Source organism: Triticum aestivum, chromosome 4A, assembly GCF_018294505.1.
Source record: "Triticum aestivum cultivar Chinese Spring chromosome 4A, IWGSC CS RefSeq v2.1, whole genome shotgun sequence".
NCBI lineage: Eukaryota > Viridiplantae > Streptophyta > Magnoliopsida > Poales > Poaceae > Triticum > Triticum aestivum.
Genome location: NC_057803.1, coordinates 348,095,062 through 348,167,150, shown reverse-complemented (window position 1 = coordinate 348,167,150; position 72,089 = coordinate 348,095,062).

Here is a 72,089-nt window from a genome sequence, read left to right as displayed (position 1 = left end):
GGGGGTCCTGTTGATCGGGAGGGGTGTGGCGTACCGCAAAACGGACGAAACGGACTTGTGTTGGAGCGCTACGGTCGAAACGGGGGTCCTGTTCATCGGGAGGGGTGTGGCGTACCGCAAAACGGGACTCCACGGGATACTGTTCATCTCCACCGTCGACCTCCTCCAGCCTCCACGGGCTACCGTCGACCTCCTCCAGCCTCCACGGGCTCCTGTTCATCCAACCTCCACCGCGTGCTACTGCACCGGCTACTGTTCAACCACCCCTCCACGGGCACCCCTCCACCGTCTACTGTTCATCCAGCCCTCCACACCACGGGGTCCTGTTCAACCACCCCTCCACGGGCACCCCTCCACCGTCTACTGTTCATCCAGCCCTCCACCACACCACGGGGTCCTGTTCATCCAGAGGCAACGCCACCGCTCACTGTTCATCCAAACCCCCCCGCAACACTCACTGTTCATCCCAGAGGCAGCATCGATCGGCTTCAGTTAGCAGCAGTAGCGAAGGAATCGCTCGATCGGGTTCAGTTAACATCCATCGATCGATCGCTCGGGTTCAGTAACGCGTAGCCTGCAGTGCAATCGCTCGGGTTCAGTTAGAGCCCAACGCCTCGCTCGGGTTCAGTTAGAGCCAACGCCTCGCACACACGCGCGTACGTGTACGAGAGAAACGCGCATCGCTCGGCCCCCGACCTCCCACCGTAACCGGGAACTCCCCGAAATTTTCCTCCCCCTCGCTTCTACCACGGTTTTTCCGTCATGGACGGCCCAAAGAATGTCATGCAGCTGCGTCTTTGGCCCGCCCAGGATGAAAAGCCCATTTTCTGTCATGATTTTTTGTCATAGAAGTAGGATCCCACCACATCTATGATGATACCGGGTTTTGTCACAATTATCTTCATAGAAGTGTCATATGTATGACAGAAAAAAATTTCGTTCGACCCAAAATGTCATGAATGTGTCTTTTTTGTAGTGTTGAAAAGATTTTAAATTTGGACCTGATTAAATTCCATTTGGTGTTAGGGTTTCAACATCCCCATTTCAGGTTCATTTGAATTTAAACATGTTGCATGGATGATTATGCAAAGTCAAGCAATGACTAGCTAGGGCTGTGACAATGATGTCATGATATAATTCACGGATAGAATGACATAATTCAAAATATGATGACTATGTAACAGGATGAGATGATATAACTATATTATGTCTTTACAAAATGGGTTGGCATGCCATAATTCAGATACATGTTGTCTATGTAATCATGGCATGATATAATTCAAATATATGATTTATATACTAAGCAAGTGAGGAGAGGGCAATCATATATATGATGTGTTAACTAAGGAGATGGCATTCAATATTGTTTATATGATGTAATACTAAGCATTGCAATACATCATATGCATTATATGAGTAATATAACCCTGCCAAGTTTGAGCATACACCTCAGGGGGGTAATAGGACTAGTCATCTGCCTCTGAATCCTCCTCCGAAGAACTATCTGTAACCAGCAAGATATCTGCTTCAGCAGGTAGCATTGTCCGCTCTGAAGACCTTGTTTTCACTCCATATTTCTCCATCACCAATTCAAATGGCTGATGCACAGGAAGAGCAGTTGAATATACAAACATTGTCGACAAATGCAAAAAGAAATACAAAAAAGGACGGTATGATATAATTCACATATATGACGATTGGCTAAACAACATGGCATTACATAATTCACATATATAATGTCTTGCAACAAGATGGCATTGTGTAATTCACATATATGGTAATTAGACACTAAACGGGTGGCATTCAACAAAGCATGTCTAAACTAAGAAAATGACATAGCAATTCAAGATACCATACGCACGATATGAGCAACATAACCCTACCAAGTTAGAGCATGCACCTCGGGGGGGGGGGGGGGGGGGAATAGGACTGGTCATGTGTCTCTGAATCCTCCTTTGAGGAGCTATCCATACCAACAAGACATGCGCTTCGTCAGATAGCATTGTCTGCTCTCAAGACCTTGTTTCCACTCCAGATTTTTCCATGACCGTACTGAATGGCTGATGCACAGGAAGAGTAATTGAATGTACTAAAAATTTTGACAAATTTAACACGTAATAAAAAAATGATGGCATGATATAATTTACATATATGATGACTGGCTAACCAGGGTGGCATTGCAAAATTCACTCATATGATGCCTGGCTAAACAAGATGGCATTTCATGATTCACATATACGATAAAGAAACTAAATAGATGGCATTCACACAAAGCATGTCTAAACTAAGCAGATGGCATATTTGATGTATAAAGTAAGGAATGCAAGGCACCATATGCATGATATTACCAACATCATCATGCTAAGTTAGAGCGAAGACCTCAGGGGGTAAATAGGAGTGGTCTTCTCCTTCTCAATCTCCCTCAGAACAGTTATCTTCCTCTTGATTACAATCTGAAATGGGTGGAGGGGGGCTGCTGACAGTGTCCTGGACTTGGGGTACTCACCACATCGTCTCCTGACCAGTGGGTCAGGCCGAGGACCCCCATGTCGGTTCACTATTGGGCCAGTTCGGAAAGACGATGGCATATACGAGGAAGATTCCACAAGACTTGGTTATCAAGACAAGGACTCCTCTCCACCGACGTATTTGGCTAGGACTCTTGTTATCCTAGGCCTCTGGTGCATTATATAAACCAAGGACAGGCTAGTCGATAGATTATTATGACATTACTCATCATACATGTAGGGTTTAGACCACAACATACGATCTCAAGGTAGATCAACTCTTGTAACCCCATACTCATCAAAATCAATGAAGCAGGAAGTAGGGTATTACCTCCATCAAGAGGGCCTGAACCTGGGTAAACATCGTGTCCCCTGTCTCCTGTTACCATCGATCCTTAGACACACAGTTCGGGACCCCCTACCCGATATCTGCCGGTTTTGACACCGACAATGGTGCTTTCATTGAGAGTTCTGCTGTGTGATCGACAAAGGATCAATGACTCGCCTGCAGATCAACTGCGACGTCGGCGTCTTCGTCGCCGGCTCGACTGGTTACCTTGGCTTGAACAAGTACTATGCTCCGCCTTCAATCATCATGTTTGGACGAGGGCCTTCATCAAACATCAAATCCGATCTCTATCATGATCATGGAGGAATCATCCTTGGAGCTCGGGGGCTCAACGTCAACATTGCCCTCAGGCGACCGTGCTATTCCTCTGGACAGCCAACTTGTACCCGCTGCCACCATCTCCTCAAGCATCGCTTTGATGATTCCTTCGTTGGAATTGTGCGGAATTAAGTCTATAATAACCCTGTAAAATTTAGTCGCGTTCCTATGGAGCAATCTCCGCCGATCTCCGATATACCAGAGCCCTGTCGAGTCTGGACGGAAATCAGGACGAGTTTAGGGAGTGGTCTCAAGAGCCCTGCTCAGAAGTTATTTAGAAGATCCAACCGTTCAACTGATGCAGAATTTCCATATCTACCACCTCTCAAAATTTCAGCTCGATCCGACCGTTCAAACTCCAAGAACCTTCCGATTAGTGCATCACTTTTCAGATCTGTTTTCTGCATGAATACGAATCCGACCTGAGTCATCTCTCTTCATGTACGAGATATTGGACAACCTTTTTGGAAGAATCTCTTTCTAGGGTATAGTGTTTTGTTTCCGAACACATGCTTACAAATTTTACTCCTTTTCGGATGTAATCTTCACCGTCATGCTGGTGTCAAACTAGTCCGGCAATATTGCTTCACAGCTGCCGACCTGCACTAGACACGTTGCTTTGTTGAGCCGAGCTCAACTTCTTCGGATCATCATCTCGGCGAGCCGAACAAGAGTTTGGAATCGCAAAGGATAAATCATCACCAACATCGCCACCCCACGGATCACACGGAGTGGGCGCACCGGCATCGCCGCATGGTCACTTCATCAAGCCGGCATTGACCGCGTCACAAATTGCAACCTGCGTCGGCATGGTCGCACTGTTGCTTCTTCATGCCGATGTCCATCACACCGAACTTCTTCAACACCTCGGCTGACACGGCAGCTGCAACGTCTCCTTACCGACCTACCCCGTCACCTCGGCTGGACCGGGGGCTTCACCATATCTTCATCAAACCTACTCCGGTGACTTCGGCATCATCAGCCGACCTGTTTCGACTCATCGGCTGACATGGAGGCTTCGACACCTCGGCTGGATTGGGGACTTTGCTATTTCTTCATCAACATATTCTGGTGGCTTCGGCATCACTAGCCGACCAGCTTTGTCATGTTAGCTAGACCGAGAGCTTTGCCTCGGCAAGCCAACCTTCGCCAACATCGCCATGCTGTCGCTTTATCGCCTATCAGGCAATGGGTGTGCTGATCGAGTCCCAATTTTGGGAGTCACATTTCTTTGGATTGCTACAACAAATAAACCAGGTGCTATTAATCCTAGTAATTTTTGGTTGTTTGGGTTTATTTTTTTTGAGGAATTATTACTCTGGTTTGTTCCATTATCTGTACATAGGTCTATGAAATGGTGGCCACATTAATGACATTCGCATGGTGGTTCAGCTTTGCCACGCCTTTACCGCATCACGCCGACGCCCTGCATCGACATTGACTTCGTCGCCAGGCCACATATCTTTAAATAAATTATTTTGTGCAAATTAATTATGTGAGGATTTTTATATATTTATATTATTATTGTTGGACTACACTATGTTACATGTGTAGGTAATCGACTTCCGCTGCGTCACGCGGTCACTTCGGCAAGCCGACGTCATCGTCCCAATCGGCCTAAATCGGCTCGCGTGATCACCTTGTTGGTCAAATTGCCATACCGACATGTTCGGTCGCCTCGGGACTTCGGCATCGGTGAGGGACCTCTACCTCATCGAGTGTTTGGCACGCTGGCCATATTCCTTTTATTACTTACTTTGCATAAATTATTAATCATGCATCATCATTTTTTTTAAATTTATTATTATTATTACTATTATCTCCGGCTTGCACTATTTTCTCTGCACAGGTAAATGATCCGGATTGGGCAGCACTGTCACCTCGGCGTATCGACATACCATGCCACCTCGGCTGGACCGGGGGCTTCGTCATCACTTCATTAACCCACGCCGGGTACTTCGGCGTCACACTGTCGGCCTGCATTGGTTGTGCTATGTCGCCACTTTGGAGCGTCGAGCTCTTTACTCTGCCACCTCGGGACCGGCTTGGGGGCCGGGAGCTAGTCCCACCGTAAGCTCGGACCGCCTCACAATAACGAGCACATTAACCAGCTAAGTGGCTTTCATGCTAAAGAACTTTTAGTTTTCAATTTTGTTCGGTTTGACCAAGCATTATACTTTTTTGGCAAAATGTTGTTTGTGAAAAACTTCCTTGTCAAAACGTTGTTTGTGACACACAAATTCAAATACCCCGTTTATCTAGGGGCTTCCTTTATGAAGCCTTTCTTCTTGCATATGATTATACTTGTATTTCTTCGTTCCTTGTTCGTGTACTATGCCACAATATGCACCATGTTGACGTAAGTGTTTCGCAAGCTGGGTTGCTTGGCTCCTGTGCTTACCCCTACGTTCCCGATTGTTCGGCTAGGCAGTAAAGGGAGCACCTCTGTGATTGTTACTACCGGGTCATCTGAGTTAGTACCTCAGACTGGGTGAAGCAGAAAGCTAGCGCTCTTATTGTTTTCAATCATGGTCGGCACACAACGGAACTCATGAGTACAAAAAATCTATTGCATAGGTCTCATAGTAATAATGAGCAACCGAAGAAAGGTATCGGTGGGGGTACTATTTTCTTCGAAGATGCTTCTTACACTTCGTCAGTAATATAGCATAAGTTCCCTGAGCGTGCTTTGTCTGTTATAGCCTTATGGCCTGATTGCCTGGTTATCGGAAACATCGTCGATATTCTCGACAGGTGGAGTACATAACACTTTTTGGCCCTTGGTCGAAGAGGGAGAAGCGGACGGTCGGTTAAGACGTGTTTAAAGTTCAGGCGAACACATATATGATATGAGTACTTCGGTACATACAATCATTATACATAAAATACTTTTACCCAAGTCACTTGGGGGCTCTTAAAATTTATATGAGTTGTTTTATAAATGTGTTTTCTTCTTGGTCGTTGCAAAGTCTTTTTCTACCGCTCCTTTTTCGACTTGAGTGTATGGTCAATAGCCAGATAGCCTATCTTCTCTCTAAAAGCCGCTCGAGTTTAGCTTGCCAAACTGACCTCAGAAAAGTACTCCGCCTTTGGGATAAGGAGCTTGAAGCCATATGCTGACCCGCGTGAAGTCTTGAAATCGGATGTGTCATGTTAAAGCACGACAGAAGCACAATTTTTTTCCAATTTTCGGATTGGCACCAAACACTTGATCTTGTTCGGACGTCAAGTTTTTACTGACATTTTTTGGTTTTCCAAGCTCATGGAATTTTTAAAATATTTGTGCATTTCCAGCATAAGTCTCGCAGTGCAACACCGGACACCTTTAGAGATTCGGAAAAAACATTCTCGGATATTGCTATATATGCATCGGTTTCAAATTGTGTGTTTGGTCAAATAGTTGGGTTGCCCGGCTCCTGTGCTTGCCTCCTACGTTCCGCTTTGTTCGGCTAGGTGTGCAAAGGGATAACCACTGCGATTGTGCTTCCAGCTCGCATGGTTAAGCACCTCAGTGTAGAAAGCTGAAAACTGACTATCACAATAAGCGTAAACTTGACGGCAATCCAATGACTATGTTAAAGGACGGGCCGTTCATAACATTGGCCGAAGTGTTTACGGCTTGACCTCGGCTGTCGCCGAACACTAACCAGGGGCTCGTAGCTAGCTTCCCAAGTTTAAAGCTCCTATGACTAAGTGAAAGTTATAAATCCCGCATATCTGATTGCCTCGTTTCTGCTAACACAACCGCCTTCGGGCACCGAGACATCGGCTAAGGGTTTTCTTGTTATACTAGAAACACCCTACGTAGTATCTACAAAGGGGTAGAAGCCGGCGATGGGCCACTTTCAATTGATAAACGGTCGTAACAGAGTTAAAACAAATATATCATCAGTGTTCGTATTTTATATACGAGGGCTACCTTCCATAACCATTGCTATAAAGCCATAAATATGCATCAATTTGACTTAAGATTTTAGCCAAGCTGTGTTGCCTGGCTCTTGTGCTTACCCCTAGGTTCCCGATTGTTTGGCTAGTTGGTAAAGGGAGCACCTTTGTGATTGTTACTACCGTGTCATCCAAGTAAGTACCTCAGACTGGGTGAAGCCAAAATCTAGCAATCTTAAAGGATCACATTGGTCGGCAACAACGGAAGTGAAAATTTTGGTTCACTAATACCATAGAGTTCGGGAACTTTCCCTGAACTAAATCCTCAATATTTTCCTCCCACATTGATCGGATGTGAGGTTTCATGATCATGATAAGCATGGCGACCCAAAGAAAGGAACCGATTGCGGGACTATTTTCTTTGGAAGATGTTCCTTATGTTAAAACGTAATATAATATATCTCTCTGTGTACCTTTGTTTATAAAACCGTATGGCTGGATTGCCTTGTTTTCTATAAATCTTTGCCCTTATAACGACTTTATAAAGTAGGAAAACACTCCTCGGCTACTGAATGAAGAGGTTGAGGCCGATGGTCGGTCAACAAAGTCTTGTACAATGCAGATCTGAGCATTAATGATGTAACGTACTTGGATACGTAGAATCATTACACATAATTTGTGATTTTACTCTGGATATCGATCCTTAATTTGGCCACCCGTGCCCACATTAAGGCTTGGGGCTACCGGGCTTATTATTTACAAATATTGAAGGGGCACATCGACCCCTTGATCTGGTGTTGCCACCCGACCAGTTTCTCGGGGGCTACTGCGTTGCCTGTTCAATGCAGAAAATTCAAAGTGCTTAGTGTTCGGCTTTACCGAACTATAGGCAAAACGTGTCTTCGGACAACAATAGGTACCATCTGGACCTATCTGGCATCAGGCTAATATATTGTGACAACTTCACACAACCCTCTTTCGGGGGCCTGTCCGCCGATCATTATTTCTAATATATTACACTATGTTTCTATTCCTACGTATGCCGCCGAGCTAGGAGTTGATCCTCAGGCCGATTTCGTGAATCGACCTGGGTCTCAGGGGCTACTAGGATCAGCAGTTTTATGTTTTCCTTCAGGTGCATCTTGGGTTTTAGACCGACACAGACCTTGAGGGCTACTAGTTATAGATATTAACAGCAAATAAATTTATACGCATCAGAAATAAAATCCGCAAACAATCAGCCCATGACCGAGGTGCTGAGCCACCTCGGAAGCAGTTCGGCATATAGCTCGGATGCAAGTGGCTGGCCCCTTAGAGGGCATTTTCGGCATTAAGCTCGGCTAAAACTTTTTCAAGACCAAGGTAATCTATGACAGCTCGGATACAGTCCAGCGTTGGAGCTCGGATACATTCCAACATTGAAGCCCGGAAGCGGTCCGGCGGTTGTGCTCGGCTGCAGAAGATACCTCGAATGCAATCCGGTGTTGGAGCTCGGACGTGAGAGGACACCGCCGCATGGGAAACACTTCAAACCCGAGGTGGGCATAAAAATAACAAGGCATTGATAACGGTCGATAACTTAAAGGGGCTCCTCGGATACCCGACGTGTAAACTCTTCGGATTTACTTCGGCAATTCTCAAGATCGAAGATAAGAAGATTTGTTGAACCAGTTTTCAAGAACGACGACGGAAGATGAAGAAAAGTTTGGAAGAATCGAGGAGCATCCCCAATTTGAAGACCGGTTCGGGGGGCTACTGACGGTGTCATGGACTTGGGGGTACTCACCACATCGTCTCCTGACCAGTGGGTCAGGCCGAGGACCCCCACGTCGGTTCACTAATGGGCTAGTTCGGACAGCCGATGACATAAACGAGGAAGATTCCGCAAGACTTGGTGATCAAGACAAGGACTCCTCTCCACCAACGTATTCGGCTAGGACTCTTGTTATCCTAGGCCTCTTGTGCATTATATAAACCAAGGCCAGGCTAGTCGATAGATTATTATGACATTACTCATCATACATGTAGGGTTTAGACCACAACATATGATCTCGAGGTAGATCAACTCTTGTAACCCCCATACTCGTCAAAATCAATCAAGCAGGAAGTAGGGTATTACCTCCATCAAGAGGGCCCGAACTTGGGTAAACATCGTGTCCCCTGTCTCCTGTTACCATCGATCCTTAGACGCACAGTTGGGGACCCCCTACCCGAGATCTGCCAGTTTTGACACCGACAACTGCCTTTGTGCCCACCACGGAGCAACGTCTGTGATACATCTCCATCATATCTACTTTTCCAAACACTTTTGACCTTGTTTTGGACTCTAACTTGCATGATTTGAATGGAACTAACCCGGACTGACGCTGTTTTCAGCAGAATTGCCATGGTGTTATTTTTGTGCAGAAATAAAAGTTCTCGGAATGACCTGAAACTTCACGGAGAATATTTTTGGGATTTATAAAAAACACTGGCGAAAGAATCAACACCAAGGGGCCCACACCCTATCCACAAGGGTGGAGGGCACGCCCACCCCCTGGGGCGCGCCCCCTGCCTCGTGATCCCCCTGAGGCTCCACCGACGTCAACTCCAACTCTATATATTCATGTTCGGGGAGAAAAAAATCAAAGAGAAGGATTCATCGAGTTTTACGATACGGAGCCGCCGCCAAGCCTTAATATCTCTCGGGAGGGCTGACCTGGAGTTCGTTCGGGGCTCCGGAGAGGAGAATCCGTCGTCGTCGTCATCGTCAACCATCCTCCATCACCAATTTCATGATGCTCACCGCCGTGCGTGAGTAATTCCATCGTAGTCTTGCTAGACAGTGATGGGTTGGATGAGATTTATCATGTAATCGAGTTCGTTTTTGTTCGGGTTTGATCCCTATTATCCATTATGTTCTGAAATTGATGTTGGTATGACTTTGCTATGCTTAATGCTTGTCACTAGGGCCTGAGTGCCATGATTTCAGATCCGAACCTATTATGTTTTCATGAATATATGTGAGTTCTTGATCCTATTTTGCAAGTCAATAGTCACCTACTATGTGTTATGATCCGGTAACCCCGAAGTGACAATAATCGGGACCACTCCCGGTGATGACTATAGTTTGAGGAGTTCATGTATTCATTACGTGTTAATTCTTTGTTCTGGTACTCTATTAAAAGGAGGGATTAATACCCCTTAGTTTCCAATAGGACCCCGCTGCCACGGGAGGGTAGGACAAAAGATGTCATGCAACTTCTTTTCCATAAGCACGTATGACTATATTCGGAATACGTGCCTACATTACATTGATGAACTGGAGCTAGTTCTGTGTTACCCTATATTATAACTGTTGCATCAGGAATCGCATCTGACATAATTATCCATCACTGATCCATTGCCTATGAGCTTTTCACATATTGATCTTTGCTTAGTTACTTTTCCGTTGCCACTGCTACAATCACTACAAAACTATTACTATTACTTTTGCCACCGTTACCGCTACTTCCATATTACTTTGCTACTAAATACTTTGCTGCAGATATTAAGTCTTTCAGGTGCGGTTGAATTGACAACTCAACTATTAATACTTGAGAATATTCTTTGGCTCCCCTTGTGTCGAATCAATAAATTTGGGTTGAATACTCTACCCTGAAAAATTGTTGTTATCCCCTATACTTGAGGGTTATCAAGACTATTTTCTAGCGATGTTGCCGGGGAGCATAGCTCTATTCTTTGAGTCACTTGGGATTTATATCTGTTGATCAGTATGAGGAACTTGAAAGATGAAAGATCCAAGATTTTTCCGTCAACTATGAGGGGAGGTAAGGAACTGCCATCTAGCTCTGCACTTGATTCACCTTCTGTTTTGAGTAAACTTGCGACACCTACTCCTGCTATTGATTCTGATATGTCGCATGTTATTGATGATGCCACTTCTTCTATGCATGATGCTTATGATGAAACTACTTCTATGCTTGATAATACTGTGCCAATAGGTGAATTTCTTGATGAACAACTTGATAGGGTTAGAGAGAATGAAATTATTGAAACTGGTAATATTGATGAAAGTGATGATGGAGATTCTCCCCTAGGTATGAATTGCCTGATGTGCCTGAGGGTTATGTTATGGATGAAGAAACTGCTAGAGATCTTTTAGCTTGCAAAGATAGATATAATCTTAAGAAACTGTTAGCTAAGCTAAAAGAAAAGTCTTTGAATGCTAGAATGAAATATGACCCTGCTTTTGCTACTTCACCTATCTGTATTTCTGATAAGGATTATGATTTTCTATCAATCCTGAGATAATTACTTTAGTTGAATCTAATCCTTTTCATGGCAATGAATCTGAAACTGTTGTGGCACATCTTACTAAATTGAATGATATAGCCACCCTATTCACTAATGAGAAGAAAATCTTTACTACTATATCCTTAAGTTATTTCCGTTCTCATTAAAGGGTGATGCTAAAATATGGTTTAATTCTCTTGATCCTGGTTGTGTGCGTAGTCCCCAGGATATGATTTATTATTTCTCTGCTAAATATTTCCCCGCTCATAAGAAACAAGCAGCCTTAAGGGAAATATATAATTTTGTGCAAATTGAAGAAGAGAGTCTCCCACAAGATTGGGGGAGGCTTCTCAGATTACTTAATGCTTTGCTTGATCATCCTCTCAAGAAAAATGAAATACTTTATATCTTTTATAATGTACTAACCGATGCTTCCAGAGACCACCTAGATAGTTGTGCTAGTTGCGTTTTCAGGGAAAGAACTCTGAGCAAGCAAAATTGCTATTGAATAATATATTGAGTAATGATAATGATTGAACACTTCATGAATCAACCCCTAAGCCAACTCTGAAGAAAAGGGGTATTCTATTTCTCAGTCCTGAAGATATGCAAGAGGCAAAGAAATCTATGAAAGAAAAGGGTATTAAAGCTAAAGATATTAAGAATTTACCACCTATTCAAGAGTACATGGTCTTGATAACCCGACACAGGTAGTAAAGGTAAATTCTCTCTATAGATTTGATGAAGGTGATATTCCTCGTTATAAGTATGCTAGCCAATGCTTAGATGAGTTTGATAATTTTATTGTTAAAAAAGAAAACTTCAATGCTTATGTTGGTAGACAATTGAAACGTAATGCTTATATGATTGAACACTTGAGTGATTATATGTCTAGAGTTAAAGGCGAGCTTAAACTTATTAGTAAACATGCTTCTATGGTTACCACTCAAGTAGAACAAGTGCTTAAAGCTCAGAATGATTTGCTCAATGAATTAATAATAACAAAAATGATAATGCTGTTAGAGTTGTGACTAGAGGGGGTAGAATGACTCAGGAACCTTTGTATCCTGAGGGCCACCCTAAGAGAATTGAGCAAGATTCTCATAGAACTAATGTTGATGCACCTATTTCTTCTAAAAAGAAGAAAAAGAAAAATGATAGGACTTTGCATGCTTCGAGTGAACCTGTTGTTGACACACCTGAGAATCCCAATGATATTTCTATTTCTGATGCTGAAACACAATCTGGTAATGAACATGAACCTAGTGATAATGTTAATGATGATTTTAATGTTGATGCTCAACCTAGCAATAACAATGATGTAGAGATTGAACCTGTTGTTGATCTTGATAACCCACAATCAAAGAATCAATGTTATGATAAGAGAGACTTCGTTGCTAGGAAGCACAATAAAGAAAGAGAACCATGGGTTCAGAAACCCATGCCTTTTCCTCCTAAACCATCCAAGAAAAAGGAAGACAAGGATTTTTAGCGCTTTGCTGAAATGATTAGACCTATCTTTTTGCGTATGCGTTTGACTGATATGCTTAAAATGAATCCTTATGCTAAGTATATGAAAGATATTGTCACAAATAAAAGAAAGATACCGGAAGCTGAAAAATTTCCACCATGCTTGCTAATTATACTTTTAAGGGTGGAATACGAAAGAAACTAGGAGACCCCGGAGTACCAACTATACCATGCTCCATTAAGAGAAACTATGTTAAAACTGCTTCATGTGATCTTGGAGCCGGTGTTAATGTTATGCCTCTTTGTTTATATCGTAGACTTGATTCTAATAAGCTGACAACTACTGAAATATCTTTGCAAATGGCCGATAAATCAACTGCTATACCTGTCAGTATTTGTGAGGATGTGCCTGTTCTGGTTGCAAACGTTACTATTTTAACGGGCTTTGTTATTCTTGATATTCCGAGGACGATAGTTTGTCTATTATTCTTGGTAGACCCTTTTTGAATACTGCAGGGGCTGTTATTGATTGCAACAAAGGAAATGTCACTTTTCATGTTAATGGTAATGAGCATACGGTACACTTTCCGAGGAAACAACCTCAAGTCCATAGTATCAATTCTATTGGAAAAATTTCAATGATTACTATTGGAGGTTTTGAATTTCCTCTTCCTACTGTCAAGAAGAAATATGATATTCTTATTGTTGGGGACGTTCATATCCTCGTTGAGGCAACTTAGTGTTATTAGAAAGTTATCCGGTCTCATGCAAGTCGGAAAGAGTTTGTTAACAAGACTTGATCAACCTTGTTAGTTGATCCCTTTTGATGAGCATGAGATGGATGAAGTTAGGAAGCACAACTCTCTGAACCCCCCTTTTAATTTCTGTTATTTAGACTAAATAAAGCAAAAATAGTATTTTATGTCTGTTTTCGGAATTATCCTTGCAATAAAAAATACCTCAAAAATAAAAGTTCTCCAATTGTCCTGAAAATTATATATGATTTTTTGTAGAATATTTAAGAATATCTGGCGCTGAGAACACACCAGGGGGCCACACCACCTGGTCATGAGGGTCCAGGGCGCGCCCACCCGCTGGCACGCCCCCTGCCTCATGGACCCCACGTGGCCCCCCTCCACTTATTCCAGCACCCACACACTTGGTCTTCCTCTAGAAAAAATCCTCCCATAGCTTAAACCCGTGTTCTAGCTCATCTTGCTGCCATTTTCGATCTCCTTGCTCAAATCTCCATTCACAGAACTTCTTTGGGGGATTGTTCTTCGGTATGTGACTCCTCCAATGGTCCAATTAGTTTTTGTTCTAGTGCTTTATTTATTGCAAATTTTGCTGCTTAGGTGACCCTGTTCTTGAGCTTGCATGTCAATTTTATATGGTCCAAAGTAGTTTTAATGCATGATATAGCTTCTAGGCACTTGTGGGAGTAGTTGCTATTAATGTTGTTGAGTTTGGTTCACTTTTATTTTTAGTCACTAAAAATTTCAGAAATTTTTCAGAGGAAGAAATATGTTTAGGAAATTGTACCAAGGTGGTTCCTCAAGGAAGCAAGGACCCAGGCTCGCGATACGTGAGCTGGACAATGAACTACCAAGGGAAGCTCAAGTGCGGCCTTGTGAATGGCCGTCAGAAGAGTTTATGTCCAAGCAGGTATCAAGGATGAATTTGACGCGTATGTGCGTAATGCTGATCTTGAGGGCTTCATGTTAGATAAGTGCCCGCAATACTGTTACCTAACTGATTCCTTCGTGAGAAGGTTTAAATTTACATCCTCGCGCAATTCTCACACTGTTCTGTTTCATCTTTAGGATATGTCATATACAATGGACGTAGAAGATTTTAATATTTCTTGTAAACTCCCGCAGTGGGGCAATGTTAGTGAACCTCGCAAATCTGAATATAAAGACTTACTTGCTAGTATTACTATGGGGGATCTAGAGAAATCACACAAGCTACCATAGGGAGCATTCATTTACCTTCCAAACATTATTTTGCTCTCGTCATTAGTAGATGCATTAATAGTAAAGATGAGGCTTATCACATGTGTATTCCAGATCTTAGTGTCCTCAAGAGTGCAGTATTAGGTGATAAACAATATAACTTGGTGTCAGGACCCCGACTCGATGTCACATCGATCTAGCCGGTAACACCTCATATCACTTTGCGGCCTCACGCACGGTATCCCCACGGGTGTCGCCTTACCTTTGCCCGGGACCGTTTGCGCCTTTTGGCTCACGTATATGATAGTGTCGCTAGCATCCATATGATAAGGAGCCCGGGCTGACATGACTAGTCATAAACCCAAAGTGGCACAGACTTACAGGGACAGGCATCCATGACCCAGCTTCGAACGTGTCGGTCATCAGCAAGTGGGTCCGGGCTGTAGCACTGTGCTAGCAGGACTCCGGTAAACCGGGCTGTAGCGGGCTAACAGGACTCCGGTACTCAATGCGTGACATTTCCCCGAAGGGACAGACACAGGAACGAAGAAGGACACATGCCGGCCAGCCTAAGTGTTCCAGAGCAGTAGCAAGCTACCATGGCTCAGCGGTAACACTAGGAGACATTTCCCGGTAAGAGAGGCTACTAAAGATAAACAACTAGGTAGTCAGATCCCACACATACCAAGCATTTCAATCATACACACAATATGCTCGATATGTGCAAATACAACGAAGCATCACAACATGACTCTACGACACAAGTACTTTACTTAAGGCTCAAGGAGCCATACATAGCATACACAAAGGTACGGGTCTCGCGACCCAACATACAAGTCATACAGTCATACAAACCAGCAGCGGAAGTAACTTGTCTGAGTACAGACAACTAGTAAAATAAAAGAGGCTCGGAAAGCCTAGCTATACTACATGGTCCTTCACAAGCTCAGGATCACCACCTGGGCCTTTAGCCTACTCGTTGATGTCAACGTCTACATAGAACCCATCAGAAGGGGTTGCAGCGTCTTCTGTAAAAATGTAAATTATAGCAACATGAGTACAAAGGTACTCAGCAAGACTTACATCAGATCCTACATACATGCATATTATCAAGAAGGGTTGGTGGAGTTATTGCAGCAAGCCAGCTTTGACTCTTGGCTAGACTATCCTACGATACTCCAACTTGAAATGGTTTTGCGCACACGAGTCCACTACTCACCACTTCAATACACTACCGAGGATCCACCTCCGTCTCCCTACGGAAAAGCCATCCTCGACACTCACACTTATCTTGAAGCGTTTAGTAGTTTCCATTTACTTGTCTATGAACTGTATAGGCAACCAAGTAGTCCTTTACCGCGGACGTGGCTATTCGAATAGATCATGATAACCCTGCAGGGGTGTACTTCTTCGTACATGTTTCCACCACTTAGCGTCTGCACACGACATGTGCTCGGTAGACTTCAAGCGAAAACCGACGTGGGTGTCGACCACGACCTACCTAAACACTTAAGCCTCTAGTCCAGGTTTATCGCCTATTCAGGTTCCATCCGCAGGGAGTCCGGCCGAGGTTTCCCATACGGCCCCGAACGATGTGAATAGGGTTCCCGAGATACCTAATGGGTATTCGGTACACCGTGCCACGTACCTACTGCATCACAGCCCACCCCTACGGTCAGCGCTGTCCACGGCCTCCAGTAGGCTACAAACACCAGAAACTACTTGCAACTCCTGGACAGAGAGCTAGGGTGAATAAGAAGTCGAGCGGGGTCATATTTCAGGGCCCAATGCATGGTAGTAGCTGTATCTTAAATCACAGATACAGATCTCAGTGCTTAAGGTCGGCTTTAATGAAACAACCCACCATGTACTCCTACATGGCCTCTCATCGATACCTTTACCAAATCGTGTTCACCACACCACTCTCATTACCAACATAATCATTTCACTCTAGCCCATCACCCAGATGAACCAGACCTGACACGACTCTAAGCATAGCAGGCATAGCAAGGTAGGAACAACACATACATATGGCTCATACAACTCCTACACATGCTAGTGGGTTTCATCTAGTTACTGTGGCAATGACAGGTCATGCAGAGGAAATGGGTTCAACTACGATAGCACACAGCAGTTTGAAACGCGTTGTCTTAATGCAGTAAGAGAGAGCAGGAGCGAGAACATGGGATTGTATCGATATGATCAAATGGTTGGTTGCTTGCCTGATGGTTCGATGCACTGATACGGTTCTTCGTTAGGGTAATCACGGTACTCCTCGGAGGCAGAACCTGTCGCAAAGGACACCGATACACAACCATTACCAAACAATGTGCAACAACATGATGCATGCATGAAACATGGCAATATGAGTGTGTTGGGCTAATGCAACTAAAACCAGAAGGGTTTGAACCAATTTGAATCAAAGATTCAAATTTCAAACTCAAGCATGGCCTTTTAAAGTGCTATTCCTTGTTCTGCTTTAAACATCAATTTAACTTGTTTGATCATGCATGAAAGTAGTACAGATGGATAGATTGGATTTTTCTGATCATTTTTCATATATAATTTGTCTGATTTGGAGTTACAGAATAAAAGTTATGAATTTTTGAAGTTTAAATAATATTCTGGAATTTCCTGATTTAATTAAATTCAGAAATATATATATTGCGCCAGCATGACGTCAGCATGACGTCAGTGGTCAACTGCGGCTGGCTGGGGTCAAACCTGACGTGTGGGGTCCACACATTAGTGACAGGGGGGTTTAACAGGGTTAATTTAATCCTAATTAGGGGTTAGTGGCGCTGGGGCCCACTGGTCAGTGTCAGGGGGGTTAACTAACAGTGATTAGCGCTAATCTAACCACCTGGCCGACGGGGCCCACGCGTCAGTGACCCTGGGGGGTCAAACCCCAGGTCAAACAGGTCAAACCCACCGGCGACATGACGCCGGCGAGGCCCGAGACGGCGGCGCGATACGGAAACGCGCTACAGGGCACGGGCGAGGCCGTGCTTGGGCTCGTTGGAGAGCCCTTGCTCCCGCGCGTCGAACGGTGGTGGTGGCCGTGCCTGTGGTGGCCGGTACCGACGACGGCGAGCTCGTGAGCGGCGGCCGAAGTTCGGGTGCGGTCGGGATCGGCGCTGCTGCTCGCAGGCGAGGGAGCTGAGGCGCTGGAGGGGCTCTACGGGTCGCGGCAAGCACAACGGGTGCACGCCCGTGACCAAATGGTCACCGGGGCTTCGCCGGCGACGAGCCCGTGCGGAGGAGCGTCTCGGCTCCGGTAGAGGGGCGGCTAGAGCTCAAAATCGAACATGGGGTTAGGGGGAAACGAAGCAGGGGCTCACGGGGATCATGGAGGGAGGGTCAGCGAGCTCGGGGAAGCACGAACGGCGGCGAATCGACGGCGACCATCGGCGGCGGTCGAGGATGAAGACGATGGCGTGGAGGCGATGCAGAGCTTCCCGAGGGGCTTGGCTTGGTGGGGAGGAAGAGGGGGTCACGGCGGAGCTCCTGAGCTCAGCGGAGGGGCGAGGGGTGGCCGGTGGCGGCTGCTATGGCGAACGGCGGCGATGGTGGCGTTCGGACACGGGAGAGGGAGAGCGAGGGAGAGGAGGGGAAGAACCGAGGGAGAGTGAGAGAGAGCAGGGGGAGGGCGTGGCGTCGTTCCAGGCCATCCAGACGAGGAGGGGAGGGGCAGGCAGGCAGGCGAGCTGGTGGCGTGGCGCGGTGGCGCGCGCGCGCGCCGGGCACACTCCCCTCCCTCTGTCGAGGACGAAGACGACAGAGGAGGGAGGTGGGCTGGGCCGCCTGCTGGCTGGGCCGGCCAGCTGGCTGGGCCAGAGGCGCCAGGTAAGAGGCCCAGGTAAGGTTTCCCTCCTTTATTTATTTTTGTTTTCTAATTTCTGACATTTGTTTTGATTTAAATAAAATATTAAATCATTTTATAACCTTATGCCAATTTTTGCAGGAGCTAGGTATATTATTCCAGAGCTCCCCAACAGGTGGCATAATTTTTGGACATATATTAATATATATAACTAATATATTTCCAATGCAAATATTTATGCATTAATTCCAAATGCCCAAAATAAATACCTATGAGCTCTTAAAAATATTGGTTTGATTTTTATCTCTGTCCAATATTTTCAGAGAGCAACATGAGCATTTTCTTGGACCCTTTTGGAGAAATTTTTATTTGGGTCATTTTCAAAATGATTCTGAGGGTTTCACAGATCCCCATTTCAAGTTTCTGATGAAAGAGTAAACATGATGCAACACTCTAATGCATGACTAGCTAGGGTGTGACACTTGGGGGCCATTGTTGCACGAAGGTTACATCACAACAGTGTAAGTGGAGATTTGTTCTGTGGAATTTATGCAACTCGTGTAGCTAATTATCTTAATATACCCATACATGGAAATGATATAGAGTTACTTCCTGCTTTCCTAGATTATAATGCCATGGTTCGCCATCAGTTTGTTGAGAGGAATGAACAATTCCTCTAGTACCGACTAATCTTTGACAAACGGCGCACCATCCGTGTTGCCCTCCCTGCTCCTACTTTCTTTGACTTTCAGGCAAAAAGGAGATATGTTATAACCAGGGAGGAAGTGAACGAATATGAGAGGAGGACGGGGGCAGCTCGCCTCCAAGTTGCAGCTCGTCAGGTAGTAGCTGCTGCATCTCAGTACGATCCCAACTACAACTTTGGTTATCCACTAGGACATAAGTGATCATAGACGAACTTAGGTCAAAAGCCTAAGCTTGGGGGAGTACATATTTCTCACCGACATTACATTCCTACTTACACACTTCTGCCAGTTATCGGTGCTCATACTTTTTAATTGTACTATCCATGCTAGTTTAATTTCTTTTTAAGTCTTCTTCTTGTATGTCTAAACAACCTTAATAAAAACCAAAAAAATTAGTTGCATCTTTTAGCTAGTTTACTTTCCATGCATGTAGTAGTAATTAAAAGAAAACCCAAAAAGATTTCTTGTTCTTCTTTTGCTTGTTGGGAGCTTTCCCGTGTAAATAGTTTTGTTTCTTTTCTTTTCTTTGGGGGTCGAGAGGAGAAGACAATAATGAAAATGTTGAGTGTTCTCATATGCATTATTGTTGATCTAACCAAGAGCCCATATTATCTTGTCTTCTCCCTTGTATTAAATGCTTGCAGATTCCAGCTTAGTCCAATGCGCGTGCTCTATTATTATTATCCACACCGTTCGGTCGTGCAAGTGAAAGGCAATAATGACGATATATGACGGACTGATTGAGATGAGAAAAGCTAGTATGAACCTGACTTATCTTGTTTTTGTTAATATGATTAGTTCATCGTTCCTGATTCAGCCTATTCTGAATGAAACATGTTTGCGATGACAATTAGAGATTATAGTTTCTCATTCCATGCTTAATTTGCTAGGAGTTTATAATTGTTTACCATGCGTGCCAACATGCTATTAAAATGGTTGTGATGTGGTATGATAGGGTGGTATCCTCCTTTGAACGATTCGAGTGGCTTGACTTGGCACATGTTCACACACGTAGTTGAAACAAAATCAACATAGCCTCCACGATATTTATGTTCATGGTGAATTATATCCTACTCATGCTTGCACTTAGTGTTGATTAATTTTAATGCATGTTCATGATTGTTTTCGCTCTCTAGTTGGTCGCATCCCAGTCTCTTTTTGACCTTCACTTGTACTAAGAAGGGATACTGCTTGTGAATCCCTTCCATAAACCCCAAAAGTTATTCCATATGAGTCCACCATACCTTCCTATATGCGGTATCTACCTGCCGTTCCAAGTAAATTTGTATGTGCCAAACTCCAAACCTTCCAATGAAATTCTGTTTTGTATGCTTGAATAGGTCATGTATCAACTAGGGCTGTCTATATCTTCCATGCTAGGTGGGCAATTCTCACGAGGAGTGGACTCCGCTCCTCATTCATGAGAAAATGGCTAGTAACCGGGATGCCTAGTCCCGTGCTTAAATTAAAATAATTGCAAACAAAACTCCCCCAGGATTGTTGTTAGTTGGACGCACCCATTGTTTCAGACAAGCCATGGATTGATGTTTGTTGGTGACGGGGGAGTATAAACTTTACCATTCTGTTTGGGAACTGCCTATAATGTGTGTATCATGGAAGATATCGAGATCTCTTGGTTGTTATGTTGACAATGAAAGTATACCACTCAAAATATTATTTATCTCTATTTCAAAACTCAAGCTTTGGCACCTCTGCAAATCCCTGCTCCCCTCTGTGTAGGGCCTCTCTATTTACTTTTATGTTGAGTCATCATCCTCTTATTAAAAAGCACTAGTTGGAGAGCACCACTGTCATGTGCATGCATTACTATTAATTTACATTGAGTATGAGTGTTAGTGGATCTCTTTTACAATGAATTACAACGTTTAGTCAGTCCTTGAGCTTCAGAGGCGCTCTGCATTTATGTTTTGCGGTCTCAAAAAGGGCTAGCGAGATTCCATCTTGTTATATCATATTATGATTGTTTTGAGAAAGTGTTGTCATCCAATATTAATTATTATTGCTCGCTAGTTGATTATGCCATTGATATGAGTAAACATGAGAACTAAATGTTATTGCAAATATGGTTGGTTCATAATCTTTACTGAAAACTTGAATGCTGGCTTTACATATTCACAACAACAAGATCAAACAGAGTTTGTAAAAGTTTCTCTTTATCACTTTCAGTTTGTCAACTGAATTGCTTGAAGACAAGCAATGGTTTAAGATTGGGGGAGTTGATACGTCTCCACCGTATCTACTTTTCCAAACACTTTTGACCTTCTTTTGGACTCTAACTTGCATGATTTGAATGGAACTAACCCGGACTGACGCTGTTTTCAGCAGAATTGCCATGGTGTTATTTTTGTGTAGAAATAAAAGTTCTCGAAATGACCTGAAACTTCACGGAGAATATTTTTGGAATTTATAAAAAACACTGGCGAAAGAATCAACACCAAGGGGCCCACACCCTATCCACAAGGGTGGAGGGCACGCCCACCCCCTGGGGCGCGCCCCCTGCCTCGTGATCCCCCTGAGGCTCCACCGACGTCAACTCCAACTCTATATATTCACGTTCGGGGAGAAAAAATCAAAGAGAAGGATTCATCGAGTTTTACGATACGGAGCCGCCGCCAAGTCTTAATATCTCTCGGGAGGGCTGATCTGGAGTCCGTTCGGGGCTCCGGAGAGGAGAATCCGTCGTCGTCGTCATCGTCAACCATCCTCCATCACCAATTTCATGATGCTCACCGCCGTGCGTGAGTAATTCCATCGTAGTCTTGCTAGACAGTGATGGGTTGGATGAGATTTATCATGTAATCGAGTTCGTTTTTGTTCGGGTTTGATCCCTATTATCCATTATGTTCTGAAATTGATGTTGGTATGACTTTGCTATGCTTAATGCTTGTCACTAGGGCCTGAGTGCCATGATTTCAGATCCGAACCTATTATGTTTTCATGAATATATGTGAGTTCTTGATCCTATTTTGCAAGTCAATAGTCACCTACTATGTGTTATGATCCGGTAACCCCGAAGTGACAATAATCAGGACCACTCCCGGTGATGACTATAGTTTGAGGAGTTCATGTATTCATTACGTGTTAATTCTTTGTTCTGGTACTCTATTAAAAGGAGGGATTAATACCCCTTAGTTTCCAATAGGACCCCGCTGCCACGGGAGGGTAGGACAAAAGATGTCATGCAAGTTCTTTTCCATAAGCACGTATGACTATATTCGGAATACGTGCCTACATTACATTGATGAACTGGAGCTAGTTCTGTGTCACCCTATATTATAACTGTTGCATCAGGAATCGCATCTGACATAATTATCCATCACTGATCCATTGCCTATGAGCTTTTCACATATTGATCTTTGCTTAGTTACTTTTCTGTTGCCACTGCTACAATCACTACAAAACTATTACTATTACTTTTGCCACCGTTACCGCTACTTCCATATTACTTTGCTACTAAATACTTTGCTGCAGATATTAAGTCTTTCAGGTGCGGTTGAATTGACAACTCAACTATTAATACTTGAGAATATTCTTTGGCTCCCCTTGTGTCGAATCAATAAATTTGGGTTGAATACTCTACCCTGAAAAATTGTTGTTATCCCCTATACTTGAGGGTTATCAAGACTATTTTCTAGCGATGTTGCCGGGGAGCATAGCTCTATTCTTTGAGTCACTTGGGATTTATATCTGTTGATCAGTATGAGGAACTTGAAAGATGAAAGATCCAAGATTTTTCCGTCAACTATGAGGGGAGGTAAGGAACTGCCATCTAGCTCTGCACTTGATTCACCTTCTGTTTTGAGTAAACTTGCGACACCTACTCCTGCTATTGATTCTGATATGTCGCATGTTATTGATGATGCCACTTCTTCTATGCATGATGCTTATGATGAAACTACTTCTATGCTTGATAATACTGTGCCAATAGGTGAATTTCTTGATGAACAACTTGATAGGGTTAGAGAGAATGAAATTATTGAAACTGGTAATATTGATGAAAGTGATGATGGAGATTCTCCCCTAGGTATGAATTGCCTGATGTGCCTGAGGGTTATGTTATGGATGAAGAAACTGCTAGAGATCTTTTAGCTTGCAAAGATAGATATAATCTTAAGAAACTGTTAGCTAAGCTAAAAGAAAAGTCTTTGAATGCTAGAATGAAATATGACCCTGCTTTTGCTACTTCACCTATCTGTATTTCTGATAAGGATTATGATTTTTCTATCAATCCTGAGATAATTACTTTAGTTGAATCTAATCCTTTTCATGGCAATGAATCTGAAACTGTTGTGGCACATCTTACTAAATTGAATGATATAGCCACCCTATTCACTAATGAGAAGAAAATCTTTACTACTATATCCTTAAGTTATTTCCGTTCTCATTAAAGGGTGATGCTAAAATATGGTTTAATTCTCTTGATCCTGGTTGTGTGCGTAGTCCCCAGGATATGATTTATTATTTCTCTGCTAAATATTTCCCCGCTCATAAGAAACAAGCAGCCTTAAGGGAAATATATAATTTTGTGCAAATTGAAGAAGAGAGTCTCCCACAAGATTGGGGGAGGCTTCTCAGATTACTTAATGCTTTGCTTGATCATCCTCTCAAGAAAAATGAAATACTTTATATCTTTTATAATGTACTAACCGATGCTTCCAGAGACCACCTAGATAGTTGTGCTAGTTGCGTTTTCAGGGAAAGAACTCTGAGCAAGCAAAATTGCTATTGAATAATATATTGAGTAATGATAATGATTGAACACTTCATGAATCAACCCCTAAGCCAACTCTGAAGAAAAGGGGTATTCTATTTCTCAGTCCTGAAGATATGCAAGAGGCAAAGAAATCTATGAAAGAAAAGGGTATTAAAGCTAAAGATATTAAGAATTTACCACCTATTCAAGAGTACATGGTCTTGATAACCCGACACAGGTAGTAAAGGTAAATTCTCCTATAGATTTGATGAAGGTGATATTCCTTGTTATAAGTATGCTAGCCAATGCTTAGATGAGTTTGATAATTTTATTGTTAAAAAAGAAAACTTCAATGCTTATGTTGATAGACAATTGAAACGTAATGCTTATATGATTGAACACTTGAGTGATTATATGTCTAGAGTTAAAGGCGAGCTTAAACTTATTAGTAAACATGCTTCTATGGTTACCACTCAAGTAGAACCAGTGCTTAAAGCTCAGAATGATTTGCTCAATGAATTAATAATGACAAAAATGATAATGCTGTTAGAGTTGTGACTAGAGGGGGTAGAATGACTCAGGAACCTTTGTATCCTGAGGGCCACCCTAAGAGAATTGAGCAAGATTCTCATAGAACTAATGTTGATGCACCTATTTCTTCTAAAAAGAAGAAAAAGAAAAATGATAGGACTTTGCATGCTTCGAGTGAACCTGTTGTTGACACACCTGAGAATCCCAATGATATTTCTATTTCTGATGCTGAAACACAATCTGGTAATGAACATGAACCTAGTGATAATGTTAATGATGGTGTTAATGTTGATTCTCAACCTAGCAATAACAATGATGTAGAGATTGAACCTGCTGTTGATCTTGATAACCCACAATCAAAGAATCAACGTTATGATAAGAGAGACTTCGTTGCTAGGAAGCACGTTAAAGAAAGAGAACCATGGGTTTAGAAACCCATGCCTTTTCCTCCTAAACCATCCAAGAAAAAGGATGACAAGGATTTTGAGCGCTTTGCTGAAATGATTAGACCTATCTTTTTGCGTATGCGTTTGACTGATATGCTTAAAATGAATCCTTATGCTAAGTATATGAAAGATATTGTCACAAATAAAAGGAAGATACCGGAAGCTAAAAAATTTCCACCATGCTTGCTAATTATACTTTTAAGGGTGGAATACGATAGAAACTAGGAGATCCCGGAGTACCAACAATACCATGCTCCATTAAGAGAAACTATGTTAAAACTGCTTCATGTGATCTTGGAGCCGGTGTTAATGTTATGCCTCTTTGTTTATATCGTAGACTTGATTTGAATAAGCTGACAACTACTGAAATATCTTTGCAAATGGCCGATAAATCAACTGCTATACCTGTCAGTATTTGTGAGAATGTGCCTGTTCTGGTTACAAACGTTACTATTTTAACGGGCTTTGTTATTCTTGATATTCCCGAGGACGATAGTATGTCTATTATTCTTGGTAGACCCTTTTTGAATACTGCAGGGGCTGTTATTGATTGCAAGAAAGGAAATGTCACTTTTCATGTTAATGGTAATGAGCATACGGTACACTTTCCGAGGAAACAACCTCAAGTCCATAGTATCAATTCTATTGGAAAAATTTCAATGATTACTATTGGAGGTTTTGAATTTCCTATTCCTACTGTCAAGAATAAATATGATATTCTTATTGTTGGGGACGTTCATATCCTCGTTGAGGTAACTTAGTGTTATTAGAAAATTATCCGGTCTCATGCAATTCGGAAAGAGTTTGTTAACAAGACTTGATCAACCTTGTTAGTTGATCCCTTTTGATGAGCATGAGATGGATGAAGTTAGGAAGCACAACTCTCTGAACCCCCCTTTTAATTTCTGTTATTTAGACTAAATAAAGCAAAAATAGTATTTTATGTCTGTTTTCTGAATTATCCTCGCAATAAAAAATACCTCAAAATAAAAGTTCTCCAATTGTCCTGAAAATTACATACGATTTTTGTAGAATTTTTAAGAATATCTGGTGCTGAGAACACACCAGGGGGCCACACCACCTGGTCACGAGGGTCCAGGGCGCGCCCACCCCCTGGGCACTCCCCCTGCCTCATGGACCCCACGTGGCCCCCTCCACTTATTCCAGCACCCACACACTTGGTCTTCCTCTAGAAAAAATCCTCCCATAGCTCAAACCCGTGTTCTAGCTCATCTTGCTGCCATTTTCGATCTCCTTGCTCAAAGCTCCATTCACAAAACTGCTTTGGGGGATTGTTCTTCGGTATGTGACTCCTCCAATGGTCCAATTAGTTTTTGTTCTAGTGCTTTATTTATTGCAAATTTTGCTGCTTAGGTGACCCTGTTCTTGAGCTTGCATGTCAATTTTATATGGTCCAAAGTAGTTTTAATGCATGATATAGCTTGTAGGCACTTGTGGGAGTAGTTGCTATTAATCTAGTTGAGTTTGGTTCACTTTTATTTTAAGTCACTAAAAATTTCAGAAATTTTTCAGAGGAAGAAATATTCTTAGGAAATTGTACCAAGGTGGTTCGTCAAGGAAGCAAGGACCCAGGCTCACGATACGTGAGCTGGACAATGAACTACCAAGGGAAGCTCAAGTGCGGCCTTGTGAATGGCCGTCAGAAGAGTTTATGGTCCAAGCAGGTATCAAGGATGAATTTGACGCATATGTGCATAATGCTGATCTTGAGGGCTTCGTGTTAGATAAGTGCCCGCAATACTGTTACCTAACTGATTCCTTTGTGAGAAGGTTTAAATTTACATCCTCGCGCAATTCTCACACTGTTCTATTCCATCTTTAGGATAAATCATATACCATGGACCTAGAAGATTTTAATATTTCTTGTAAACTCTCACAGTGGGGCAATGTTAGTGAACCTCGCAAATCTGAATATAAAGACTTACTTGCTAGTATTACTGTGGGGGATCTAGAGAAATCACACAAGCTACCATAGGGAGCATTCATTTACATTCCAAACATTATTTTGCTCTCTTCATTAGTAGATGCATTAATAGTAAAGATGAGGCTTGTCACATGTGTGTTCCAGATCTTAGTGTCCTCAAGAGTGCAGTATTAGGTGATAAACAATATAACTTGGGGGCCATTGTTGCATGAAGGTTACATCACAACAGTGTAAGTGGAGATGTGTTCTGTGGAATTTATGTAACTCGTGTAGCTAATTATCTTAATATACCCATTCATGGAAATGATATAGAGTTACTTCCTGCTTTCCCAGATTATAATGCCATGGTTCGCCATCAGTTTGTTGAGAGGAATGAACAATTCCTCTAGTACCGACTAATCTTTGACAAATGGCGCACCGTCCATGTTGCCCTCCCTGCTCCTACTTTCTTTGACTTTCATGCAAAAAGGAGATATGTTATAACCAGGGAGGAAGTGAACGAATATGAGAGGAGGACGGAGGCAGCTCGCCTCCAAGTTGCAGCTCGTCAGGCAGTAGCTGCTGCATCTCAGTATGATCCCAACTACAACTTTGGTTATCCACTAGGCCAGTAGTGATCATTGACGAACTTAGGTCAAAAGCCTAAGCTTGGGGGATTACATATTTCTCACCGACATTACATTCCTACTTACACACTCCTGCCAGTTGTCGGTGCTCATACTTTTTAATTGTACTATCCATGCTAGTTTAATTTCTTTTTAAGTCTTCTTCTTGTGTGTCTAAACAACCTTACTAAAAACCAAAAAAAATTAGTTGCATCTTTTAGCTAGTTTACTTTCCATGCATGTTGTAGTAAATAAAAGAAAACCCAAAAAGATTTCTTGTTCTTCTTTTGCTTGTTGGGAGCTTTCCCGTGTAACTAGTTTTGTTTCTTTTCTTTTCTTTGGGGGTCGAGAGGAGAAGACAATGATGAAAATGTTGAGTGGTTCTCATATGCATTATTGTTGATCTAACCAAGAGCCCATATTATCTTGTCTTCTCCCTTATATTAAATGCTTGCAGATTCCAGCTTAGTCCAATGCACGTGCTCTATTATTATTATCCACACCGTTCGGTCGTGCAAGTGAAAGGCAATAATGACGATATATGACAGACTGATTAAGATGAGAAAAGCTAGTATGAACTCGACTTATCTTGTTTTTGTTAATATGATTAGTTCATCGTTCCTGATTCAGCCTATTATGAATGAAACATGTTTGCAATGACAATTAGAGATTATAGTTTCTCATGCCATGCTTAATTTGCTAGGAGTTTATAATTGTTTACCTTGCGTGCCAACATGCTATTTAAATGGTTGTGATGTGGTATGATACGGTGGTAGCCTCCTTTGAACGATTCGAGTGGCTTGACTTGGCACATGTTCACACATGTAGTTGAAACAAAATCTACATAGCCTCCACGATATTTATGTTCATGGTGAATTATATCCTACTCATGCTTGCACTTAGTGTTGATTAATTTTAATGCATGTTCATGACTGTTGTCGCTCTCTAGTTGGTCGCTTCCCAGTCTCTTTCTAACCTTCACTTGTACTAAGCGGGGATACTGCTTGTGAATCCCTTCCATAAACCCCAAAAGTTATTCCATATGAGTCCACCATACCTTCCTATATGCGGTATCTACCTGGCGTTCCAAGTAAATTTGTATGTGCCAAACTCCAAACCATCAAATGAAATTCTGTTTTGTATGCTTGAATAGGTCATGTATCAACTAGGGCTGTCTATATCTTCCATGCTAGGTGGGCTATTCTCACGAGGAGTGGACTCCGCTCCTCATTCACGAGAAAATGGCTGGTAACCGGGACGCCCAGTCCCGTGCTTAAATTAAAATAATTGCAAACAAAACTCCCCCAGGATTGTTGTTAGTTGGACGCACCCGTTGTTTCAGACAAGCCATGGATTGATGTTTGTTGGTGGTGGGGGAGTATAAACTTTACCATTCTGTTTGGGAACTGCTTATAATGTGTGTATCATGGAAGATATCGAGATCTCTTGGTTGTTATGTTGACAATGAAAGTATACCACTCAAAATATTATTTATCTCTATTTCAAAACTTGAGCTCTGGCACCTCTGCAAATCCCTGCGTCCCTCTGCGTAGGGCCTCTCTATTTACTTTTATGTTGAGTCATCATCCTCTTATTAAAAAGCACTAGTTGAAGAGCACCACTGTCATGTGCATGCATTACTATTAATTTACATTGAGTATGAGTTCTAGTGGATCTATTTTACAATGAATTACAATGTTTAGTCAGTCCTTGAGCTTCAGAGGCACTCTGCATTTATGTTCTGCGGTCTCAAGAAGGGCTAGCAAGATTCCATCTTTTTATATCATATTATGATTGTTTTGAGAAAGTGTTGTCATCCAAGATTTATTATTATTGCTCGCTAGTTGATTATGCCATTGATATGAGTAAACATGAGAACTAAATGTTATTGCAAATATGGTTGGTTCATAATCTTTGCTAAAAACTTGAATGCTGGCTTTACATATTCACAATAACAAGATCAAACAGAGTTTGTAAAAGTTTCTCTTTATCACTTTCAGTTTGTCAACTGAATTGCTTGAAGACAAGCAATGGTTTAAGCTTGGGGGATTTGATACGTCTCCATCGTATCTAGTTTTCCAAACACTTTTGACCTTGTTTTGGACTCTAACTTGCATGATTTGAATGGAACTAACCCGGACTGACGCTGTTTTCAGCAGAATTGTCATGGTGTTATTTTTGTGTAGAAATAAAAGTTCTCGAAATGACCTGAAACTTCACGGAGAATATTTTTGGAATTTATAAAAAACATTGGCGAAAGAATCAACACCAAGGGGCCCACACCCTATCCACAAGGGTGGAGGGCACTCCCACCCCCTGGGGCGCGCCCCCTGCCTCGTGATCCCCCTGAGGCTCCACCGACGTCAACTCCAACTCTATATATTCACGTTCGGGGAGAAAAAATCAAAGAGAAGGATTCATCGACTTTTACGATACGGAGCCGCCGCCAAGCCTTAATCTCTCTCGGGAGGGCTAATCTGGAGTCCGTTCGGGGCTCCGGAGAGGGGAATCTTTCGTCGTCATCGTCAACCATCTGCCATCACCAATTTCTTGATGCTCACCGCCGTGCGTGAGTAATTCCATCGTAGGCTTGCTAGACATTGATGGGTTGGATGAGATTTATCATGTAATCGAGTTAGTTTTTGTTCGGGTTTGATCCCTATTATCCATTATGTTCTGAAATTGATGTTGCTATGACTTTGCTATGCTTAATGCTTGTCACAAGGGCCTGAGTGCCATGATTTCAGATCCGAACCTATTATGTTTTCATGAATATATGTGAGTTCTTGATCCTATTTTGCAAGTCAATAGTCACCTACTATGTGTTATGATTCGGTAACCCCGAAGTGAGAATAATCGGGACCACTCCCGGTGATGACTATAGTTTGAGGAGTTCATGTATTCATTAAGTGTTAATTCTTCGTTCCGGTACTCTATTAAAAGGAGGGATTAATACCCCTTAGTTTCCAATAGGACCCCGCTGCCACGGGAGGGTAGGACAAAAGATGTCATGCAAGTTCTTTTCCATAAGCATGTATGACTATATTCGGAATACGTGCCTACATTACATTGATGAACTGGAGCTAGTTCTGTGTCACCCTATATTATAACTGTTGCATCAGGAATCGCATCTGACATAATTATCCATCACTGATCCATTGCCTATGAGCTTTTCACATATTGATCTTTGCTTAGTTACTTTTCCGTTGCCACTGCTACAATCACTACAAAACTATTACTATTACTTTTGCCACCGTTACCGCTACTTCCATATTACTTTGCTACTAAATACTTTGCTGCAGATATTAAGTCTTTCAGGTGCGGTTGAATTGACAACTCAACTATTTATACTTGAGAATATTCTTTGGCTCCCCTTGTGTCGAATCAATAAATTTGGGTTGAATACTCTACCCTTTTAAAACTGTTGTGATCCCCTATACTTGTGGGTATCAGTCTAAATGAAATTTTATTGCCACGCAAGGCTCGTCTCTTTCGCTCTACATGTTCAGCTCCTTTTTGTACAATAACTGACATTCATAGGAATAAAACATAGTAAGATTATGTAAGGAGTGCATGCACAAATCCAGAGTGATGGTAGCAGACTGTGGATAGACCCAAAACCAATGATAGCAGGAAGATAATAGCTTTAGTTAAAAAATACAGATAATGGCTCCTTTAATGTTTGTTTGCACCCAACATGAAACTCATAGTAGACACCCGAGATTAACCAGATAGTAGACAGATCGGATCGATTGCTGCCCCAATATATACCACACAACCATTTAAAAACTTAAGTTTCAGCATTAGTTTGGACCTGACTCAGAGTCCAATAGGTGAACACGATGATAAAGTAGCATGTCATCATATTAAGTGATGCATAATGTAAGCAGACACGGAAGAGTGCGACCTCTCTTGCAGACCCATGTAGTCCTCAAGGTCATCTGCTCAGTTGATGATGGTAATGCATTTGTCGTGGCTGCCGGCAGCAGGGAAGAAGATCTGAGGTGGCGAAAGAAAGTCTGGAGAGCGGATCCCTGCTGTGGTGAACCCTTTCGTCGGTGGAGCAGCTGAGCTAGGGTGGAACACAACGTAGCAGGAGAAGACAAACTACACAAGGTTTCCTTTGACACATATCTGTAATAGAAGTAATTGTGTAAGGGCTTGTTTGAATTTGACGATTCTAACAATGCAGGGATAGGAAATAGAAAGGAATAGGATAGGAATGCACGTGCAAAACAGAGAATTTAAAAACACAGGATTTCTGCCAATCTGGGTGTTTGGTTCACAAGAATTGGCAGATCACAAGATTCAAAGAAGCATGATGAGATTAAGTCAAACCACAAGAAAATGTACGGTTATAATGCTATTATGCTACTATCTCTTAGTATTGTGCTTCGTGAATAGGAATTTGAAAAGGAGGACAAGTGGAAATTAAAATTCCTATGGTTTTGTGGGGACCCCGACTCATAAGTCGAGATCACCGAATGCACGTGTACAGTGATCCCAGAGATCAATGCTCACTGAACACACAGAAGCTGAATAACAAGAGTCTTACATCCATACATACCGTTTTACACAAGTAGGACCATTATGGTCAAGTCTTGAGTGTATCATCGCAGCGGAAATCTTCAATAACAACTTGGACCCAAGCCATCTGCCTTAACCCTACAGGCATTCTGACTTGGAAACGTCCTAGTTTGCATGTTCGACTCCAAAGAACTCTTCTTCGAACTCATGTTCTTCCATGCCTGGCCAATTAAATAACCAGTGGCAAGCCAATGAGTACTTTGAATGTACTCGCAAGCAACCCATGTTTTGTTTCAAGATACAACAATGCATGATATAGGTAAATTTTTGCAGAAAGCTATTTTTGAGTGCAACGACATGTTCAACCACTTGTAAGACATGCATCAGGAGAATTCAAGTAACCATGAGGACAGGTTACAGATATCAACATAGATAGAGTGGGCATCAACCCAACTCAATCATGTCAAGTCCCTTGACTTGACCCACGTAGATCTTCCCACTTATCCAAACACACACACTGGTTTGTAACATGTGGACGTAGCCCAAGAGCGGTTACCCAACTGTCCTTGACCGTGGACACGGCTATTCGAATAGTTTTACACTCTGCAGAGGTTGCACACTTTACCCACAAGATCCGGGGAACTTCCGTGTCATCCACGACCCGCGGTACCTCAAGTACACGGGGTAAGCACTTGATCACTATCTTCCCCTAGACGACACTAACATGGAGTCCACTCATTGTTCCGTATCCTCACGATGTACATCATACGAGACTCACTCGAGATCGTAACATGCGAGAGGGGACACAACGGTGTATCCGGTGCCCTATGAAAATAGTCATGTCCGCCCTACCTGGCACGACTCCGTCCCGAGAGAGCGCACCAACAACTCTCCCGTCACTAGTAATGTGGGCTCCAAGCTAGTATTGGCCTAGGTAATCAATAATGTCCTTTCCCATACAAGGGTAGAGTGGTTGCGCATGTAAGGTTGGAATAACGGTCGCAACTAAAACCAATCCGTTTTGAAAAACAACACACACACTTGCCTCGGTACACCACTTCGTCGTCAAGTGGTTACCAAACTCATCATCTCCCCCGGGCATAAGTGGCACCCGATGGGGTTTTTCGAAAAGTCTTTTGGAAATACTTCGTCTCCATCACCATGCATATTCCCGTCCCTTTTTACGTAGCACTACTTTAGCATCCTATCTACTCCCACCGGCATAACCCTCATAAGGAGGTAGGGTCATGCACAATGCGAGTATCAACGAGGAAGTAATAGAGGCAACCCATCAAAGTGGTTACCATCTCATCATGATTCTGATGCAACACTAATAAAGTGCTATATGACATGCATAAAAAGGGTTTCATAGACATGGTCAAAGGGCTGCTTGCCTGGCTCAACAAAGTCTTCTGGGTCTTCAAAGTCTTTTGGTCCAACTCCTTCATCAGCAACGCAATCTATCGTCGCAAAATATTAACGAGAAAAATAAGGCAATAATAAAAAAGAAAAACCAAAGTGCTCAGAAAAATGTCAACTCATTTTTGTTAAATACTAGGGTTAAAACTGAGAAGGGGAAAATTCTTATTTTTGGATCTGGAGCTACAGGGACAGAGCAATGGATTTTCAGACAAGGATTTAATTGTTCAAATTTGCATTTAAATTTGAACATCACAAAAAAGTTGGTTGGGCATGTATGAAAGTTACACCATTAAATAGGTGAGATTTTTACAAGAATTTAGGAGCTAGAATTATTGCATTTGGATGTTTATTTAATCCTGTGGAATTTTTGCAAGTTTAACAGAAAAGAAAAAGGAAAAAGGGCACCGTGCAACTGGGCCAGAACAGCCACAGCGCAGCAGGCCCAGAGAGGATCCAGCCCGTGCGAGGCTGCCATGTCGAAGGCGTAATTTCAAAATACGCCTTGAGCCGACGGGCGGAACGATACGCGCGCGCGTGCGTTTCAAACCTGACGGGTGGAGCCCACCTGTCAGAATGTGAGGCTGACCGACGGGCCCCATGGCCGTCGTCTTCAACCTCAGGCCAGAGGGGGAGGCGGGCTCACCAGCGACGATGCAGGGCACGGCGAGGTCGGGCGAGGGCACGGCTGGGCTCAGCGTCGTGTCGCCGTTCGGGTGGAGGTGGAGTTGGTCACCGGAGCAGCCTGGTTCGCCGGTGATGAGGTCACGCGGCGGAGGTGCTTCAGGCATCGGTGGTTCCAGCCGTTCCCGGTTACAAAAGAGTGGGGGAAGAGAGGAGAAGAGGTCAGTGGTGTTGCGTGGTTCCAGATCAAGAGAGAATGAGGGCGGAGGAGGCTTCTACCTCGCGAATGCCGACGAGTCGAGGCGGCGGAGCTCGAGGTTGATGTCGAGCTCGAGCGGCTCTGGGGACAAATGGGTGGTGCGGGAGGTGGATTAGGAGTGTGGGGGAGTGACACGAAGTGATATAGAGGCTTGGGGTCGCCTTTTGTAGGCTGGCCGAGGTCCACCGTAGGCGCGGCCTACGGGTGCCCGCAGGATCGGCTCGGGTGTCCGTTAGAGAGGGAATGGAGGGCTCGGGGTGCTCGTGGGAGTGGTCTAGGGTGCCAGGGAGAGAGAGAGGAGGAGCGGGGCGAGCTGCGGGTGGGCCATAGGAGCGGCGTGAGCATTGGCTTGAACGGGGCGGCATTCTAGCGCAAGCTGCAGGAGAGAGAGAAGGGCGCGTGAGCAAGTGGGTGGCCTGCTGGCGTGGAGCGGACGTTGAGGGGCATCGACTAGCGCGCGGGGGAGGCTCGAGGTGGCCGGGAGGCACGGCGTCAATGGTCGGGTGCCCTGCCAGGCGCTCTAGAGCGCGACTTTGGCCGGCATCCGCGGCTTTCCCGCATCCGCGTGCGTCCACTTGCGTCTGGCAGCTGCAGGTGGCATGGGCAAAAGCTGGGGAGTGCCTTGGATGCTCTGGAAGGCTGAGAGGAGAGAGGGAGGTTGAGAGAGAGAGAGAGGAATCCACTATCTAGAGAAGAAAAATGGGGTTCTCCCTCCCTTCATCATTGCTTCCTCGGACAGCAAAGCACACAGGTGCTAGAGGGGGACTAGGAGGGGTCGTGGTAGAAAGTTGAGCGTACGGAGATTAGTGGAAGAGGCCAAAAATGGGATTTTTGTAAAGTGGCATAAGGTGTTTGATGCTGGTTTGGGCCAGTAGATTGTTTCCATTAGCCATGAGACTCCACAGGATGGAATGCAACATGTAATTAGGGCCTTCCACCAATTTTGAGCTTATTTGGGCAAAGTTGCCAATGCAACTTTTGTAAACCCTAGAAATTAGCAGAAATGAACTTGTGCAGATCTAGTTGATCAAATCATTTCTCCTTCATGCACCACTTGGTGTAGTGGCCTCATTTGGTCATATGAACATGATCACAAAAGTTGGGGTCAAGGAGATAAAGTTGGTAGTACAAAGTTGTTCAAATTTGATTCTGTTCAGAGAGGGTTTTGGTGCATTTTGGTGAACCAAACTGACCTTAATTGAGATGAGGATTTGCAAGGTGACTACAATATGCATTTTTAACTTGCTGGATTTTCCTTGGATTTTTATGAAAATACTTCCTATGGAAATATTTCAAATCCTTGAAATGGGCAGAAATGGTTTTGGGAGGTTTTGTCCAATATTTTGAACATGGCCATGTGTTGAAACTCTTATATATGGAAAATATATGTCCACTGAGTTTCCCTGATTTTTGTCAAATATTTTCGAGACATTAAAATAATGTTTCCCTATTAAAGACCATTTCTGTCCTTAAGAAAAGCTTATAAATAAAATAGGAAAATAACTGTTAAAAATTATATTTTTGTGGTTTATGGGAATCCTATATCTAATAGGTTTCAAATATACTCTTTGAAATATTTTTCATACCCCAAATCAAGTACTTGTAGTGCAAACCTCAACTCAAGGGTTTTTGGAAAACTAAATTTTGAAAATACTATTTGGCCAAATTATTTTTGTAGGAAAATACTATATTGTACTATACACATGGCATGATCATTGGGCAGAAGTCTGTGGCAAGGAGATGAAGTACAGAAGGTGGAGTAGTTGACTTTGAAGTGCACTTGAAAAATCACACAAAGAAAACCAACTCCAAAATAAAAGCCAAATAATGCAAAAGTTTTTGTTGGTCCAATTTTTTCATGCTTTAATAATGAAAATGGCATGTTACAAAATGCAGGGTGTGATAGACCTACCCCCCTTACAAGAATCTCGTCCCCGAGATTCCTAAACTAGGCTTTAAAGAGATACGAAAACTCGGATCTAAGGTAGTCTTCATGTTCCCAGGTTGCTTCTGCTTCAGTGTGGTTGCTCCACTGGACTTTGAAGTACTTGATGGTGCAGCTTCGAGTGCGTCGCTCAGCCTCATCCAAAATGCAGATGGGACTCTCACGGTATGTCAAATCAGGCTGAAGGTCAATGGCGTGGTTATTGACGTCCTTGTAAAGATCAGGCTTGTCTAGAACCTGGAGACACTTCCGGAGTTGTGACACGTGGAATACGTTGTGCACATCGGATAGTTCAGGTGGCAGTTCCAACTGGTAAGCCACTTCTCCTCGTCGGTCAGTGATCTTGAAGGGGCCGATGTATCTTGGGGCGAGCTTTCCTTTGACATGGAAGCGCTGGGTTCCCTTAAGAGGTGTGACCCGGAGATAGATATGGTCCCCAACTCGGAAGTTCATGTCTCTACGACGTGAGTCAGTGTAGCTCTTCTGCCTTGACTTGGCAGTCTTCAAACGCTCTCTGACAAGCTGGAGTTGCTCTTCTGCTTCACGGAGGATATCAGACCCAAAGACTAGTCCTTCTCCGGTCTCTGACCAATTGAGGGGTGTGCGGCACTTCCGCCCGTATAACACCTCAAATGGTGCCATCTGAAGGCTTGACTAATAACTGTTGTTGTAGGAGAACTCGGCGAAAGGGAGGCAATCTTCCCAACTAGCTCCATATGCTAAGACACAGGCTCGGAGCATGTCTTCGAGTATCTGATTCACTCGTTCTGTCTGACCTCCGGTCTGTGGGTGGAAAGCAGTGCTGAAGGACAACTTGGTCCCCATGGCCTCTTGGAACTTCTTCCAGAACCTTGAGGTAAACTAGGTTCCTCGGTCTGACGCAATCTCCTTGGGAACATCATGAAGGCTTACGATTCTGTTTATGTAGAGGCTAGCTAGCTGGTTTCCCTTGTAAGTCGTTTTGACAGGAATGAAATGGGCTACTTTGGTCAAATGGTCGACTATGACCCAGATGGAGTCATGTCCCTTATTTGACCCGGGTAATCCAGTGATGAAGTCCATTCCGACTTTATCCCATTTCCATTCAGGCACCTTCAGAGGCTGTAACAATCTAGCGGGTCGCTGATGTTCAGCTTTGACCCTTTGGCATATGTCACACTTAGCGATGAAAGTGGCTATCTCTCTATTCATGCCATGCCACCAGAATCTTTCCTTTAGGTCTTGATACATCTTGGTTCCTTCGGGGTGGATGGAATACGGGGTGTCATGAGCTTCTTGCAAGATCAAATTCTTGAGCTCAATCTTGTTGGGTACGCAAATGCAATTCCCAAACCACACAATTCCTTGCTCATCCTTTGAGAATCCTGGGGCCTTGCCTGCCTTGATCTTCCTCTTGATGCATTCAATACTTTCGTGTCCCTTCTGAGCTTCCTTAACATCATCTATCAAGGTAGGCCTAACTTCGAGGTTGTCCAAGAATCCTGGTGCAACTAGTTCCAATCCGAAGCTTTCAAGTTCTACATACAAGGCGGGTAGCCTGTCCTTAAGCATAGCATTCAAGGAACAAGCCTTTCTGCTTAATGCATTTGCTACCACATTAGCCTTTCTAGGGTGGTATTGAACACTAAGGTCATAATCCTTGATCAACTCTAGCCATCTTCTTTGCCTCATGTTCAATTTCTTCTGAGTGAAAATATACTTCAGACTTTTGTGATCCGTGTATATCTCACACCGCTTCCCTAGGAGGTAATGTCGCCATGTTTTCAGGGCATGAACTACAGCTGCCAACTCGAGGTCATGAGTAGCATAGTTCTCTTCATGAGGCCATAGTTGCCTTGAAAGGTAAGCTATGACTCTGCCCTCTTGCATCAGAACACCTCCCAGTCTGGTTCTTGACGCATCACAATATATCACAAACTCCTTGTGTATATCTGGTGTGGCCAGAACTGGGGCGGTGGTCAATCTCTTCTTCAGCTCCTGGAAGCTCTCTTCGCACTTCAGCGTCCATTCAAACTTCTTGTCCTTCTTCAAGAGCCGCGTCATGGGTCGGGCAATGCTTGAGAATCCTTCAACGAACTTGTGGTAATATCCTGCGAGTCCGAGGAAGCTTCTGACTTCCTTCACATTGCTTGGGGATTGCCATTCAGTCACGGCTTCAATCTTAGCGGGATCTACCGACAATCCTTCTTCGGTCAAAACATGACCCAAGAATCCAACCTCATGCAGCCAAAATTCGCACTTGCTGAATTGGCATACAGTTGGTGCTCTCGAAGCTTGTCTAGGACCATCCTCATGTGTTGCTCGTGCTCTTCTTCCATCTTCGAGAAGACAAGAATGTCATCAATGAAGACAACGACGAACTTGTCCAAATATTCCATGAAGACCTTATTCATGAGACACATGAAGTAAGCTGGGGCATTGGTCAATCCAAAGGACATGACTGTGCACTCATACAGGCCATATCTGGTTACAAATGCCGTCTTCGGAATATCTTGGGGTCTAATTTTCAGCTGGTAGTACCCAGATCTAAGGTCGATCTTGGAGAACACCTTGGCCCCATTGAGTTAATCGAACAGATCTTCAATCTTGGGAAGTGGATACTTGTTCTTGACTGTAACTTCACTGAGGGAATGATAGTCAATGCATAAGCGGATAGTACCGTCCTTCTTTGCCACAAACAGAACGGGTGATCCCCAAGGGGAGGCACTAGGGCGGATAAATCCCTTCCTCAACTGCTCTTCCAGTTGCTTCTTCAACTCTGCTAACTCTTCCGATCCAATTCTATAAGGCTTCTTATAGATGGGTCCTGCTCCAGGTATGAGCTCGATGATGAACTCAATGTCTCGGTCAGGGGGCATTCCCGGTAGCTCATCATGAAAGACATCAGGGTATTCGCATACTACTGGCACTTGCTCCAATCCAACTTCAGTCAGACAGTTGACTTGGTCGGCTTGAGCAGAGGAGGGGTTGGAGGCAAATTTAACTTCGACTCCTTGGTCATTGGTCACAGTGACAGTCCGGTTGGCACAATCTAACAAGCCTTGGTGCTTGATGAGTCAATCCATTCATAAGATCACAGCCAAGACTTGCGATCTTAAGATGATAAGGTCCGCTAGGAAGTCTATCCCATTAATGACAATCCCAACTCCTTTACATCCTATCTTGGCTCTCATATCTGCTCCGGGGGTTTGTACCACCATAGGGTTATTCAGGGGTGTAGGGGTCATGCCACTTTTTAATGCAAACTTCTGGGTGACAAATGAATGCGTGGCTACAGAATCAAACAAGACAGTTGCAGGTGCTGAGTTGACAACGAACGTACCCAGCACGACGTCCGGGTCTTCCTGGGCTTCTTCTGCAGTGACATGATTCACACGACCCTTGCCATTGTTGGGCGGGTTGCGGGGAGCTTGGTTCCTTGGTGGCATTCCGCGGCCTTGTCCTGGGTTCTGCGCATTGGGGCGCGAGGCGTCGAGCTTCTTGTTGGGGCAATTCTTGGAGTAGTGTCCTGGCTGACCACATCCAAAGCAAGTGACTTGGTTGGGGTTGCTGCTCTTGCCGGCATTGTTACTGGGGTTGCTGTAAGCTGGACTGGGGTTGGCATACTGCTGAGGCTGATAGTTGGTGCGGGTGCAGGGGCTCTTAGCTGCTGATAGGTTGGCTTGACCGGGGCTGGCTGCCACGGGTGAGGCTTCTGGTTGCTGGAGCTACCCTTGCTGATCATCTTGCGCTTACGGGTATCATCCAAAGCACATCGCTTGTCCTCAAGCATAAGTGCCTTGTTCACTAGATCATGAAAGGTTGGGCAGTCACACACAACAAGCGAGTACTGCAGAGTCTGGTTAAGGCCTTCCATGAAGCGCTCTCTATTGGCAGCATCAGTGCTGACATCCTCAGGGGCATTCCTTGACAGAACACTGAACTTCTGCATGTACTCCTTGACGGTGCTACTTCCTTGCTTCAGGGCTCGGAACTCACGTTTCTTGATGGCCATGATTCCGGAAGGAATATGGGCCTTGCGGAATTCTGTCTTGAAGTCATTCCAAGTGATGTTTTGCCCAGCATGCATGACCTTTAATCCATCCCACCAAGCTCTGGCAGTCCCCCTGAGACAGTGGGCAGCATATGCCACCCTCTCACGGTCTTCAGTGCAGCCGATTAGTTCCAACAGGTCCTCAATGGTGCGGACCCAGTCGTCTGCATCCAGGGGTTCAGCAGTCTCGATGAAGGTGGGTGGTGCATGCTTCTTGAACTCTACCAACGTGGAACGTCCATTGCCGTTTCCCACCGGCTGGCGGTTGACAGCCTGGGCAATCATCTGGAGGGCTGCAGTGTTGGCTTGGCGTTCCTCTCGTAAGGCTTGGAGAAGCTAAGCCATGTCCATGTTTGGAGGTGGTGGCGGTGGTGGAGCTTGTCCTTGGGTTTGGTCCTGACTAGCTCCCACTCCGGCTTCTTGCTGCTAAGTAGAGGCACCAGTACGTGTTACAACAGGCATCCTGTTGGAGCGGTCAAGGTCTCATGATTGGGAAAGATGAGGGAAAGCAATATAGATGGGATGCCTAGTGAGGGGGTGGGCGTGACACAATTTTAAGTTAAGCAAGGGCCAGAAGGGCCAAACTCATGCATTAAGACCAAATGGGTGATGTCTGGCAAGGCATCTTCCTTCTAGATTATCCATGAGGATTACAAGGAATCCAGTGGTCAGGGGCATAAGGGTTCTAGCGACCAAGGGTTTCGAAGGGGAAGAGATCAATAAGGAAAGTATACCTTAGTTTTCGAAAAACTGAGAAGGGAAGAGAAGTATAGATAGTTTTGAAAACTAGTAGTAGTTTTGGAAATAGTTTTACCCTAACTAACGACCATGCTAACTAAGGCTTCCTATAGTCAGGATGGCTCTGATACCAGCTCTGTGGGGACCCCGACTCATAAGTCGAGATCACCGAATGCACGTGTACAGTGATCCCAGAGATCAATGCTCACTGAACACACAGAAGCTGAATAACAAGAGTCTTACATCCATACATACCGTTTTACACAAGTAGGACCATTATGGTCAAGTCTTCAGTGTATCATCGCAGCGGAAATCTTCAATAACAACTTGGACCCATGCCATCTGCCTTAACCCTACAGGCATTCTGACTGGGAAATGTCCTAGTTCGCATGTTCGTCTCCAAAGAACTCTTCTTCGAACTCCTATTCTTCCATGCCTGGCCAATTAAATAACCAGTGGCAAGCCAATGAGTACTTTGAATGCACTCGCAAGCAACCCATGTTTTGTTTCAAGATACAACAATGCATGATATAGGTAAATTTTTGCAGAAAGCTAGTTTTGAGTGCAATGACACATTCAACCACTTGTAAGACATGCATCAGGAGAATTCAAGTAACCATGAGGACAGGTTACATATATCAACATAGATAGAGTGGGCATCAACCCAACTCAATCATGTCAAGTCCCTTGACTTGACCCACGTAGATCTTCCCACTTATCCAAACACACACACACTGGTTTGTAACATGTGGACGTAGCCCAAAAGCGGTTACCCAACTGTCCTTGACCGTGGACACAACAATTCGAATAGTTTTACACTCTGCAGAGGTTGCACACTTTACCCACAAGATCCAGGGAACTTCCGTGTCATCCACGACCCGCGGTACCTCAAGTACACGGGGTAAGCACTCGATCACTATCTTCCCCTAGACGACACTAACATGGAGTCCACTCGTTGTTCCGTATCCTCACGATGTACATCATACGAGACTTACTCGAGATCGTAACACGCGAGAGGGGACACAACGGTGTATCCAGTGCCCTGTGAAAATAGTCATGGCCGCCCTACCTGGCACGACTCCGTCCCGAGAGAGCGCACCAACAACTCTCCCGTCACTAGTAATGCAGGCTCCAAGCTAGTATTGGCCTAGGTAATCAATAATGCCCTTTCCCATACAAGGGTAGAGTGGTTGCGCATGTAAGGTTGGAATAACGGTCGCAACTAAAACCAATCCGTTTTGAAAAACAACACACACACTTGCCTCGATACACCACTTTGTCATCAACTGGTTACCAAACTCATCATCTCCCCCGGGCATAAGTGGCACCCGATGGGGGTTTTCGAAAAGTCTTTTGGAAATGCTTCGTCTCCATCACCATGCATATTCCCGTCCCTTTTTCGTAGCACTACTTTAGCATCCTATCTACTCCCACCGGCATAATCCTCATAAGGAGGTAGGGTCATGCACAATGCAAGTATCAACGAGGAAGTAATAGAGGCAACCCATCAAAGTGGTTACCATCTCATCATGATTCCGATGCAACAATAATAAAGTGCTATATGACATGCATAAAAAGGGTTTCATAGACATGGTCAAAGGGCTGCTTGCCTGGCTCAACAAAGTCTTCTGGGTCTTCAAAGTCTTCTGGTCCAACTCCTTCGTCAGCAACGCAATCTATCGTCGCAAAATATTAACGAGAAAAATAAGGCAATAATAAAACAGAAAAACCAAAGTGCTCAGAAAAATGTCAACTCATTTTTGTTAAATACTAGGGTTAAAACTGAGAAGGGAAAAATTCTTATTTTTGGATCTGGAGCTACAGGGACAGAGCAATGGATTTCCAGACAAGGATTTAATTGTTCAAATTTGCATTTAAATTTGAACAACACAGAAAAGTTGGTTGGGCATGTATGAAAGTTACACCATTAAATAGGTGAGATTTTTACAAGAATTTAGGAGCTAGAATTATTGCATTTGGATGTTTATTTAATCCTGTGGAATTTTGCAAGTTTAACAGAAAAGAAAAAGGAAAAAGGGCACCGTGCAACTGGGCCAGAACAGCCGCAGCGCAGCAGGCCCAAAGAGGATCCAGCCCGCGCGAGGCTGCCACGTCGAAGGCGTAATTTCAAAATACGCCTTCAGCTGATGGGCGAACCGGTACGCACGCGCGTGCGTTTCAAACCTGACGGGTGGAGCCCACCCGTCAGAATGTGAGGCTGACCGACGATCCCCACGGCTGTCGTCTTCAACCTCAGGCCAGAGGGGGAGGCGGGCTCACCGGCGACGATGCAGGGCACGGCGAGGTCGGGCGAGGGCACGGCTGGGCTCAGCGTCGTGTCGCCGTTCGGGTGGAGGTGGAGTTGGTCACCGGAGCAGCCTGGTTCGCCGGTAACGAGGTCACGCGGCAGAGGTGCTTTGGGAGTCGGTGGTTCCGGCCGTTCCCGGCTGCAAAAGAGTGGGGGAAGAGAGGGGAAGAGGTCAGTGGTGCTCTGTGGTTCCAGATCGAGAGAGAACGGGGACGGAGGAGGCTTGTACCTCGCGAATGCCGACGAGCCGAGGTGGCGGAGCCTAAGCTCGATCTCGAGCTCGAGCGGCTCTGGGGACAAATGGGTGGTGCAGGAAGTGGATTAGGAGTGTGGGGGAGCGATAGGGAGTGTTAGAGAGGCTCGGGGTCACCTTTTGTAGGCTGGCCGAGGTCCACTGTAGGCGCGGCCCCACACGGCTCAAGTGTCCGTTAGTGAGGGAATGGAGGGCTCGGGGGTGCTCATGGGAGTGGTCTAGGGTGCCAAGGAGAGAGAGGAGGAGTGGGGCGAGCTGCGGGCGGGCCATAGGAGCGGCACGAGCATTGGCCGAACGGGGCGGCGTTCTGGCGCGAGCTGCAGGAGAGAGAGGAGGGCGCGTGAGCAAGTGGGCGGCCTGCTGGCATGGAGCGGACGTCGAGGGTCATCCAATGGCGCACAGGGGAGGCTTGAGGTGGCCGGGAGGCACTGCGTCAACGGTCGGGTGCCCTGCCAGGCGCTCCAGAGCGCGACTTTGGCCAGCATCCGCGGCTTTCCCGTGTCCGCACGCGTCCACTTGCGTCTGGCAGCTGCAGGGGCATGTGCAAAAGCTGGGGAGTGCCTTGGATGCTCTGGAAGGCTGAGAGGAGAGAGGGAGGTTGAGAGAGAGAGAGAGGAATCCACTGTCAAGAGAAGAAAAATGGGGTTCTCCCCCCTTCATCATTGCTTCCTCGGGCAGCAAAGCACACAGGTGCTAGAGGGGGACTAGGAGGGGTCGTGGTAGAAAGTTGAGCCTACAAAGATTGGTGGAAGAGGCCAAAAATGGGATTTTTGTAAAGTGGCACAAGGTGTTTGATGCTGGTTTGGGCAAGTAGATGGTTTCCATTTGCCATGAGACTCCATAGGGTGGAATGAAACATATAATTAGGACCTTCCACCAATTTTGAGGTTATTTGGGCAAAGTTGCCAATGCAACTTCTGTAAACCCTAGAAATTAGCAGAAATGAACTTGTGCAGATCTAGTTGATCAAATCATTTCTCCTTGATGCACCACTTGGTGTAGTGGCCTCATTTGGTCATATGAACATGATCACAAAAGTTGGGGTCAAGGAGATAAAGTTGGTAGTACAAAGTTGTTCAAATTTGATTCTAGTCAGAGAGGGTTTTGGTGCATTTTGGTGAACCAACCCGGCCTTAATTGAGATGAGGATTTGCAAGGTGACCACAATATGCATTTGTGACTTGCTGGACTTTTCTTGGATTTTTATGAAAATACTTCCTATGGAAATATTTCAAATCCTTGAAATGGGAAGAAATAGTTTTGGGAGGTTTTGTCCAATATTTCAAATCCTTGAAATGGCCATGTGTTGAAACTCTTATATATGGAAAATATATGTCCACTGAGTTTCCTTGATTTTTGTCAAATATTTTCGAGACATTAAAATAATTTTTCCCTATTAAAGACCATTTCTGGCCTTAAGAAAAGCTTTTAAATAAAATAGGAAAATAACTGTTAAAAATTATATTTTTGTGGTTTATGGGAATCCTATATCTAATAGGTTTCAAATATACTCTTTGAAATATTTTTCATACCCCAAATCAAGTACTTGTAGTGCAAACCTCAACTCAAGGGTTTTTGGAAAACTAAATTTTGAAAATACTATTTGGCCAAATTATTTTTGTAGGAAAATACTATACTGTACTATACACATGGCATGATCATTGGGCAGAAGTCCGGAGCAAGGAGATGAAGTACAGAAGGTGGAGTAGTTGACTTTGAAGAGCACTTGAAAAATCACAGAGAGAAAACCAACTCCAAAATAAAAGCCAAATAATGCAAAAGTTTTTGTTGGTCCAATTTTTTCATGCTTTAATAATGCAAATGACATGTTGCAAAATGCAGGGTGTGACAGGTTTTTATTTCAAGGAGACACTAAAGGAACAAATCCTATAGTTTTCCTTTCCTCCATTCCTTTGAACCAAATGCATGAATAGTAGTACCATAGGAAATTTCCAATTCCTATGTTTTTTCTCCATTTTTCCTTTCAAGCACCAGCGATTCTAGTAGGCAGGCTTGAGCAAGGAAAAGCCTACACTCAGGACTCCTTTGGTTTGGTGGAATTTCATAGGAATTCTGGAGGATAGGATTCTTATAGGATTTGCCCTTTGGTTTATAGGAATAGATTCCTATTCCTACATAGGATTGGTTCCTATCCTCCACATTTCATAGGAAAATAAAAATGAGCGTAGACTCAATGAAAAAATTCCTTAGGTATCAACCAGATGACTTCTCGTTTCCTATTCCTACTCATAGGATTTGAGATACATTCCATCTCATTTCCTACAAAATTCCTATTCCTACGATAATCCTATCCTATGAACCAAAAGAGGCCTCAAAAAATGTTTTGGTGCTTCTTCTACTACTTTGGACCCAGGCCACTGCCCTACTAGCTCAACTGCCAGGCCCATTGACAAATGCACAGCTCAAACGCGCAGAGATAAATGATGATGGCGTCGAAGAGAGTCCATCACGGATAGCTAAGTTTCCTGGTACCTCACTGCTTGTCATATAGTAGGATAAAATAATTGTATTTCACGTTACTACGTGTGCTCAGTGGATAATATATATAAGAATATATATATATATATATATATATATATAGTGTTACTATTCATCACCCAGGGTGCAGAATAAGTTATTCTTCACCCGAGGTAATCTTAGGATTATTTCATAATTAAATTTCGTTTGGAATTCAAATAGTTACATTCCTATTGATTCACTACGTAAAATTTGACATAAAAAATAAAAATATAGGTCATAAGACAAGAAAATTTGCAGTTTATCTGTATTTTAGACTATGTTTTTATGTTTGTAATTTTACATAACATAAAATATTTTTTACGGTGATTATATATTTTCTTACAGTCTCTTTTTGCGTCGGAAAAAATAAAAAACTTACGGAACGTAAAATTACGGTGCATTGATGGTAAAATAGAGGGGGGTGAAGAATAACTATTTCTCACCCAGGACGACGAATAGCGCGACCCTATATATATATATATATATATATATATATATATATATATATATATATATATAAGCACTATTTTGATCCTGGGATCAGAATAGTTATTTGGATCACGGTGGTCTATATAGAAGCGATGGGATGTTACTGAGATCCGAACAGAGAAAAAATAGAGCAATCTACCCACCCGTTTTGGACGTCCCGAGCGGCCCATTCCATCACCCACGACCTTCTCATCCCCGTGACGACGCCCTCCACCATCCCCGGATCAGCCCTCGCGCCGCCCCTCCCGCCGGCCTCGCGCCGCCCCTCCCACCGGCCCCGCGCCACCCCTCTCCGCCGGCCCAGTGCCACCCCTCCGCGCCGGTCCATCTCGCCGGTCCCGTGCTACCCCTCCGCGCCGCTCCTTCCTCCGGCCCCGCGCTGCCCCTCCGTGCCGCCCCTTCCCGTCGGCCCCTCGTCGCCCGTCCCCGCACTACCCCTCCATGCTGCCCTTCCGGCCGGCCCCTCGTCGCCCGTCCCCGCACTACCCCTCCGCACAGCCCCTCCCCGCCGGCCCCGCACGACCTCCATCCACCTAGCTTGCCACCGGTGACATCCACCCGAAGTGGTCGCCGCCGCCATCCATCCAGTGCTGCCTCAGCCACCAAACTCCCAGCGAACAAGCGCCCCCACCTCCCTCCTTCGGGATCCCGCCACCGCACTTGGCTCTGTGCCCCAATCGCCACCGCCGCGAATGTCTGAGCACCATCAACCTGTCGTCAGTCCCGGGTCATCTTCCCCCGCAGTCCTCCGCTTTATGCCGACGCAGATGCCACACTCCTTCCCTCCAGTGAGCCTCCTCCCTCCCTCTGCCATCCTCTTCTCCTTCTCTACCTCCGGCAGACGCGCCCCCGCCCCATCGCCTCCTACGGCCGCTGCGTCCGACCAACATTCCCCTACCGCACCCAATCACCTGAAGGGTGTTGCCTCGCTGCGTTGATGCTCAGCAGTCCACCCTCTCCCCCGTTGGAAGGGTTGTTCTCCTCCCGCTGGATGATTTCCCTAATTTCTCCGGCCTCTGGAACATTCACAGGAGGTTCACGTTTTGGTTTTTTCTAACTATTTTTCATTTGGTGATACTTCAGTGCACATGAGTTTCACTGATCCATGATTGATCTGATAGATGTACAATATGTTCATTCCTATTTTGGGCATGCTAGTTGTTCAATGTAAATGTGCATGAGAATCATTTTTCTGAACCTGACCTGCGCGAAGATTGTGTAGCATTTGAGCATTGTAATTAGTAATTAGTATGACTGTTTGATTGTATTCGGGCATTGTAATTCGGACATTGTAATTCGGGCATTTCTGATCCATGATTGAACAACTATTTCCTTTGGTTTTGTAGAGCACCATTTTGTGCAGTAAGTAGTAAAGGCTGCAGTTTGACTGCAGTTCAAAATGTTGATTTTCAGCAGGCCAATGTATTCATGGACAAGTTTTTGTATGATTCAGTTTGCAATATGAATAAAAGGATGATCTTTTTGTCAGGAACCTTAGTAACTAGTGGACAAATTCACACATATTTCAATTCAGTGGTATGTTGGAAGATAATATGGGCTATTTTCAGTTCAAGGATATGTTCAATAGTCATAGCATTCTCTGAATCACAGTATGTAGTATAAAAAATGCTCATGTACTTCTCAGCGTGTCAATCGCCATTAATTACCATATGCCTTCGATCCTTGGATTAATGACAAGCCTCCATGCCGATTCAAAATAGTACATCAGTGATAGTATACTTCCACTGTACTAGCAGCAACAATTTCAATTTTATTAGGAGTACAAGATAAAGAGAGCCGCCATATGTGTGTGTATGTTCGGCAAATGATTGATAGCAGCACATTATTGAGGAGCCCTGATGACCGAAAATGTTGGGCAGCTGCTTCAGTTAGATGTTTTTCTCTGTTTTTAGAACAACTTCTGTTCGATATGTGTGCGCTCATGTGTTTCATTTGTAATGCTTTGCTCCAAAAAATTTGAGAACCATGTGAGCAGTTTGAGAAAGTTTGTGATTGATAATGTGTGTCTTTGTGCAATTTGAGAATAGCTTTAGTCCAAAAAAGTTTAATTAAAATAATTGGTGCTTATATAAAAACCATATTATTTTTGGAATAAAACTAAGAAGTTCAAATTAAATTAACATAGAAGTTTGAAGTTTATTAAAATAAAAAGCAACTCTTTATTCGAAATAAAAAGGGTGATTTCAAAAGTTTAGGTGTAACGAACAGTATTGTACAGGAGAAGTTCAGATGTAACGACCAAGAATTTCAATTTTTTTAAAAATTAATAGTTCAATGTACATGAAAAACTCAGATTTTCCTCGATACTAAATAATAAACCAAGAAGTTCAATTTCAAAAAATGGAGCAGTTCAAATATTTACTATAAAAACTTGATTTTTTTCCCATTGCTAAAGAAAAAAACCAAGAAGTTCAGTTCGAAATAACCAAGAAGTTCGACATTTACTAAAAAATACTCGAATTTTTCCTATTTCTAAAAATACACAAAGTGGTTCAAAAAATTAAGCAAGTGCTCTTTTAAAAAAAATGTTGTGAGAGAAGTTTGTACAAAAGGAATATCATTTGTGTAACACTGATGAATGGATGAGAAAATTACAAATGAAAAAACATCACAGAAGTTCAACATGAAAACAGCAGGAAATTCAACTACTCCACTGAATGAATTTCAGATGAACTTTTACGAAATTTGCCTCATTATTGTTTAACCATAGGGAATTAGAGAAAACTTTCAACATATGGAAGGAGCTTTTTTGCAGCAGCTTTCCAACGCCATATTATTTGCCTCATTCCAATAAATGGTTTATAAATGCGATCGAAAATATGATTCACGTTTTTTGTATGAAGAAAAAACGGTATTCAAAACTGCTATTAAACCGCTCATATTTTGCCAAAAATTTAACTTGGGTCATGATACTGGTGTCCATAGCTTTCCAACGGTATATAGCAAGCCCCATTTGGGCAATGTTGGCGGAAGTTCAACCTAGCACTGAAGGAAGTTCAGGTCAAACAAATCAGGCAGTAAAATTGCAAAAATGCAAGTTCATCACGACCCAAGAGCAAAAACTGCCAACGAGTGAGTGACAGAAGTTCAAGGGAGAAACAACTGGGAGTTCAACTACTACGCGGAATGCGTTTCAGGTGAGGATAAAAGAATGTAAAACTAAAAGCCTAAAACGTTTGTTGCAAGAAGTTCACGTGCTTCTCCGAGTAAAGTTCGAGAACTCTAGTGCTAGACGTCCGACCTTCACTTACATGTAAAAAACAGAGTGAAGTTCAAACAAGCAAGCCCCAGAAGTTCAACTACTTCACGCAGTGCATATCCATTCGCGATGAACGCAAAAATCATGATCTCGCCATTGAGGTTTGTTAAAAAAATTATTGTGAGAGAGGTTTGTACAAAAAGAATATCATTTGTGTAACACCGATGAATGGATGAGAAAATTACAAACAAAAATACATCACAAAAGTTCAACGTGAAAACAACAGGAAGTTCAACTACTGCGCTAAATGAATTTCGGATGAAAATGTTTTAAACCGTCGCGAGTATGAAAAAATGATCAACATGGAAAAGTTGCGTGTTTGCAGCAGCTTTCCATCGGTATATCACTTGCTCAATTCCGGTGAGTGGATGAAGAGCTACGAGCAGTGGATGGAGAGCTACGAGCAAAAAAAAACACGTGAAAAACAGAGTGAAGTTCAGGTGCGCACGCCGAGAAGTTCAGGTTCTTCACGCGATGCATTTTTGACAATCTGTTTCGCGAAAAAGGCAGAACGAATGATCTCGCCGTTTTCGAAATTACTTGAAAACGGCTAGGAATCAGAGAAAACCATCAACATGAAAAAGTTTCGCATTTTCTGTGGCTTTTCAGCGGTATATTATCTACATCATCCCGATAAAGTTTGTAGAAATTACGGCAAAAATACATTTTTAACCATTTTCAAAACTGACATAAAACCGTAATGAATTAGGAGAAACAATATATACAAAAAAGTTTCGCATTTCTTCAAGCTTTCCAACGCCATATCATTTGCTGCATTTGGACGTACAGTTAAAAAATTAGCTCGAAAATACAAACTCGGTGGAACTTGTACCGTTTTCTAAATTACTTTTAAACCATTCAAAATTAGAAAAAACTTTTAACATAAAAAAGTAGCGCAATTTCATAAGCTTTCCAACGCCATATAATTTGCCTCAATTGGATTAGCCGTTTAGAAATGGCGTCAAAAATACGAACTCGGGTATTTGATTTACGAAATTTTACGATTTTCCGAATTACTCTTTAACCGTAGGGAATTAGAGAAAACTTTCAACATGTGGAAGGAGCGGTTTTGTAGCAGCTCTCCAACGCCATATTATTTGCCTCATTCCGATAAACGGTTTTAAAATGCGATCAAAAATACGATTCATGTTTTTTGTATGAAGAAAAAACGATTTTCAAAACTGCTCTTAAACCGCTTGCATTTTGCCAAAATTTTAACTTGGGTCATGATACTGATGTCCATAGCTATCCAATGGTATATCGCAAGCCCCATTTGGACACCTTTTAGCTGAAGTTCAACTTAGTACTCGGGGAAGGTCAGGCGCGTTACTCGGGAAGTTCATGTTGTGATCCGAATATTATTCTAATCCCGTGATCAGAATAGTATATATATATATATATATATATATATATATATATATATATATGGTCGCGCTATTCGTCACCCTGGTTGAGGAATAGTTATTCTTCACCCCCCTCTATTTTACCATCAATGCACCATAATTTTACGTTCCGTAAGTTTTGTCTTATTTCCGACGTAAAAAGAGACCGTAAGAAAATATATAATCGCCGTAAAAAATATTTTATGTTATGTAAAATTACAAACGTAAAAACATAGTCTAAAATACACATAAACTACAAATTTTCTTGTCTTATGACCTATATTTTTATTTTTCTTATGTTAAATTTTACGTAGTGAATCAATAGGAATGTAACTATTTGAATTCTAAACGTAATTTAATTATGAAATGATCGTAAGATTACCTCGGGTGAAGAAATACTTATTCTGCACCCTGGATGATGAATAGTAACACTATATATATATAGCATGTAGAGTAAAAAAGAGACGCAACAAGTGTACAACCTCTTTGGCGAAGCCATGTCGATCTCAGCATGATTGGGTTGGTCGGTGAAGATGCTCCGGCTGACTTGGCTGTCGGAGGAGGGGAAGAAGATCTTAGGCGTCTGGAGATGGAGCCCGGGGTACTGCTCCGCTGTGATGGAGGGTCTCGTCGTTGGAGCAACTCCGGTGAGTTGTACGACACCGAGGCTGAAGCAGGACAAGAGAGACAACGTTAACCTGAGTGAAATTCTAATAGCATCTTCAATAGATGACGTAAAATACATAACCACAAAGTGCTAGGTGTAAAATACTGAACTTAACTGTCAAAACTAAATTTAACTGTCAAAACTGAATTAACTGTCGAAACTGAATTTTGCTGTGGAAACTGAATTTTACTGTCGAAACTGAACGCACTAGTAGCAGAAAAGCAGTAGCAGCAGCGCCTGCGAGAGCCGAGGCAGCTGGTCATGTAGCAGTTGATCTTCAACCTCCACCCCTTGAGCCGCCAGCCACCATCGGCCAAACCACCGCCCCCCGCCGCCCATGGCCAGTAGTGCGCCACCCCGCTCGCCCCTAAACCACTCCCCACCACCAGTCCGCCGCCGCCCCGGCCATCCCTCTAGGCCCCCCGTGCCGATCTTTTTCTTCGGTGATCCCCATGCCACCGCCCCACCACCACCGCCGACCACCGCCCCATCCTGAACCCAAAGATAGAGAGTGGGGTACCTCACCGGCGAGGCCCCCTCACCGCTGTGGCTGGTTCTTCCTTAACTCCGGCGAGCCCCCCACCCCCTGAAAATCGACTGAGTCAAAAGTTGATTCTCTCGACTGAAGTGTGGCCAAATCAGAGCAGCATCGCAAGCAAGAGCAAGAGCGAGAGCAGCAACACGAGCAAGAGCTAGAGTAAGAGCAGACTAGACAGGGGACTGAGAGCAAGAGCAGAGTAGCAGCATGAGCGAGAGCTAAAGCAGCAGCAACTCCTACAGATGTGGACGTTGCCTTCGAGGGAGCGACTCCGTGGAGGAAGTGGCTGGTGACGCCGCCATGGATGGAGTCGTGCCATGTTGACTTAGGACCGAGCGCCGGCAGCACCATGAGATAGAATCAAGAAGAAAAAGCGGCGATTAGTCTACAACCTCTTTGGTTGCGCCGATTAGGCCTCAACTTCATCCGAGGAAACAATGATGATGCTGCTCTTCAGGTGCTGCAGGTGAAGATGGCGGTGTGGGAATGGAGGTGGCATGAAAGATAAGGGGAATGTTGAGGCAGCTCCTAGAAGGTGGAGGGCGAGGTGGCTGAACCAGCAGGACAACAAGATCGACGATGGATCCTCATCCGGTACGTTGGATGAGGGACATCGAGGTGTTGCTGTGGACGATGTCGTCGGGGAAGAGGCTCCGGCTGGGTGGCGTACGGAGGAGGGTGTGGGGCTTCGCGGGCTTTCGCGGCCTCGATGTACGAATGGGTGGGCGGATGGGATGGGAGTGGCGAACCATGGCTTAGGGACACACTTGTCCGAAATGTGGGGTAAATTATGAAAGTACCCCCACCGATTTGAGCTAGCCGGTTCTTTCGGTTCAGGGGTATCACGGCCATTTCGCGTGTCGAGATTTTGCAGGCGGTGGGAGTTTTGCACGCATTCTAATTTTCGGATAGCAAGGCGCGGGTTGAGATAGAGGGAGTTTTCGGAGCACAATGAGACACAGATATATCTTCAATATTTCGGGTAACAAGGCGTGGGTTGAAGAGGCGGGAGTTTCGTAGCACGATAGACAGAGATGCTAGCTTGAAATTTCGGCATAACAAGGCGCGGAATCTAAACCACCCCCTCCATAGTACATGTATGATCTAGCTAGATGTTCAGAATCTAAACCATGTATTATACTATGTACAATGTGTTTAACACGCACAACACACACACAAACACCATTTAGACTAGTAAGGTACACGTGCATTGCACGCATGAGATTTGGCAACCAAATTATGAATAAATACCACATTATAGCATGTAAGCTTTGAGTTATATATGCATGATGTAGATGTTCATTTAATTCTCATAGTTCATTTCATTCAAAATCATCTAGTTTTTATAAGAAAGCTAATCTATTTTAAGGTTCATGGAATTATGCGTTGTAAAGCATAAAGTAAAAACAAATAAGTTCAAATCATGTAGAAAAACAATTGGGCAATTATGATACGGAAGATTCTAGAACAAAGAAGAAGTGCTTGTGTTTTGAGGTTTGTGCATTATGCTTAAGTTCAACCATGGAATCTTCTAGATTGTACACGTGGCAAAATCTGGTAGAATCTAGATGATATCCAATGGTCAGTAGTGCTCAAATTTGCATCTCTGCACCATAGGATTGGCTTCATCCAACAACCATCTTTCAAAGTTAAAGTTATCCGCACACTATATAAAAAAAATATAATATAATATATAGGGGTATAGATATAGATATGTGATGCTAAAGCCACCCATCATCTCCTAGAATAGTGTGTCCATGTACGGATGCAATGTGGCCAAACGATGTCTGTCGTCAGTATCTCAAATTCAAATCAGTCTGACCTTGTTCAATGTGTATACAGTACAACATGCTCGTTTCCAAACCACACCACACATATCTCAGTTATATTCATGCATGCATGGGTTTCAAACATCATGATCTCTTATTAAAATATTTGAATTCAACTTCACATTGATTATGACCTCACCTAGTCTTTTACACCCACACAATCGTCTTCTCTTTATAATTGCACCACTAACTTTCTCTCGTGCATGCATGCACACACACTACCAGTCGGCATTATCCATCGCACACATGCAATCTTTTTCTTCAGGTCGGTCTCCCATGCATGCACACACACACACACACCCCTCCATCATATCGTCCATGCGCAACGATCGATGTTCCTCTACGTGTGTGTATATATAGCTAGGTCTTTCCAGTTTTCCACACAAACTCATCAATCAATATATCGAGTGAGGTCTCACCCTCTTTCCCACGTCCACATCGATCAATCTATACCTCTCTATATAGGATTACATAGCTAATACACCCACATTAATTATATATCCAATGCCCCCTCTCATCATCCATGCCTTCTGCTTCGTCTCTCACACGTGCGCACAATGGCGAAGACAGGGGGCAGCAAGGGCCCTGCCCCCTAACATCACTATATATCAAGGCTAATATGAATGCGATCATTAGACAATTGTTGGTAAAATTGTTTAAGTTGATGAATTGTCCCTCCTCGTAAAGGATTAGCAATGCTTGCCCCCCTAGCTCATTTATTTTTCATGGCTCTGCCACTGCGCACAACGGCGCACGTTCTCGCCCCCTCTCTTCAAATATCGATCTCGCACTTGTGCACTCCTTCATAGTCTCCCTCCACTTGGCCCCTCACACCATCTTCTAGCCCCCAATCGGATTTTTCCACATGTAAAATCTAGCAGACTCCATGGTTGAACTTAAGCATAATGCACAAACCTCAAAACACAAGTGCTTCTCCTTTGTTCTAGAATCTTCCATATCATAACTGCCCAAACTTTTTTAGTTGAATTGCCATTATTTGTTTTGACTTTATGCTTTACAAAGCACAATTCCATGAATCATAAAATAGATTAAGGGCTTCTTTGATTCAAAGGATTCTCAAAGGAATTTTGGAGGATTCTAATCCTTAGGAATTTTTCCTATCTTGGTTGTTTGATTCGTAGGATTGTAAACCATAGGAATTTTTCCATAGGATTCATTTGCACTAGATTTCATAGGAAACATCCCATCCACTCAAACCTGTCTGAAAGAATCCTGCGTTTTTTCTATGAACAATCAAACACTCGTTCAATCTTGTAGGACTCAAGACAACATTCCAGTCTAATCACATGTTTTTCCTATTCCCGCATTTTGGAAATCCTATGAATCAAAGAGGCCCTAGCCTTTTTATAAAAACTAATTGATTTTGAATGAGATGAACTATAAGAATTAAACGAACGTCTACATCAGGCATATATGTCTCAAAGCTTACATGCTATAGTGTGGTATTTATTCATAATTTGGTTGCCAAATGTGATGCGTGCAACGCACGTGTACCTTACTAGTACTTCGAGTATGTGCAAAACACATAAATTAGAATTCCAATGGCACGCTACACAGCGTCTCTCTTACAGTTAATGAAGCCACATGGCACATGTGGAGGCGTTGTCGCGACCTCCTTGTGTGGATTGATCACAATGATGTGCTGCTGGTTCTAGAAGAATGTACTCGTCCTCTCTGAGGCACACCGGCGGTACATGCACGAAGAGAAGATGCACGGCATGCCATGCACGCACTCATTCCCTCACACACACACGCGGGTACATGGGGGACGCATTTTTGTACGAAGATCCACCCCATGTGATGATTTGACGCGTGAAAAGTCCTTCACTTCATTGATGGTCAATTAATACCGCGCATGCAAATTGAGTGGACGTGAGGGAGGAAGAAAGACATTAGTACTCCACTGCGTTCATGCGAGTTGTTAAATCATGGGTTGCTACTTCCATTGGTTTCCTTCGTATTTTGTGCCAAATTTTGACCATATTTTTAAGTAACATACTGTAATGCCCTGGACACACCCGCCGGTGGTCGTTAATCTTGGCGGGATCTAGACTGGCCTCATAGATCAATACTAGTCTTTTCTGCGCACTTTGTCCTCACTCGTGCGCACCCGGGAGCAACTTCCCGATCGGTCACCCATCTTGACACTACTCCAAGCTGAGCACGCTTAACTTTGGAGTTCTGTCCGAATGGGCTCCTGGAAAAGAAGGAATTCCTTATTGATATGAGTAGTCTATCATCCCTAATAAGCCAGGCTATCACATATACCCCCACTCAGAGGAACCGATGTCCTCGTCGGGCCACAGGAACGTTCCCTCTTGGCACATACGTCTGTGCATCCAGTCCGATACATGTGCCATGCCGGGTGCCATGACGGGTCACAAACGTCATGAACAACATGACTGTGCACCTGTCCGCAAACATCTGTGTAACCATGAGGGTCGGCTCTGATACCAACTTGTAACGCCCTGGACACACCCACCGGTGGTCGTTACTCCTAGCGGGATCTAGACTGGCCTCACAGATCAATACTAGTCTTTTCTGCGCACTTTGTCCTCACTCGTGCATACTCGGGAGCAACTTCCCAGTCGGTCACCCATCATGACACTACTCCAAGCTGAGCACGCTTAACTTTGGAGTTCTGTCCGAATGGGCTCCTGGAAAAGAAGGAATTCCTTATTGATATGAGTAGTCTATCATCCCTAATAAGCCAGGCTATCACACATACTCCCTTCATTTCTTTTTATTCTACATATCAGGTTTAGTCAAATTCTATCATTGTTAACTTTGACTAAGTTTATAAAAAAGAATATCAAGATTTACAATATGAAATCAATCTTGGTAGATGCATCATGAAATTAATTTTCATACCATATAGCTTTAGTATTGTAGATACTGATATTTTTTCCTTAAAGTTGGTCAAACTTTATAAATTTGACTTTGACCAAATCTTATATGCAGACTAAAAAGAAATGGAGGGAGTAATGTTTTTTCATGTCATAAAAAGTGGAACAAAAAAGGGGGCCAGTAAACCAGGATGCAGGCAGCATGATCAATTTTTGCCAGGGCTACTGTTGGAGGCCTTTGTATTTAAATATGGATGGAGTGGAGTAGTACTATCTTTATTTTAGCCTCATAGGGCTCTCCCAGCGCCTAGGCTAGCCTCCCCGTCTCACCCACCGGATCCCGCCATGGATAATCCCTTAGATCCTAGGATCTCGTGGGTTGCCCTCCCGCTGCGGCCCACAGCACTGTGCCTTTGAGCGAAACCCACATGTGTTTTAGAGGGGATCCATTGCTCTGGAATCACAAATCGGTGGCATCGGAGGACATGCAAGGGCTGCGTTTTAGGTGGTGGGCAGCAAGGGCAAATCGGATCCAGGAAGCGTCGCATCAATTGGAGAGAAGTTCCAAGGAGCTGCGCCTGGCGCAGCAGAAGGAGGAGGCGCAAGTCGATCTCAGGGGAGAGATACTGAGCGATGTCAACATCTGGCAGCATCACGCTGATTTCGAGCTAGGGCTAACGGCAGAGATCATATTCACGGAGTCGACTGCGGAGGAAAGAATGTGCATGCCTGCGCAATGGCATGAGCAGCCGGTGCAACTGTTCAAATGGGCGGTAGGAGAAGCCAAATCCCGGGACCAGTTGTGGCGGCGCCGCTGGGCATGCATCGTAGGCGAGGTGAGGTGCCCTCCTTCCCCGCTAGCGATGCAGTGACTTAGTTGGTTGCTGCTATAGTGAACTTGCAACACCATGTCGGTTTGCAACCTTGACAATCACTCCATCTATATGTATTGTATTCCTATGAAAATACTTGGTCGTTTGGAAAAAGATTCTAATTGATTTATCACTAGTTTTAGAATGGTTGGTCATGACAATCAACTGAAGCCACAACTAGAGGTGTCCATCATACTTTATGGTCGGTCGCACCAACAGACGGTCGGTTGGACCCGCGTCTCACGGAAGGGACACGCATTGGTTTGGTCTGACATGTACGACCAGTTACATCACTGACTTGTGCGACCGCATTTGAGCAGTGTAGTACTCCCTCTATCTCAGTTTACAAGTCTTGCACATGTACCTAGTTCATTAATTTTACCAACTTAATGAGAGGCATACATTAGGAAAAATATATCATTAGAAACTTCAAATATTATATTTTTAATGATATTTTTTATGTTAAACAATATATTTTATATAAGTTACATTGACGACCTAGATACACGTGTAAGCCTTGTAAACTGAGATGGAGGGAGTACTTGAAATTTATGTTCCATTAAACTCATCGGGAGCTGTTTCAGGCCTCAAAACTAAAACCATCAATTAATCTTTACCTTGTTCCCATCACTTCAAAAGTACTAGTGCTACAGCTAAGGGCAAGCCTGCTCACACCTACTAGTATGTACCAAACCTGGACGTGTTGCCACTATGCAGGTTTTAGTACTAGTGCTAGTACTTAGGTTATAAAAAGGGGAACTACCTAACCGAAAATTACTCTACCTTCCTCCTCATAAGTCCTTGTTCTTCGTCCATCCTTGCTATGACTGGTGTGCAGAGCTCTTGGTCGAGAACTGCTCGTAACAAGGGAGCGGCAACCAAGGCTGTGGAAAAAAGAGAGGGCTCAACTCCTCGCAAAGACCTCGAAAGATCTCTCACGGGCAGGCATGGCTCCCAGGAGTGCCCTAGCCGCGGAGGCGAACATGCCTACATGCCCGATCAGCTCAATAAGCACCTCAATAAGCAAAAGGAGTTCATCCATGTCTTGGTGGATCCGCTGAAGGAGAGCCTCGACGACATGCCCGCTGTGCTCAATGAGTAGGGGGAGTTGACCGCCGGCTTGGTGACGCTGCTGGAGAAGAGCATTGCCTCGGAGAAGAAGGTGACTGGCGAAATCATGCAACTTCAGGAGGACAAGGCGAAGCTCTGCCATGAGCTCGACCTGCTGAAGGAGGAGAACATCGGCTAGAAGAAGCTACATGAGAATAGTAGTTCCTCGATGAAGATGCTGCAGGCCCTCGTCATGGAACAGAAGGAGTTGGTGAAGCTCCGCATCAAGCACCCGGCTGCTGTCAAGGTACATAATGCAGCCGTGGAACAGATGATGAAGGCTCGCGTCGAGAAATCCTGTGTCATGGACAGAATGAAGAAGATGGTGGAGGATACGCACAAGGAGATGGTGGTCGTGGAGGCGATGAAGAAGCAGTTATGATTCCGCGGCCAGCAACCCTTCATGTAGTAGAGAGCAGCGCCCTAGACTTGTGTGTGCATCTTCCTTCTTTTTTGGGGGTGATAATCTTCCTTCTTCTTTTGCTCCTGTGTTTCTTCTTTTGCTTTGGGTGTTTCGCCGCACGTGTCATGTTCTCTGTGAGGCATGAATAGAACAATTCTAACAATGAGATGACTAGCAAATTAGATCATTTTTATTGCCATATGGCACCGGGATGCCGTGTTTCATGCTCCTCCGTCGTACTCCAGTGGAAAACTTGAGTATACCACACAGTTCTTTGCTCCTCCTCAGGTCGTCGGCACATTTATACGAGCAGTCAAATCACAAGGCCCGCCTTCCAGTAGTAATGAGCCGTCAAATCACAAAGGCCCTCGCCTCTGTTGAAACCGACCAAGCTAGACTGCCCCGCCCTCTAGCCTTTTAAAAAATGTATACTTTTGTACAATAGTAGTATCGATGGATTGCGCCATGGAGCAAAACTAACAAGATGAAATTAAACAAAAAAGGTGGTACATATAGAGAGCGCTCGTCGCCAAATTATGTGTATAGTACTATTAAAAAAGCTAGTACGTGCTTAAATGGGGTGCTAAATTCTATTAAAAAAATTAGCATACCTATTTAATTCTTGGGTTCTTATTATTTATGCCACTAGTTGTGTATCACTATCCAGTTTTGCCATTAGAAGTTACAACTACTCAAAAATGCCATCGATCTATGAGAGGCCTACTCAAAAATGCAATTAGATATCTCAAAAATGCCATCGTTAAGTTAGATGTTTGCTCAAAAATTCCATTAGACATTGTTATGTTCACGTCAAACCCGTTGACCATGTTATATGGAAAAAATAAGCCGATTCTCACAATGATAAGTATGGCCCCGCTTGTCTGGAGTAACCAAGTGAATTATTTTACAGGAAAATAAGAACGCTGTTGGGATCAAGTAGGCCCTACAATTTATTTTACTGTAGTGAGATAGAGGGAGAGCTGGCATGTTGGTCCATCGGTATTTATGTCATTATAACATGGCAAAAGAGATTTGAGTCACAATAATGGTGTCCAGCACAACACACCCCTCAAATAAAACTAAGCACCCTAAAATTCTTTGACAAAACTAAGCACCCTGAAATTCTTTGACAACTAAACTGCTGGCTATATGATGTTGGCCATATATATTGTACGTATATAGTGTGAAGAAACGAGTGGTAGTACTATACCAACTAAAACATTAACTATAAGAAATACTAGTATGTACATACTGAAGAGTTCAAGTAACACTAGTAGAAAAAGGGGCTTTTGTCCTGGTTGGTAAGGCCCTTTAGTCCCGGTTTTCGAACCGGGACTAAAGGGTCGGTACTAATGCCTCTCCCCTTTAGTCCCGGGGGCTCAACACAACACACCCCTCAAATAAACATAGTTCTGCTGGGGGCTCAACACAACACACCCCTCAAATAAAACTAAGCACACCTGAAATTAAACTAAGCAGCTAATCCGATAGACACTACATTAGAACCACCATGAGCAACGACACTGCCACCTTACTCGGACTCCTCGTCCACGTCCTCGAATTCTTCCTTGTCCCTCTTCCTCTTGGCCGATACTTCTTTGCTTGAACCGCACACTTGGCTCTTGCTCTTCATCCAACCCTTGTAGATATTGAAACAAAGGTAGCCATCCATTGCAGCGTAGTGGATGTGGTCTATATCTAGTACATTCCACTGCCATGCACGATGAAACTTGGGCGGAGGTTTCAATAGTTTACCATACGAAGGATGAACCATGGCTCCTGTCGGGTTCAACATTGAAGGCTGATCACGGGAAGGCACCAACCCTTTCTTCTGGAGGACGAAGGGGTTGCCTACGATGAGGCCTATCCGACCCAGGATTGTTCTGTCATTCGTAAAGTCTAGAGTAACGAATTTGACTAGGCCACCCTTGAGGAACTTCTTAAATTCCTTGCACTCAACGTCGGCATGGCATATGTGGTAGACCAAGCATAAGTCATGCACGCAAACCTGGATCATGGCGGGCTGCATCTTCTCTTCCTCCTTTAGATTCTTCTCTTTGTCCATGGCTGTGGTGTACTCAACATCTAGCCCAGTGACCCACTCATCATTTGAGTTTTTGACCATGCTTCTGAAGGAGCAAGGCATCCTTTCACCATTGCGGAAGAACGGGTGTAGATGGCATCGAACTCATCGCCGGTGATGGGTACTCACTGCTGATCATGGAGATTTGGGATGCCATGGATTTGGGAGGAGGGTTAGGATTAGTGGAACTGTTGTAATGTGAAAAGATGGGACAACTAGGAGTGAACTGTCATAATGTTAAAGGACGTCCGGGGATGAGTAGGAGCGAACTGCCAGTGTTTTTTCGATTGTAAAAATGCTGAGTGGGGCGTGCGAAAAGTAGGGTTGTGTCTTGCCTGGTGGATAAATGGATTCATGCACAGTACTATGGGGGGCCAATTAGATGTCATGTCTACTCGATGCCCAATTAAATGGCTTTCGATGTCATGTCAAGCGTCGGGAAAATTACAGGTGATACGAAGCTTTCCATTCTCCCATGATACGGGCTTCTGAGAGCCCTCGGATCTAAGATCGAACGGTTGCATGGCGTGATTCTAGACCTATGGGTGAATATCCTATCCTGGAGGGTTATTCTACAAATTTTCAGCAACTTAGCATGCGACCGTTCGATCTTAGATCCAAGGGCTGCCAACAGCCCGTATCATGGTCGCGCCTATCACGACCGTCGCCTCACTCGCGCAGTCGCGCCCTCGGAGATTTAACACGGTGCGTTAGGCTATCTGATGTTGGCATGTCATACATAGTCATCACTTAGTCACTCATACAACAAGGTTAGCTATAAGGTTGGGTATAAGAGTATTTTTTTACTTCTCTCTATCTCTTTCTTCATAGTATTTATTGCATTTGCTAAGGGCATTAAATGGCTTAGCAATGCAAGTCCCCAATGCATAGGTGCTTAGTTTTTTGTTCCTAAGTTTTCTTCATTTAATTAGCTATAGACTCAAAATTGTATTTTCACCTATGTATACGTGCTTAGCACCGTTTCTTCCTAGGGTCACCAAACTAGTCTCTCTCTTCTTAATTAACTTGCCATATGAGACTTTATGCCTATGTGGCAGGCTTAGCACCTGTACGAGCAAGTACAATAGTGGGATATAAGCCCGCTTACATGGCATTTTTGCATATGTGGAGGACAGAGGCAAGGAAAAAGTGGAGGAGTGGGCTCTCATACAAGAGCTAGCCTCTACATGGTGGAGCATTGGGAGAGGCAACTGTATACCATGGAGGTGGTCAGGAACCGGGAGACTCACGCCGGTCGTAGTGTCGCATTTAAAATGATAATGGCGAGTCAAATCATGGGGCCCCACCTGTCCAGCAGTAACTCGTTGTCAAATCACACATCCCAACGTTTGCTGCAGCCTACTCCCTCATCTTCTCGCATCTTTGCCGAACCGACTAGGCTGAACTGCCCCGCCTAGCACACGGGAAAAGCCCCGCCCTCGACTTTTAAATAATACAGTATACTAATTTTGTATCCATGTATTGCGCTATGGAGGAAAGCCTCAAGAAAACGGCGGTACACATGTATGGAGTATACAGCACGCCCGTCGTGTTCGGGTCGCACCCCAGACGGTCGGTCGGTCTGGGACGCCGCTCTCCAAATGGAATGCGTGTCATATTGCGTATGCACACACATGTGGGACTGCAATTAAGAACAGACCATAGGCACACTCCCCAGCCCCGCAAGTCGGGTGAGTTAATAGAAGAGAGAGACGAGTGATAGTACTAGAGAAGTGTTGTACAGACATTGGTGCCTGGACGATCCCTGCATGACACGGAAGATCAGTTCGTCCATGCATGTGCCTAGACTCCAGCAGACACGCCTGGATTGGCTATCGTCTACATATTGTGCAGGCTGTGTCGTATAGTGCTGTAGTTCTGATGAGAAATCTAAAAAAGGTTTCATGTGCTTCAGATCACTGCGAGGGTTAAACAGCGACAACTGAGTTCCTCCAAGGCGCTGGTCATTGGGGGCACATGCACGAAGACTACTCGGCTACCATCTAGGTCAAGCCGGCTATGTTAATTGGGACATCTATCGATGGACCCCTTTTCTACGAGTTTATCTTTAATTTGAGCTTTGATCCTCGTCTTGTTTGTCCGTCGGGATTCATGTCATCTCCTTTGGGCAGTGAGGGTATGGTTTCTTGTCATGTGGCATTTTTTCGTGTTATATGTTATAATCCGGTGCTTTAGATCAAAATGACGACAACTGTGCCTCTGAGGCACGTGCATGAAGACTTCTCCATAGTCATTGACAAGGTCAAGCCGGCTCCGGTAGACAAAAGAAAACCTCCACGCTTGCTTGCTAGTGTTGCTCTCTTCACACTGTCTTGTCCTCTCCAGATCTAAACACGATAGTGGTGGACACACTCTCTCTCTCTCTGCTCACCACTGGTCATAGATCCAGCCGGATCCTCTCTGTCGGGGAAGGTGACAAGGTGCAACGTTCACGCGGTCATCCTCGACAACGGCTCTTACCCACTGCCGGCGCATACCGATCAGCATGCCTTGCTGTTCTCTCCCAAGCACCGCTAGCTTGGGAGGGCCTCCAACCCCCGTTCCTCGCTGCCTTAGTGTGGGAAGATCCGGCCTCCCGCTGCCCACCTAGTGACATCCCGGCGACTCTCAGGTATAACTTCCTTCGAAACTGGCCTTGCTCTACTTCCCGAGCTCCCACGTCGCTGCATTTGTATCTTTTACTATTTCTCAGCCCCTCTCATAGATAGGATCGATCGGTTGTTCGAAAGCCACCTAAATTTTTACTGTTAAGAGGTAAAACTACTTCATGCACTCGTATCTAGTACTACTTGGTTCAAACAAGGAAGAAAGGGGTGGGGGAAGATTTTTTACCTGAATCCAGGACTTGGTAGAAAGAGGAAATAATGGGGGCAAAAAGTAGCAGAGACTGGTTATCCAATTGGTCTCTTGGTCTAATAGGAAAATAAAGGTAAACACAGTACAAACTCAATATAAACCCGATCTATTGGTTGAAAAAGGAAAGAAAGTGGGGACTGGGGGACAAGTCAATAGAGTAAGTCCAACACTAGATTTGCTAGCCTCACACAGTATAAGGTGGCTATACCGAACAAAAATGGGACCAACCCAGATATCTTGTTCTGATGTTTGTTGCCCCAAGCCACTCTTATGTAACGCCATTGGTAAAATGTAGTAGTCTCACTGTTAAAAGTAAGGACACGTTAAACCAATGTTGTTTTCAATGTAATGCCTCCACTAATATGAATCAATGACACTTTTTTCATGTCCTGCTAAATTTCCCATTCATATAAGTTGCTTCTTTTCATTAGAAATACAACTGTCCTGGTCCGCCTACTCTCCCGTGCCCAAATACCAACTCTGTAGGAGCTGTTAATGTAATGTTGCTGGTAAAATGAAGCAATGGACCATTAAAGTAATGTCGTATTTAATGGTTTTCATAGTTAATCATAATGCCCACACTAATATCTAGCAATGTTGCTGCTTTAGAAATTTCTACTGTCCTTGTAGGATTGACATTCAGATAAGGAACATGCTTCTTTTCATTTGATGTATGTTTCAGCACTTGTTAGTCACCCTCCTTTCCACCTTTTTTTTCAAACATTGATATACATTTCACGCTTGATCTTAGTTGAACTGCACAAATGATATCCAAATTATAGTTGAACATTCCAGGAGCTTCATAACCAACCTTGATGTTGCTCAATTTCATTGCAACTAATGAAGAAGAAGCTTTGTGGGTTTTGTTTTCTGATGGAAATGGAACCGGGGCTGGAGCCCTTTCCTTAAAAAATGAAGAAGAAGCTACTAGCTCATGGGACATTGCTTCATTTTAGGTGAACTGCACCAAAAGGTCCCATGAATTGAATCATCCATGTTGGCGACTGGTGTCATCCCTTTTACGGTGGCTTTGACTGCAGATATGGTTCCCATCACGAGGTATGTTCCTTTTTGGTCTAACCGTTTGCCAAAGATCCTGCTTGTTGAGTCTGCTCTTGTGCTACTGTTTTGGCACTGCCATGATAAATCAGTAATGTTATTATTGTGCACCTTAATCTAGTGGCACTATTAATTTGAGGCAATGTTTTAGCACCGCTACTGCAACTGATTTTTTTATATATCGAAAGAGGGGGTTTCCTCCAATTTCATTAAAGAAACCCAACCTTAGAGAACCATTATCCGACAACTTCTCAATGTAAACGGGCAGTTATGCAACTACTACTAGAACGGACTAAGTACTAGCAGGAGACAAGTTCACCACATAAGCTAGGCAGGTAGGGGGATGCAACACCAACTCAACCAAGTTTGGATTACAACCCAAATTCTACCACATAAACATCAAGGGGGAAGATAGGGACTGAAAGAGCCAGCTTTAGCATCCCAGTCTAAGCACCCCCGGCCTCCATCCTTGCGACGCATGATACACCTCATTTGCCACCTGCTCGACCCTAGTGCCACTGATAAAATGAAGTAATAATATAGTTAAAATAGAGCGGGTGTCCTCTCTATCATTTCATTTATAATGTAGATAAAGAAGGTGCTTCTCTTTGTTAGTATATGTTTCATCAACAAGTCCCATTGTTAATGTTTAAGAGTTTCTGCAAACTGGGGTGCTTAATTTTAGTTGATCTGCACAAAAATAGAGATTGGAATGTCTCAAGGCCTCTCCTTGTACTACCGTTGTACACTGATGTTCATCATTGTCAGAAGGTGTATCGAGGAGACTTGGGTCGATTTCCAGTATGAGGCATACCATATGAGGCGTCGTAGGGCCCATCTCGCTCTCACAGCATGGAATACTATGATACTATTGCAATATTTTCTTCTGTTTATTAGTGTATGTTTCATCAACTAGTGCCACAATAATGTAATCACGTTTTTTCATTATTTGTGAGGGTTATTCAGCTGCATTCTGGTGGAACTGCACAAACATATGGATGGAACTGTCATACATGCAGGGTGCGAGGTGTGCCAAGTAAAAATTACCGACACCAACCATGCTCCATGCACGCATTGGCATCCACCACCACCAGTGGGATGTGTGGCGCTCTCTGTGGACATATCTTTCTCGGTAGCAAATCCTCTAACCAAATACTAGTAGCTTATATTGGCAGTTTTCTGGGGAGTACTCTTTTCTGAAAGAAGCACCAATCTATTTTTCTTTATTTTCACACAGTGTCACAACTTTGACCCGAAGGTGCAGATCTATTTTAGGGTGATTGGCCTAGTACTCGGAGACTGATTGTAAGCCCGATTTTCATTAGATGTCACACTGATTGTGAGCATGAGCAGATGGAAGATTAGGTTAGTGCGAAGCTTACCTTAAACCCTACCGTTGCCATTGAAATGAGGCGAGCGTCGAGGAAACCGTGGAGAACGGCGGGGAAGCGACGTCGCGCCATCCGGCCTCCTCCTGTGGTTCGAGAACGAATACTCCTGTGGCTCATGCTGGCTCTGCACCCTCACGAACGACACACCGTACTCGATCGATTCGTTATCCTCTGGGTGCTCAATCTTCGACCTGTACGCCCACCACCTCCACCTGACTATCGCCTCTGGCGAATCTGTCTGCTCCATCGCTGAGAGCAGATACTCAATGATCTCGAAGGACTACAGCATGACTGCCGCCGAGGAGTACATCGCTGCCCTCATCGCCGCCATCTCTCTATTTCGCATACATTGCTACATGGCCCTCACCATCCTCGAAATCTCCCACTCATTGTCAAACCAAGTAAGGATCTCCTTCAACCTGGCTAACTTTTCCTGGTCACCACCGGCAATCTGCCTGATTCACTGCTGCATCCTCTCCATAGACGTCCTTCTAAGTGGTCTGGTGCTAGCTGTAGAAGATGGGAGGAGAGACGGTGGTCTTGCAATAGAGAAGAGGGAGAGGCGAGACCGTGGTTTTGGAATGGAGATGATGGAGAGGAGAGGGAGTGGTTTTGCAATGGAGAGAGGGAGAGGCGAGATGGTGGTCTTGGAATGGAGATGATGGAGAGGAGAGGAGGTGGTTTTGCAATGGAGAAGAGGGAGAGGCAAGACGGTGGTTTTGGCATGGAGATGATGGAGAGGAGAGGAGGTGGTTTTGCAATGGAGAAGAGGGAGAGGATCGTGCGACAACGATTTATGATTGGACGAGAGGGCTGGCGCGCTGTGACTGGATCAAAATCAAAATCAATTTACCCTTTAATTAAGAAAACGACCCCCATTAACTAGTCTTCCTTTTATTCTGGGTCATAATTGACCATGATTTTCACAAATAAAATATATGTTATATGTTGCAAAAATAATATAATTTTAAAGTAGATTCAAATACAAACCAAACGATACAATTTTTGGTGACATGCATTCACATTTTGCTTGTCAAATACAGTACATGGTCAAACTTTGACCCAAAATATGCAAAACAAAAAAATACTTCCAAAACCAGCGCCGCTCCTCTCTTGTTCCAATCTAAATCCAGCGCCGCTCCTCTCCTCTTCCATTTCAAAACCACCGCCCCTCCTCTCCTGTTGTAATCCAAAACCAGCGTCACTCCTCCCCCATTCTAATCCAAAACCAGCACTGCTCCTCTCCTCTTCCATTCAAAAACCACCGCCGGCAAGTGAAGGTGCTATGGAGAAGTAGATCGATGGAGGAGTACAACCGATACGTGAGAATCGCAGATGACAACCCTATGAAGCTAGCTAGGATGTTAGAGATACAGTCTTGGTTTGACAACAAGGACCAACTAGCGGCGACGGCGACATCCATGGCCAAATATCTACAACAGAGCGAAAAGGCAGCGATACTCCCGAAGGGAGTCACGCGGGAGTACATAGAGCTGATCCTCTGGGCCATGGAGCAAATAGATTCACCGAATCCGATCGTGAGGGAGCAGTTGTTACACCCACGATTCCGCTATATCTCCCATGTGTCGGAGCACAACTTAGAGGCATAACCACATAGTAGGCATGTCGCAAGAGGGGTAATCTTTACACATCCCATGTACTGAATAAGAAAGAGATAAAGAGTTGGCTTACAATCGCCACTTCACACAATACATAAATATAGCATTACATCATCCAGATGCAATCAAGGTCCGACTACGGAACCAAAATAAAGACAACCCCAAATGCATAAGATCCCCGATCGCCCCAACTAGGCTCCACTACTGATCGTCTGGAAAGGAAACATAGTAATGTCCTGAATCCTCGTCGAACTCCCACTTGAGTTCGTTCGCATCCCCTGGACTGGCATCATCGACACCTGCATCTGGTTTTGGAAGTAATCTGTGAGTCACGGGGACTCAGCAATCTCACACCCTTGCGATTAAGACTATTTAAGCTTATGGGTAGGAAAATGTAGTGAGGTGGAGCTGCAACAAGCACTAGCATATATGGTGGATAACTTACGCAAATGAGAGCGAGAAGAGAAGCAAAGCACAGTCGAGAAGCTACAAAGATCAAGAAGTGATCCTAAAAAGTACTTACGTTCAAGCATAACATGAGACCGTCTTCTCTTCCCGGACTCTGCCGAAAAGAGACCATCACGGTTACACACGTTGTTGATACTTTTTAATTAAGTTAAGTGTCAGGTTTTCTACAACTGGATATTAACAAATTCCCATCTGCCCATAACCGCGGGCACGAATTTCGAAAGTTCAAAACCCTGCAGGGGTGTCCCAACTTAGCCCATCACAAGCTCTCACGGTCAACGAAGGATATTCCTTCTCCCAAGACGGCCCGATCAGACTTGGAATCCCGGTTACAAGACATCTCGACAATGGTAAAACAAGACCAGCAAAGCCACCCGAATGTGCCGACAAATACCGATAGGAGCTGCACATATCTCATTCTCAGGGCACACCGGATTGTCCAAGATTCCGGTAGGCCAACCCAGAGTTGCCCCTGGTGGCCACCGGCTGCTGACAGGTTGGACCAACACTCAGAGGAGCACTGGCCCGGGGGTTTAAAATACAAATGACCCTTGAGTCCGCGGAACCCAATGGAAAAAGGCTTAGGTGGCAAATGGTAAAACCAAGGTTGGGGCTTGCTGGAGGACCTTTATTCAAGGCGAACTGTCAAGGGGTTCCCATTATAACCCAACCGCGTAAGGAACGCAAAATCAAGGAACATAACACCGGTATGACGGAAACTAGGGTGGCAAGAGTGGAACAAAATACCAGGCATAAGGCCGAGCCTTCCACCCTTTACCAAGTATATAGGTGCATTAAAGTAAACAAGATATAATAATGATATCCCAACAATAATCATGTTCCAACAAGGAATAAACTCCATCTTCACCTGCAACTAGCAATGCTATAAGAGGGGCTGAGCAAAGCGGTAACATTGCCAAAACAACGGTTTGCTAGGAAAGGTGGGTTAGAGGCTTGACATGGCAATATGGGAGGCATGATCAAGCAAGTGGTAGGTATCGCGGCATAGCAATAGAGTGAGCAACTATCAAGCAAAGATAGAAGTGATATCGAGGGTATGGTCATCTTGCCTGCAAAGTTCTCCGAGTTGACGTAAGCTTGATCATCGTAAGCGTACTCAACGGGTTCCTCGATCATGAACTCGTCTCCCAACTCTACCCAAAGCAAGAACACAAGCAAAGGACCAACAATCAATCACGATGCAATGCGCAAGCAACATGATGCAAAACATGGCATGACATGCGGGATGTGATATGCAATGCATATGCATGCTCCAGAAGGAAAAGATTGAACCATGCTTCAACTTGCCAAACCTAGAGTGCCGCTGGAAATATGAGTTGATTTCGGTCGAAATCGATATAAAGATCACCGGAATCGGATGCACGGTTTGCAAATGGCAAGCAAAACAATAAAGGCACAAATCTGCAATTAACAGCACGATGCCATCTAAAATGCAACAAGAAACTAAGCTACTGCACTCTAACATAGCAAAAAAGCACATGGCAGTGATCTACTCAAGATGCTTCACAAAAGCTGAACACTGAGCTATGGCTAAATCACACAAGAGCAGGTTCAAACAAGCATGGAAAAAGTGCAAAGGATATCAGCTTCACAGACTTAGTGAAAATACTAACATGTCAGGAATTCACATCAGGAAGCAATGTTTAGAGCAAGATAACAACATGCTACAGGATCAGAACATAGCAATAGAAAGCATGGCATGAATCTACTCAAAGCATATATCAAAAGTCCCTTACTGACCATAAGCCAAAAAGGATAAGAAGATATGATGGCACCCATGTAAACATAGCAAGTTTTGTTAACAGATTCAGACTTAGCAGAAAACTGGACATGGCATAAACAGAATTATGAAGGCATGTTTGCGAGCTCGATGCACTCAACACAAGGCATTGCATGGCAAACTAAGCATACACCCAGCAAGAAGACATGATCAAGAAGCTAACCATGGAAAGAGCAATCTCATATCATGCATGAATCAACTACAACAACCTTGGAAAAATTGATTGACACGTAAACAATCTGCCAGGAACATTTTATAGCAAAAGTAGAGCAAGATTGAGTCATGCTAGGGTACTCCATAAATGCAAACAGGGACATGGATGGATAGATCACAATCATATGTCAAAATCATCCTTACTGAACATACTCAAAAGTGGCATGGATCTCTCTGTAGCAACATGAATACATGGAATAAAAATAATAGCAGAGCAAAGACTTGGTGAAATTCTAAGTCCCTGAAATCAGCAATATCACGAGAGCTACTTTGCATGCTTGTGATAGTCACCACATTGATCACAAAAATACATGGCATACACCCCTGTAAAGATGGCATGGCATACCCCAAAACACATGTAGAGCTCAAGTCCATAAGCAGCACACAATAATCATGGCAAAAATGACAAATGCTCATAATCTGATAAGAATCAGCAACTAACATTTTATAGCACTCTTGCATCAACAATTTTGGCATCAAGATGGACTCAAACAAGCATGGTGCAATGGAACAAAATGAAGAGGACATCCTGATGAACAATTTGATATATGGCACGCTCAAAACGGAGCTACGGATGCGGAGCTATGATGCAATGAACAGGGGCTCAGAATGTAAAATAACCATGACTTGCAGAAAAAAACAAAGTCAACCCTAGGGTCTCTGGATCTAGATCAGAGTGCACGGAAGCCGAGGCAGCCGGAGCTCTCGCCGGAGTTGCGGAAGGCGGTGGCCGACGCGGAGCTCAGCGACGGAGGAGGAGGACGACGGCCTGCGGCCTCTGGCGCGGGCCGGGAGGCGCGGTCCGGCGGCCGTAGTTGCAGGCGCGGGCGGCGGCCGGAGTTGAGAAGGTGGCGCTGCCGGAGCGGAGCGAGGCGGTGGCCTGCGCGCGACCTCTGGGCGGCGGACGAGCGAAGGCGACGACGAGGTCTCGGGCTGCAGCGGGCGAGTGACCGCGGCACGCGGGATCGCGCGGGCCCGATCTAGG